At 46.0% G+C, this 71,841-nt stretch overlaps 1 protein-coding gene across 2 annotated transcripts; it reads right to left on the bottom strand.

Moving 5' to 3' along the window:
- Positions 1-44,048: 44,048 nt before the first annotated feature.
- On the bottom strand, positions 44,049-46,498 carry OTX2 (orthodenticle homeobox 2; the record flags this gene model as incomplete). Of its 2 annotated transcripts, none has more annotated exons than XM_084288306.1 (3): positions 44,049-44,669; positions 45,860-46,032; positions 46,393-46,498. In XM_084288306.1, the coding sequence occupies 3 exons, from the start codon at positions 46,496-46,498 to the stop codon at positions 44,049-44,051; spliced, it is 900 nt and encodes a 299-aa protein (XP_084144432.1). The 2 variants fall into 2 exon arrangements, with proteins under 2 accessions (XP_084144432.1, XP_084144433.1); XM_084288307.1 differs by having other exon boundaries at positions 45,860-46,011; positions 46,402-46,498.
- Between the last annotated feature and the right edge of the window lie 25,343 nt (positions 46,499-71,841).

The raw sequence follows: 71,841 nt of genomic DNA, 5'->3' as shown, positions 1-71,841 counted from the left end.
GTGTAACCCCCAGTACAGAAATCTGATTAGGAAAAGGCACAGCTTTTCAAAGAGCCCTGGGAGAGGTAGGGACAAATTGTCTGTATGAGTTACTCTGAAAGTTGTCATGCATTATATTGCCATAAAATAACAATCAGGAGCTGGAAGTACGCGGATTATTCCCATAAAAGCCACTTCTCCCAAATGGCAGCCCCGCATTAAACCAGTTGTGTACATAATGTTTCATTAGAAATAATATTGTTATTAACAGATGTCCATTTTCAGCACGGCAAACGTAGCTGGGATTTTATTGTTTCTCACTTCCACATAAATGGATCTCGCATGGCGGTGGCCATGAATATGAAAAGCTGAAATTAAACGTTGAGGCAATAAGGCTCGGGTTAGCCGTCTTCCCCAGAATTTTGTGTGCCTTCCAAGGAGCAGGCAAACGCAAATGCCAAGTTTTAAAGTGCTAACCTGCTGCAGTTTTGGAGTTGTTTGCTGGGTTGTGTCTGCCTCGTTTCCAGATCCATGCAAACAAACCTGCAGATTAGTGCGTGTGCTTGTGTGTCTGTGTGTGCGTGCACGAGTAACCCAATTTCTGCCTTTCTTACTTGGCCCAGATTAAAGGCCAAGCCCCGCAGTGTGGTGGTGAAACATCCAAGCTGGAGCAGGGGCTTAGCTTTTGCTATATTTGATGTAACAGGTAGATAGAAATGTTCCCTCACGGGAACAAGTTTGTTTGGTGCAGATCTCTCCTTTTACTTATTTACCCATGGTCGCAGTCTTATTTTGATGCAAAACTCTGCCTGCCTCCCCCACCCCCCTTCCCCTCCCGCCTTCCCTAGAAGTGACATGATCAAAAGCTATTTCTTCTTCAGAGTGATTTCCAGTAACCTCCGGAGCAGTTTTTTTAATTAAATAAACCTCATCTTGTCTAGCTTTCTGGTCAGCATTTTGAACCCCCTGCAGATGGGTCTGAAGGATTAACAGCAAATCCTCCTCGACCCAGCTCAAGCAGATGGGCGGCATGTGTCTGATAAATACTAGGACAAGGTCTGCTTCCTCGTGTTTCCAACAGATAGACGGTATACCCTGTAAATTAAATTTAAAATGGTGGCCCTTTCAACCCGTAGAATAGCAGAGGAAAAGGAATACAAATGATATGAATTTCCTATTTCTGGCACATTGTCACCTCGCGACCAGTGAGTCAAACATCACCTGTTGGGCGAGTGGCACCTCCAGGGAAGGCTGGGTCAGCAGTGTGCTGAACTTACTGCCAGCACAATGAGCCTGGCCCTGTGGCTGCTGCATCTCCTCGCTGATGGCTTTTATTTGCATATCAGTTTGCAGAGCATCCTCTTTCCAAATGGGTGTCTCTGGCGCTGGTGCCCATAGGGGCTGTTGCAATAGGAGGAGCAAGGCGCATTCCTGAGAAGCGTGGAAGGGTAAAAATGCCCTGTGCAAGGGAGCTGTGCTCAGATACCTGAGAGGATACTGGGAGACCTTCCCCAGCTGTTCATTTTAATGGTCTGGATTGGAAAACTCTGCTCCTGGGGGACAAAGGCAGGCCTTAGAAATAGAGGGAGGTCTCCGTCTGAGCCCCACTTGCTTTGATAGAGATCTTCCAGGTCCATGGGTCTGCCATTTCTTTAGCATGGCTACTTTCTAAAAAAGAAGCAAACCCTTTCTCCTTCCTCTGTGTTTTTATTTTCGATTTTTGGGGGGTTTTCATTGTGTTTTTTGTTTGTTTGTTTCATTTGAAGAGGACAAGTGTAGGCGTTTTTAAGTGCTTTGCTTTCCCTGTTTTTACTCTTGCTACTTCTTGCCCCCTAGCATGGTGGTCACTCCAGAACTGCTCATAGACAGAAAGATTTGGCTACATTTGCACGGTGCATGGCCACTGCCCGACAGCATTAGTGGAAACTGCCTTTCCCCGGTGACCTTGCTGCTAAGCTGGAGACTGCCAGGGACTGTCACCTCCAATGACACTGCTCAGAGGGTCCTTGTCAGAACAATTACCACTGGTATGTCACTATATCGTCTTGCAGAGCCTTTGGCTCATGGGGGAAGATAGCTCTGATGTTTGGGGTAAAAAAATACTGTGTTGAGTGGCCAGATTTCAGGGATGTGACATCTCTGTAAAGTCAGTGACTGCAGCTGTGCAAAGCAGGTAAGGAGTTGGTGGGAGCAATGCAGAAGCAGCACATAAGGATGTCATCTGAAGGTTCACTTAAAACTGAAAATGGAGAGATTGGGTGTGAGGTTATCTCCATTAGAGACATCAATATGTAGTAAGGAGTGGGTTTTCCTTTTCTAAAACATTGTTTTTCTCTCTCAGATAATTTAGGCTATGATTTAAGGAAGAGAAAAATAACCAAGACTATTTGACAGTAGCAAGCGAATAAATCAGACTTTCTTCCCAGGGTATTCAAGAAGCTGCAGGGTTCTATCTTCTGGAGAGGCCTTTGTAGATAAGGCTTTGTGGGATGGATACTCTCTTGGAAGGGTGGTAGCAGTGGAAAAATGGGAGAATTAAAAAGAGTTTAAAATGCCACAACGCTTGTAGACTAAACATTCAGCTGTTAGAAACCAGCTTACTGTTGACTGTGGGTGGACCTGCATCATGTTACACAGCTAAAAATCTGGTCCATGGAATCAGAAACAGGCTGGACGCCTCCCTTCTTTTATCTTCTATCTATCTTCTTGCCCCTGGGCAAGTTTTGATTGTCTTTGGACTCTGTTTTTGCTAGTTCTCATTTTTAATTATCTAAATGATACTTTTCACATTGTTTCTTTCAGCAAGATCAGTGTGGGCATAAAAAACACATTTCCTCATCCAGTACTCATCCCTCAGGACTGTAAAGTGCCAAGGTAGAAGCAATTTCTTTTTTGATACATGCCCATATCAGCTCACCTTTAATCCTTGTGATGAGAAATATTTAAACTTCTTAATGATGGCCTGAAAATTTGAGTGAATGAATAAGTGAGAAACAAAACCATTCACTGACTTGCTTTTGCAATCACAGTGGTTTAGAAAATGAGTTAGCATTTTTTTGACTTTCCCAAAATATTTTCCTTTTCATCACTTCAGCTGTCCGTTATCTTATCTGCTTGCACAGCTATGATGTTGGACTTAGATAACTCCATGCCTTTTCATGGCTTAGCACAAGAAAGTTAAGATAAGTGGAAGTGGAAAGTTATATTGTCAGATAATGTAGGGTCCCTGACAGCACATACCTGTCTACCCACTGAAGGTTTCCTCATTTGCCTATGGGACATAAGAATATTTCAGCCAGAGGAGCCATTAAACTGCACTGTTGCAGGGCAAAGCAGGGCTCAACTGTCAATTTTAAGAAGCACAGGTCTGGTATATTAGAGAACTTCTCAAAGAAAATCCCTTATTTTTTGTGGTAGGTGGAAAACTTCATGTATAAAATGCCTGTGCAAAAGATTTGTTTGTAGCTGAGTATGTAGCAGTTGAACAATTTGGACTAACACTGTATCTTGCTTTTTTTTATCATCTTTTCTATCAGAATTGCAGTTGTTTGTTTGTTTTTCCAACATTATTTTTTTCTGGGTTTTGTTAAAAACAAAATATAAATGTGTTTTTTTTAAAAAATGTTTTGTTAAAAACAAAAATGTAGAATTTTTCTGCTTTTGACATTTAAGCTTGCTTCCTTTTTCATGAAAACCATTTATATCAACATATTCCTACTGAATTTAAAGAAGGTTAATAATTACCAGTGCAGGAAAAAAGTAGAGAAAACTCCACCACCAGCCCACACCCCAATTTTTTCTCTAGAAGTGTAAAAAAAAAAATAAAAAGCTATCTGTTCTGATTTGTCTTTTCAAGCAAATTTCTATGAGAGGTGTTTAGAACTGCTCCCCTTTACCTTTCCCACAGCACTTCCCTGGTGTGGGTCATTGGCTGCACTCCGGAGAGCGAAAAGGCAACCAGTCTTACTCCTCACTTAACTAAACCATGCCGAGAGAGAAAGAAGTGCTTCTCCTCTCTCCACCCTGCTGTGATCGGTGGCCGAAGGGCAGGGAACACCTTGGGCAGCAGGTGAGCAGCTGGACGGAGCTCAGGGGGGCCACGCGCTGCACCTCTTCCCCCTTCAGGACCCCGCAGCGTGGGCGAGCCTCAGGAACAACCAGGAGGAACCGTGATTTATTCTCCACTTTCAAGTGATACCGTAAACCTTTTGAAGCAAAGTGAGGTGGTTATTTTTTTGTTGTTTCCTTTTTTATTTTATTTTATTTTTTTCCCAGGGATTCCCCAAGTGGATGGCTGTCAAAGATTTTAATATACTGCAGGCACAGCAGCTAATTCTCAAATCTCTTGCAGAAGGATTTTACAGAGGGAAGCTAGGATGCAAATCCTTTTGAAGGCTTTTTCCATTTTGAAACCTATAAATAGGAAAGTAGGGCAAAATGACTTTGACAAGTTTAGACCTCACCTTCTTTAATTACTCTCTTTGGATCAACAACCTGACTGCAAATGCTTATCTGCTCCAACATTACGCACAGGTTTGGAGTTTATTTTTTAAAAGCAGTGCATGACAGTTCTGCATAATATTTTTAATACCCTTGGCCACCAGAGATTTCCATATTCCAGTCAATCTTTAAATTTATAATTGATATAAATGGTGAACTGGGCTGATTGCCTGTATTGTCGTTTCAGTGCAAAAAGTCTGTCCATTTATTGTTCTTTATGAATGTAAATTTTCATGCTGCTGCCTTTTTTGCATTTTCTTCTTCCTTTTTAATAAATGTGAAAATTTAAATGATTGTCTTGTTACCAGTCAGTAGCAATAACAGCTAACATACATCACTAATAAAATAAATCATTAATAAATTAGTTATAAGAATGTCACTTTAATAGATGTTTAAAACAAAATATAGCTGGTTCCTCTTATATAATGTATAAATGTAGTTTTAATAAATTAGATATTGCATATATATATATATAAAAAAAGTGTAAAGAGGAGCATAGTTTGTGTTGCTTTGCAGGGAGCACACATGAAAAATGTCATAAGTGTATCAAGTACTGGGTTTGATAATGATACAAGCATCTGCCAAAAGGCCTGAGTCTTGGATATAGTGCTTGTCTATATTTCTCTGTAGTATGAAAGGCTGTAAACATGTTAATGTGGTATGGTACTGCTCTGTGCCTCACTTATCACACCAATATCCAGCCTTGATGGATGAAGGAGAGACACTGACTGCATGGAGGTTTGAGATGTATGGAAGTTAGTCTGTGTGGTGGATCCATCCATCCAAAACACCTCTCAAGATCTGCAGTGCTGGAGGATTTTTCCCTCTGTCCCACCCAGACAGAGACAAGCTTTATGGTAAGCATAGCAGGAGTGGTTTACCCTGGTTCTCAGTTACCTTTCAGCTTGGTATGTTGCCAATCTCTCATGCATTGTGCTTCCTGAGCTTCTGTAGATGATTCAGTTTGTCTGCCCCCTCCACGTGCTACTACATCTCTCTTGTGTTCCCATCAGATCAATACTGATGTGATCCTGTTATGGGCTGGGAACTTCTTCTTCCAAAAAGAAATTTACCTGATTGAGCAAGTTTCTAGCTTCACCCATTTCCCCCATTTTTTCAGTGAGTTACATCAAACCCTTGGTGATTAGTGGAGAAACACAAAGATGTAAATAGTAAATGAGCTTGTGCCATAAATTGTGAAAAAATGTATGCATGTAATACATGGTCTTTGGCCACAGGCTTTTTACTGTGAATGCACAGAGACCTTACACCTTGCCAGCAGAGGTGAGGGGAAAGAATTTGCAAAGCTAAGAGGAACATACACTGCCAGCTATAATTCTATGCCATCCCATGCCATTATTCCATGTAGTTTGAGAGTTTGACCACCAAGGTGAAATTATTTCAAATTCATTGAGTGTTCCTCACACTTGGATCAATCATATTGAATTTGTTTACAGACATGTGAATAATATTGCTATTTACCTTCCATTCTTTAGAGGTTTCTAGTGCCAGCTACCACAGTCAAGGTATTAGAGTGCAAGCTCAGTCGGTGTGTTTTACCACTCATGTGGTCCACTAAACATTGGCTGCCAAACTGTTTTTTAAGCTTCTGATACTATGTCCAATCACAGAGCATTAAGGCAGCTAGCTGGTTATAAATCTAAGTATTTTAAGGGAAATACACAAATACAGTTATTGACAGATATTTTCATTGTTATTCTGCTTTTATTTCTTCAGATGTGTTGACTTTTAAAGCAAATATTTTATTTGATTATTTGCATCATAGCTCTGTGTACCAGGAGCATTTTCTAGTAATCCATGATATAGTGATTGAAGATCTGGCTCAACTGCAGTAGGATCACATTGTTGGTGTCTTCAGTCTGCTGGCCCCAAAATGAACAGTCAAAACCGACTGCTTCAGATGAATTAGGCTGATTTTGAATCCAGCTATAAGATTTTCTAATTCTTCACCAATGCCTTTATGTTAGAGCCCAGTGTGTTGAATCTGCGGCAGCCAGGAACTCTTCTTTGGCTGGGGGACCCTTGATCTTTCTCCTCAAGGCAGGCAATTTAAGCATGGGTATTGGGGGTCCAATTCAGTGTGTCTCACTATTGTGTGTGTGTATCTCCTAGTAATTATGCAGCGTGTTGCTGCTCAAAACAAAAAGTCAACACAGAAACGATCCCATCAACACATTGCAGCATTGTCTGTGACTTATTTGATTTATTTAGCTAAGAAACCTCAGAAAGATGCAAATGGAAAGAAGGGACTTGTGGTAATTAATCTCACCGGAAGTAATCAGCTAGGTTTTGGTGTGGATATAGGAAAATCTAGCTGTTGTGATGTCTGTGGAGAGGAAATTGAGATCAGGGTTTTCAGGACATGCAGTATCTTTATATATGCTCCCATTGTACGTTCCTCTGTAGAAACATCTTCAGAGGCTCTGCCTATAGTGTCCTGGGAGGTGTGTCGAGCTAAGTAAACTTTGAAAGTGTGCCTTACTGGCTCTGTTTCTTGTTTAGAGACCATCAGGGTGTTTCTAGTGTTCTGGAAGAAAACATCTGGGGCTGTTTACTAAAACAGTGTTGGGAGCCCCTAGCTGGAGTCCTTGGAGCCGTGTGGAAGAGACCTGTCAAAGGCAGAAAATACCACTCGCCCTGAAGAGCCTGGAGTTAAACCCATGCTGTTGCACGTAAACAACACTGACAACAGAACATGACAATGTAAAGCTAAGACTGAAAATAGCATTTACCCAACAAGCTGGGAGTTTTTTCTGTTTGTCTTCAACAGTTACCTCTCTCTTCCCTTTACATTAGGCGTCTTTGATCTTTTCTGGGTAATCTGCAGCTGATGCGGATGTGCAGATATGTAGAACAAAGCCCTTGACAGCTCCTGCCAGAAGACGCTGAGTTTCCACAGGGGAAGGCATGTATCTACTAGTGGGCAAGATGACAGATTTTAACGTAAATTGCATGTAATCTGGGAGAAGGGTGTCTGCTATATATAAATACTCCAGTTTTAATAATTCAGTGATGCTGCTTTCGACGAGGCTGCTGCAGAAATCCCCTTCATGGCACGGTCTGTTCTCCTCAAAAGTTTGCAAGTGTTCTTGGGAAGAACATTTTCTGTCCTCTGCTCTTCTGGAAATCACAGAAATTCAAGCTGCTTTCCTTTGCTTTTGACACAAATGCTGGAAGTACAGACTGACTTTTCCTGGTTAACTGAACCAAGGCAGAGTATCTTCCTATATTTTTGAGGTAGACGTATGCCTATGCTGCATTAGCTCCCTTGTATTTTATATAGCCAGAAGCTTTGGCTACAATTTTGTTTTCTTAATTGTGCATCCTGCTTTCTCTGATTTTAGTAGCTCTTGATTGCGGTGCCCCTGAGTAATCGTTCAAGGTAGATTGTTAGTGTAAGCTGCATTGCAAGGTCTGTGTCTATTCAATGTGTTGCTGGCTATAACAGAGGCCCCAGACTAAGGTCAAAATTATTATGTGGAGATTAAACTGTAGAATTTAATTATGTATTCTGTTGCTCCTAGTACATTTATTAATTTAGCAGTACAAACTGACTGGAGCTAAACAAGCAGGGCTGATTAATTTGCAAAGACATCTAGGTAACAGATTGTGATCAAAGTGGAGACCTGATCCTGTTAGATTGAAATGTGTTGTTTTGTGCTACATGAAGGACATAGAGCAGCATGGTTTATCTTTATCAATGCTTTCCTCTGAAGGAAAGGAACAAGCTTGCAGATATAATCAGCGCTGAGGCAATGCCACTCAATAATTACCCACTGTCTCATCATAATCCCGGAACTAAGCCCCTGCCCAATCCATCTGGGACACTTTTCCATCTATTGCACAGCTCAAGAATACGTGTGTAAGCTATTACCTCTGGTCGTGCTATCTGTCCCCTGAGTACAGATTCATAGCAGTGACCAATTATGTTGCAGGGGGCTTCTCTTTATTTCTGTCTTCTTTTCTCTTTGCTACTGAATCATTCTGTATTTCTTAATTATAGAAATGACACATTAATGCACTGCCACTTTGGGGTGCAAAAACCTATGCAACTACAAAAGCAACATTGCTTGTGTCATTTGTAAAGCAAATGGCAAAGGAACAGGGATGTAAGACAAACCTGTATTTGTGTGGTCAGACTTCTACCTGAAACATTCAATTTGCATGCAGAAGTTATTGTTCCTGGGAGGAGGAAAAAGACCCAGATTGCATGGCAGGTAAGAGTATGGAACATCACAGCCTTTATTTGTAAAGAAAGATGGCATAGTCTTGGCAGGATAATGCAGTGGCCAGAGCATGGATGACATTCCCTCGGAAGGATGGAGAATGGACCAGGTTCCCATTCCCACAACCATAGAAGCAAAATTGAGATCAGCAGTGTCCGAGCAGCTACACTTGTCTATATAACACGCCCATTGCCAAGAAGAAAGACATATCTTCGGCTTATGTCCCAGAGGTCTCAAAGTTCAAGTCAATGTATAAAATGGGAACAGTGGAGCTTCACGGAGCTTTTTGCCTTAGACTAAGCAGGATCAACAGGGACAGCTGCAAGATCTTGAAAGTCAGGACACTCATCTACTATGGATTTAGGAGGGTCTCTTGAGGTGTTCTGTGTTGCTAAGCTGGTGCGTTTGTGTGCTAGGCAAGGAAGAAAAGAGGGAAAAAGATGTCAGAACACACCTGAGAAGCTGCTATGAAGTCTAGTTCACATTTGTAAAGTATTCGAGTTCAAATGAAATGCTCTGAATCATAGCTCTGCTCATCATTGTTATCACAAGGGCTGGATTCAAGAGATGACTTTGGATGTCTTCACCTCACATGTTTCCCCTGGTTCCATGACAACCTTCGTGTGCATATGTCCTTCCATGGTTGTGCCTTGCCCCTTCTTTCCCATATTTTGGTGGTTAGTACTGGGGCTGGTACTGTTTAACATCTTTGTTGGTAATGGGGACAATGAGATTGAGTGCACCCTCAGCACGTTTGCCAATGCCTCCAAGCTGTGTGGTGCTGTCGACATGCTGGTGGGAAGGGGCTGCTATCCAGAGGGACCTGGGTGGACCTGTGCAAACCTCATGAGGTTCCACAAGGCCAAGTGCAAGGTCCTGCAGCTGGGTTGGGGCAATCCCAAACCCAAATACATACATCTCACAGCAGCCTGCCAGTGCATAAGGGGGGCTGCAGAACAGCTGGGGAAGGGCTCTGTGTCAGGGGGTGCAGTGACAGGTCAAGAGGTGTTGGCTTTAAAATGAAAGAGGATGGATTTAGATTAGCTATTAGGAAGAAATTCTTCACTATCAGGGTGATGAGGCCCTGGTGGAGGCTGCCACGAGGAGCTGTGGCTACCCCATCCCTGGCAGTGCCCAAGGCCAGGCTGTGATTCTGTGATTCCATGATTCTTTCACATATCACCTATGGAGAAGCTAGGACACATACTGAGAATGAGCTGTACAGTTATTATTTGTCATATGACAGTGACTTATGGCCTCAGTGGAGCTTGGAGCATAAAGGTGTCAGATTCTGCAAATAAGAGATCCTCAAGGGCTGTGGTCTCCATAGGCAAGAAAAAGCATAGGAAACTAAATAGAAAGCCAAAGAGATGAAATATTCCGGCTAACAGAGTGAGTCAGTAATAAAACCAGGAAGGCAATTCTAGCCGCCCAGTCTAGCCATCCTCTAAATTCTTGGAATTTAATAACAGAGAGGTTTATATCCTAGGGATGCAGTGAGTTTAGCAGAGGAATCGTATTCATATATGTGGGACTTATTCTAGCTGTGCCGGTTTACAGGTAGAGCAGAGTAAAGTGCAGAGTTGTACAATACTGAATTCATCTCTGAAGAACAGAAATGAGTGTGTTTTTTCCAAAAACTGATAGATAAATCCATATCTTGGTGCTCTAACAGGTGGTCTTTCTTTCAAGGAGAAAGCTGAACGAATTTGCTGGATGCTAAGAAATATTAAAAATCAGGTAATTTATTTTTGTGCCTCGTTTAAGGATTAATCCCCTAAGTATAAATTCCTTTTGAATTATTTCTGCTTCATTCTGAAAATGTTGCTATGGCTGAAAGCAAGCCTTTAATTTTTATTTTTATTTTTTTCTCAGCAGAGATGCTTAAAATAAGCATTCTTTTGTCCAGGTGCCTTTTTTTGGATGCAACTACATTTCACACACACACATATACACACACAAAAGAAAAAAAAAAAGAATTCATCAGAGTTATATTGGAGAAAAAACACGAAGAATTTCCAAATTTCAAAAAAGAATTTCTCTCTTTTCTGGGGAGTGAGATCTTGTGAGATCTTCAGCTTTTTAATTTGCAGCTGTATTACTACTTCTAGAACAATTCACTGGTAGAAATGTGAGGTGGGGTCATTTTTTCCTTTTCTGATTAATAACCCTGAAAATGACAGACATGGTCATCGCTAGCCGTGGTCAAGGAGAGTGGCTAGACCTGGTCCAGATGGTGCCATGTTGGCTAACTTCCTGTCAATACTCTTAACAGCTTACAGACAGGTTTATCAGGAACGTGCAATAATTCAGTCTAGACAAGAGAGTCTATCAGTCATCTAAACTAGCAGAAGGAAGACAGAGGATATTCATCCCTTCCTAATTTCCATGCATCCTTTTGGCTGCCCACTTAAGGTCTTGTATGAGCTCTTCTCTGTGAGACAAATTCGTTATTACTGACTGGACCATGCTGAATACTGTCATCTGGGTAGAGATATGTTTCTCTCTACTTCCTATCCAAAACTATTGAGGTAGATTTTTGCAGAAATGAAACTGCAGCCCTCAAGCCCCCCTTCTCTCCCTGTGTCCCCAGTACCAAATTTGTTCTTATCGGAGAAAAAAACTCCCCATGTCGACCAACCTGAAAGCTTTCTTTGATCAGAAAACAAAATCCTTTGGGGCTTCCAGACACTTTAGTTGCTCTAATTCTTACTTCTTGTATGATCCATGCATGGATTCAAAGCTGGCCGTGGTTTGTTTCTGTGTGCATGGGGATCTCCTTGTCTGGAGGAATGTGAAAAGAGGCACCAGTGGGGCACTGGGGACTGGAGGCTTGTTTCTAGTCTGTTTTTTTTTCCTTCTGATATTCCCAATATGCCCGATGTCCAAACGCATATATGACTGCTGTTGTCCACATCATGGCCAACGTAAAACAGCAGTCTGCTTGGAAAGAAGGCTGACAATAATGCTGCGCCCTGCTAGAGGTTATTTTTTTAAGTCTCTCTTTAGTAGTCTTTTCAGCAAACTGAGGGGTGATCAGAGAGGACTGTGCTGTATTGGCTGCCTTAGGTGAAATATTCTGCGTGAATCCTGTAGTCATGGTGCTTTCAATATGCTGATGTCTTTGTCTAGCACTATCAAATCCTCTTCCCATTCTTGCCCAATCAAACAGTTTCAGTTTTCATTTTTTACTCACTGGTTATGAAAAACAATGTAATAAAATATGTATTATTACCATATATATTCTGATTTATTTCTTTTAAACCTTCCAGTTCATGTCAACCTCTCTTGTGATAAATATTCCTCTTAAGGATGGAATCAAAGACTCCCCCTTTTATCAATAGTAGTTACGTACCTGGTATTGGGTCTGATGGGAACAACTGCAGAAGAAGACACAGCCTAGGATCAGTCTGGAAAGCAGACTAGGATCCTTATTCCAGAGGATGCCTCTGTCTCTGCCATTTGATAGAGCTGGGCTGAGAGTTCTATTTTTTAATTTTATTTTATTATTAGGCTTCATGGTTGAGGGATATTCATAAATGGTTTATGGTAATTTATCAGCCCACTTGGGTGAATATTGAATTTTGTATTTTACATGGCATGCCAATTTCCCATCTGTTGTATTTTAATAATATACAGAATAGACACTATCACTCAAGTAATCCCTTTACTACCAAATCAATATACAGTACATATGGTGCTGTTTGGCCCACAGATATTTATTGTAGGTCTCTTTGGATAATTATCTTCTAACTCCCCCTGTGTCCTGGTTCTGTAAGCCCTGATCCTGCAAATGTATATGTACATGACTAGCTTCACACATGTGAGCAGTTCAGTCATGTTTATTGAAGGGTTATTTGTAAAATCTTTTGTTTATGCCACGTTTCATTTTTCATAGAATACCTGTAACCTGATTGCTGGTTGTTGCAGAAGATGCTGATCTTCTTTGTCCTTTGCCAGAACTTTCTGTTCACACGTAGATTTGCATGACGTCTTCCACTGGAAGAACATTTTTAGGAACCTTATTTCAGTGAAGGCTGGGGCTGTTGTGGAAAGAACACAGTCAAGTAACTTGACAAAAAAAAAAGAATAAACTCACTGCAGAGAGGCATTTTGACCTTTTTCGTGGTGGGATTGTTTTTAAAAGTTGGTTATTTGTGATCATTGGAAAAGAAACCTACACTTCTGCAATAAAAATAAGTTGGGACTCAATTCTAACAAGACATCTCAAGAAAGTGCTCAAGTACACGACTGATACGAAAAGATGTATTTAGCCTGATGGTATAGGTATGGTTCCCCAGTTCAGTGCCTCGGAAAATTTGCATCAGGGCTGCATTTCCAAGGAAGCAAATATGGAGTATTTTAGGATACAGTTGAAGGACTCATGATATTTAGGAGATTTAAAACATTATCTATTTCCTTTGGTACAAGAAAGCTCACTACGTGGCTGCACCACATGGAACTGAGATTTAAAGAACAAACAGCCCAACCTGGTTTCCTTCCTGCCTGAGGGGATTCTGTGGGAGGTAGAAGTCACAGAGTCTTTCCCTGCTTCACCAGTGCTTGAGGCTGCTCAGCAGTGTAACGAAGATCGATTTTATTTGCCCTCCTCCTTAGGGCATCAATATTCAATTTTACAAGTGTGGCTTGTAAACAGGGTCTGGGTGGGAGCTTGGAAAGAGGCAGGTGAGACCAGGCAAAGCTTGAAGGGCTGGGAGTGGGAGTTTCAGTTTGAAATTCATGGTTTCATTAAAAATAATTCAGTTTATCAGTCATATTGATGCTAACTTAAGAGGTACTCTCCATCCCCTTTCTTGTTCCCGTCCCAGCTGGCTGGCTGCACGCTGCTCTCCAAGGCACAATCAGCAGGTTTGAAGAGCTGTGGGGATGTGAGGAGGGACAGAAACAGCAGAACTTCACTGATGTTTGGGCAGGGCTGGGGCTGGCTGTCGCTTGCAAGGATCTGGGCTGATGGATGCTTGGGGTAATGGGTTCAGGACCACATTCTTCCTTCATGGCTAAGAAGGTACACATGATATTTTCTCTCTCATATGATCCTTGGCTGTAAGAAATAACCTTACCCCATCTTCCATATCCCCCAACGATGGTTAGCCTTGCTGATAAACCATTCTGATATTCATTAAGTGTGGTTCAAGGATGGAAAGCGTTGGGTATTACACAACACCTCTAGATGCTGGTAACCCACCATAACTGCTGCAGCTGGCACGTTTGCATTAAAAGAGGCTCCCCAGCACTGCAGAGGAACTGAGCCTGTGCTGTCAACTTCTAGGGAAAAATTTCCCTTTGACATCAGCAGTATTCCATGAAATGCCCCTAGTACATAGGTATGTTTTGAAAATAAGAAACAAATAAATACTCGTTAATCAATCTGACAGCTCTCTGATGTGTAAGAGGGTAAAGGTGCCCTAGCTCCAGGTAAGCAGAGATGAGTAATTAAAGGAAATAATTATTATGTGTTTATTTAATTGAAAATTTCCTGAGGGAAAATGAGATAATTTTAAGTGAATGCTTTCACCAGTGCATTAAAAATACATTTGTGATCGAGTCTAGATTCTTGGAGGCAGATGGGCTGGCCTGCAGGGGAACAAAGAGATTCTGCAGCAAACCACTGTAACAGTGCATTGGGATGAGGTTTTGTTGGAAGGGGGAGAAGATAAAACTAAGGGACTGTGTTTCTTAAAGCCTGGGCAGATGCCTGCAGGGTTTTTTTGGGGTACAAATGTCTGACTTCTCATCTTCTTGTACAGAGCAGGAGAAAGCGTGTCAGAGTTGTTGGGAAAAGATTTCATGCTTTCAAAATCTACGTACATTAAAGTGGGTGTGTTTGTGCATGCAGAATATGCTCATCTGCTTCCTGTAGCTATATCAAGCTGCATCTCTACATGAACAGGATTTTCTCAATGTTGTCTTGACTTTGTCAAGTTCAAAGTTAGTGGGACCATGGTTTTAAATGTATCGAAACATTGCATTTGGTATTTTCTCATCCTAATCAGATAATAGGTACAAGAATCCCTAGAATATAAGTATATAACTGATCCATGCCTTTACATCTTATAGTTCAAAACCATTAAAGACCTAAAATGTTACTGGCTCACACCCATTGTTGCCTACCTCTTAGGGCTGTGTTGTTTTGTCTAAAACTGAAACTTGTTCTCTTCATTCTCCTTGGCCTATGGTGGAATGCATAGTAATATTTTTAGTCTGTTACCAAACAATTATTATGATAAGTCCTGAGACAGAGCAGGCATGGTAGATGCTAAACAAGCATTTCATTCCTTAATGGGCCATTTCTTTATTACCCTGCAGTTATGCCATATGTGCCCAGGACTGGAACTTTATATTTGTAAGTAGTTTCCTTGTCTTTAGAAAAGTGACTAGCATGGTAACACTTCATTTCAGATATTACTCCAGGCTTTTCTAAATGATTTTGCTCCCCTCTGTGCACATACACATTCTTCAATCTTCTGTATTATGTCCCCTTCGCTCGGTTGACTAGCACGAAAAACATTGAGATTTTAGCTATGCAGAAGGTGTCTTCTTAGCAAATATAAATCTGTGGCTGAGCTGAATTATGTTTCTTTCTGTGTTTTAATACCTTGCCATTCACACCTGTGCTTTAGTACTGCATACGATCCTCAGCAGTTGAATCCAGTCGAGCTGCCACCCTTCAGGTGCCCGAGGACAAAGCATATTGCAAAGCGTTTGGCTTTCATCTCAGCCCTCTGCCCAGCAGTGCTGTTATTTCAGCCACAGGAGCTGTGGCTCTTTGGAGCAGGAGTGATTTGGCAGAACAGGTAGCAGCTGTTACACGGGAGCTGTATGGAGGAGGAAGAGGTGCATGGAGGGGCTGCAGGAGGAGGCACCAGAGCTTTAAGGGAAGGGCATCACCGTGGTAGGGAAAGGAAGAGAGACGGTGCCAAGGCAGCAGTTCTTGCAGCAGTTCACTACCTAACTCTGATAATCTCTTAAAGTAGGTTGATGTTTTTTAATGCATGTGCATCTGTTTTCCACTTTTGTGCAAGGCTTTTCACAAAAGTGTGTTTACAACGTCTTGTATCTTTCAAGGATTCTCTTTCCATGTTAAAATAGCCTTCACCATCGGAGGAAAATGAGAATGACTGAAAATGTCAGCCTGTGCACAATGGGCTGAATGGTCCTTTCCTCCCTCTGCTGGCCCTCACAATCCATGCACAAAATCTCGTTCAAAAAAAATGCTATTTTTGAATTTGTATCAGAAAATGAATTTCTGCTCTAAAATAATCTGGGGAAATTTGGAGCAGATGAAAAATATGGAACATATAGAATTTTTCAACTACCTCCATTCCCTGTGTTTTTGGTTTTAACCACCGAAACCTCCTCACTAATTACTTGAGTTTCATGGAGATTTATATCGTGGTGTCAGTGCACACACAGACATCTGGAGCAGAGCTCAAGGGGCCTCGACTCAGCCTCTTCATTCTGTTAGAAGCTAGACCAGAACCTCCTCCACTTCCAGCTTGTCCCATCCCATCAGACTTGCTCTTTCAATTTATATTCCTCAGAAGACATGTGAATTCCTTGGAAGGGGGCGGAGAAGCTCTCTGGGCCATAGACTCGCCCGCTGGCAGTGCCCAGCTCCGTGCCCCACTTACCCCTGTCTGACTGTGCCATTTCCCTCCTCTTTCCAGGTCTGGCCGAGACAGAGCTGTGGATCAAAGCCATTTGGCTGGAGGTCAATCCAGACAGGGCAGAAGCTATGCTGCTTGGCAGATGGAGACAGTCTTGAAGAATTGTACAACAGTGCCTGCTCTGTCTATTAAAAGACCCCTGTCCTTTTTTTTTTTTTTTTTTTTTTTTTTTTTTTTTTTTTTTCTCCAAGTCTTTTGTAAACTGCTGTACCTCTGGCCCTGAATATCCCAATAGCAGCAATGTCTGGAAATGCTCTCTTTCATCTTGGGCTACCCAAGAGATCCTGTGTTTTCTGCAGGACCCTCACATGGTTATCTTCCTCTCTGCCATTTCCAGGCTAATCTGAGGATGCAGGCCCTACCTTGGGCTACCCTGGAAGGCTGCTTGGACGCATGGTGTAGCGCCGAGCACAGCTGCCCATCTTCTGAGCAAGGCAAACTGGCAGGAGCACATCACACCTGTGCTCCGTGCTCTGAACTGGCTGCCAAGTCCCTCCTGGGCAGCATCCAAGGCTGGTTAAATATCGGTAAAGCCGGAAATGAACTAAGCTCCGACTAGATCCAAATCTGCCTTTCTGCCTTGCCTGGTCGCAACACCTGAAATGCCATCTGAGCCCAGAACCAGATCCTGATGACTGATGCCTTGCTTGGTGCAGGATTTCCACTGACAACCCCTTGCTCTGCGGGGCTTGAACCCCAAGCCTAGGAAATCAAGTGGAATTTTCCCAGGCGCATTCACAACAAAAACATTACGGTGAGAAAGAAGGAAGCAGAAACAGGAAAGCAAAGAGAAGGATGAATGCTTGTCTCTGATGGGGACAGCCAGGTTTCTTCATAAAAGGAAAAAGGAGGAAGATTTGAAAGGCTGTGAAAATGGAAGATGAGGAGATGGCTTCTTCTGCCATGCTAACAGAGGTCAGATACTTTCCCTGCTTGTGCAGAAAGCAGTTGCAGTAGAGGACATCTGAGAGCTGTGAATTACACACTGCATTTGGTTTTAATGCTGTGAGTAGCTCTCTCTGTCATCAAACCACACGCATTAACCAGTTCACCCTCCAAGCTCCCCCAGTATCAACCAGTAAGTAATGTTTAATGGTCAGCAAAGAGGCATGCCAGGCATCAGGCAGTGTGATTTATTCCTAGTGACATACAAAGGTGTTTGAGGTTCGTTTGTCTTTCTGAGTTGTGTTTTTTAAATGTATGTGCTGGGAAATAATGGGAAAACAAAGTCTAAGGGAAGGGACTCCCAGATGATGCACATGCACTTGTAAATCATTAGGCTGGGTGTTGCAGCACTGGGCAGAGGTACATCTTGGTGGACCCCTGTCACCCACCTCAGAGAGGTGCAGGGAGCCAAGGAAAGCTGTAAGTGCAGTTCACACCCAGGCCATATTTCAGAGGCCAAAGCAGTCTCCATAGCTCACTGACCTAATGAGCTTTGTCTTCTCACTCTTTAGGAGTGGATTTTTCTTCTATTAATTTGTTAAGAAGCTTTTTGATTTAAACTTTTAGCATCCTCAGCTTCTTTTTACAATGAGTTCAGTACCTTAACACTGAAAAAGCCATCCTTTCATTTGTTTCAAATTTATCAAATGGCAACTCTGGTTGATGCTCCTATGAGACAGTGCATATCACTCCTGTTCACATCTTCCATCCCTCTTGATATTACAGTCTCCTGTTCTGTCCAAATTTTCCACCTGTGAAGTCCTTGTCAGTTTAGGATTCCTTCTATGGACCCATTCCTTCAGCAAGCTTTGTCATCCACTTCTTCATCTTTTTTTTAGATCTAAATCTCTCTGGCATGGTAACACTAGAAATGCATGAGATGCTCAGGACATTAGGCACACCTTCAGCAGAAGTTTTGTTTTGCAGCTCCCTCGCCAGGGGCACCTGTGATGTCTGAGAGAAAATCTGCCCTGTGATAGCAAACTATACTCACAAACGGGACATCTGAGAGCTGTTGGCTGTCCCTAGAGCAGCAGCCACAACCAGAATGGAGACTGTCATCTGCCGAGAGCTTGCTGTAATGAAAGAGTGGGGAAAAAAATGTTAATAATAGTGGTGAACCTGGTATCAGCCATTTGGGTGCTCCCAGAGCATCTAGTTATTCCCCATAACTCACAAATGATTATAAAAGAAGCTCATTCCATCACACAGGCTAGAGAGAATTTCATGCATGCGCTGGAAAAAAAAATCATGATTGCTAAACGCTCCATTTTCTTTTCAAGACACTGTGCTAGTCTGAAGTGGTGTATGTATACATTTCAGGCAAATGTGTACTTTGTCTTCAAATGAACAGCTTTCAAAATGATCTTTGGTTAAGCTCCCTTTTATTTTTATCTTTTATTCGCCTACAATGCCAGCTGAGGTTACCCATCTCCCGACAGCTACCAAATGGACTCATAATTGTAAGGCTCGGTGATTTAATTAGACTCATTCTAAACACTCACATTTTTATCAATTAGTTAATGGGCTAAAGAGAGTCTTATTGTTGGAGCCAGGTCATTTGGAAGCTGGAGCCTTCATGAGGGCAAGAAGCTGAAGAACAACAGCGTTAATATCTGTAATTAACCTCACGAGTCCTGGGCTGTTCAATTAGGACTGAACCCCCTCTCCATCCATATGCCTTTCGTCAGATGGGCTTTTAATTTGAAATAATTGTTACAGAAAAAATTAACAAATAATAGCTTCCTTTTTTTTTTTTTCTTTTTTTTTTTTTTCCCCAAACCAGGCACATATAAAAACAAAAACCACAATCTTAACACACGTGCCCGTGAGCTATTTATTAAAGCCTAGTTAATTCACAGCTTCCATATAAATAATCATTCTAGGTTTTTAAAGATTAACAAAGCTCTTGGTAACAGATATTGTGGGATCTTTTCAAACTGATCCTCATCTTGTAATATGTATCTGTGTCTTTTTAAATGCTTTCTTTTCTACCAAAAAAAAAAAAAAGGAAAGAAAGTTTGAGCTTTGATTACTTTTTTCAATTTGTTGCATGTGATTCCTGTGCTTTGGGGAATCAAATACATCTGGTTGTTGTTTTTTGCTGAGGACGAGCTGTCTGGTTTAAACGTGTTTGTGATAAATTCGTATAGAACAATTTATGAGTATTATTACAGAATTTTAATAGGTTCGTCATATCTGTATATATACACATATAATATATGTGTATATAATTGAATACATGTATATATCTATGATGTCTGGATAACCATATTATACTGTAAATATTTACATGTGTATGTTTAGAAATTAGTATGTATCTATATATGCACATAAATGTGAAGATCAAGCTCTGCTTATTGTGTTGCATGTGATCTCTCATTGAAAATTCACTTATTTGTTTTTATTTATAAAGATAATCTGTATGCGCCATTGCAAATGCACAAATACATGTAGAAAAACATAAAAGCCCACTTTCATGGCATGCTGAGACAATGGGCACTCTGCACGTCCTTAATCTTGTATATAATGTATACACAGTATACATTCCCTTAATACTTGCCTCTACATTTTCATTCTCTGCTACTTACTCAACTTTATTCTGATTGCCATTTACAAATAAATCCCAGAACAGACACACAGATGATTTTTAAGCTGCCTTTGAATTCATTGATTCAAAAGAGAGTAAAATTAATTAGAAAGATTTAAGGATGGGCGTGATCACATCAGTACGGGCCGTTTAAAAGAGGGCTGGAGGTAGCTAAGCAGACACTAAACATAGCTCCCGGATCACATTCAGTTCTCGATCACGGGCATTAATTGCGTATTGCTGCTACAGAGCAGTGTCGTTGCCCAGCCAACACCCCCTCACCTGCTCGGGTGTATATCCCAGCACCTAATTCCACCTCATTTGGGAGGACCAAGACCCCAAACCCAGCCCATTTCACTCAGCCTCTGCTAGTGGCAGACCCCAGCCTCAACCCTGTGGTGTCCCCCTGGGGACACGGGGACACACAAGGGCCAGAGACCTGCTGCAACCACCCAGCACGGCCGCGGCGAGCCCGGGCTCACACCCAGGGAGGATCAGGCCCTCTCCAGCACAATCATTCCCGTCACAAAGCACGGCGGGTTCGACGGTAATTGGTCCCAAATTAAGTAGGATTAAATAACAGAAACGTAACATAGCATAAATGCCAAGAAGCCAGGCCTTCTTTTTTACACAGTTATCATTTTTTTAACAACGCCAAAGAAAAGAGGCAAATTGTTGTGTAAAAATACGTGAAAATAATAGAGGTCCTGGAAAGAATGTTTTTCTTCTCCCTGGCTGTTACAAAAACAGTTGACTACTGAGAAGCAAAGAGCAAATTTGCAAGAAAGGGCACAGCACAATAGCAGCCACGACTGTTAGGGGGAACGGTAGGTGCTTTGTTATTTAAGGAACTTCACTGTAATTTTGCAGCGTTATTTATAATAGTAATAATGCCAGCCAACTTGTTCCTCCCGTTTAATTTAATACACAACCAGCCTAAATAAAAGGCTACGAAAGCAGCTGGGAACAGTACAGTTTCCTACTGTAATTGCGCGTACGTATCTGAACATCTGATGAGCAGTAGTCTACATTTCCTTATTGTTACAGCCAACAGTTATATCTGTGCATGCTTCGCAGCTACGGTGCTCTGCTGAGCCTCATAAATGCAGCCTTTGTCTCCTTAATTATTAGGCAGACAGTTCATTCTGTCCCATGTCCAAGTTCCAGACAGGTGGAATAAGGAGGTGGCATCTGTCTTAATATTGAATGCCACGCTTCCCCCATCTGCCGTAATAACAGCGCGGGGCTGCTTGGCTTCGGTTACCCTATTCTGCACACAACTAGCCAGCCATATGCCCCCGGGAGCCGCACGTGCCACCGGGGCGAGCGGGCAGGAGCCTCGGCCAGGGGCTGGGGTCAGGCACGTGCCGCAGCCGGCGGGTGACGGGCGGCAGAGGCACGGGGAGCTGCTCGAGGCGCCGACGGGAGCGGCCTGCAAAGTCAATCGACAGAACAGAGCGCCCTGCCAATCAAATTTTACAGGGCATACCTTCCAGGCTAGGCAAATAAGAAGATTTAGAGCACATGGCAGTTCATCGTTTATAATCCTGTCTTAGCCCAGCATGGCTTAGTGATAGTTCTGTGACAGATGATGAGCACATGACAGCTGGGGGATCTTATACGAACTCATACAGTAAAATTAAAATTAAATTAGTGACACACTTGTACACATTAGTTGTGCAACAGTTATGCAATCTGTTCAGGACCCTTCGCGCAGACCATCTCCGATTTAAATAATTTATACCAAAGGTGGGGTGCTGTGGGTTTTTTTGCCTCTCTCAGAAGGAATGCAGCATTTGCACATTTTTAGCTTTAAACAGCTCTGTCCTTTTCTTTCTGTTTGTCCTGTCATTTCTTCTTCATGCGGACTGACAGAAAGAATTCAACAATTTATATTTTTTTTAAGTTAAAAGGCTCATAATGCTTGGTTTGGGGGTTGGGAATATTTTTTTCTTGCTGACTACATGGTGAGGTTTTTAATATTACAGCTGGTCTATTTTCTTACATAGCTATACTAGACTGTGATTAAAAAAAAAAAAAAATTAAAACCAAATAAAAACAAACCAATCTCCCCCCTCAAGCTGTGGAGTGGGAAGGAAACCTATAAGATTGGAGTGTTTTAGACGCAAGAGTATAATAAACTGGCTGTTCTTTGGCTCTTTAATCTGATAATCTTGTTACTATTTTATGTTTGTGTGTTGGAAAAAAAGGGAAGTAATCACTGAAATGTTGACAGTAGATCTGCAGTTTGAAAAGACTCATAACTTTAAAGCTTAGAGGGCCTGATCCTTTTATCCGTGTGGGTTTGACACCAGACTCCGTCTATTAGCTTTACTGGAGTTACACCTGATTTACACAGTGTAAACAGAGACAGGATTCGGCCCTGAAATCCTTTTCGGAAGGCTACTCTATATAACAGCAGCGTGTATTTATTGCTCCTTCTCAATCGCTAAGCATTTGTCAGTCACTGGAAAAATAACTAAGTCACATAAAGTGTTTTCACGTTCTTGGGTAGCGAGACTGAGATGGGCAAAGACTGTTGTAATGCCATCCTTCATGCCCATAATTCAGGAAATCGTAATGATTTATCAGCTATAATAGTCTCTGGTTAAAAATGGAGAAAACCTTCACCATTTTTTCCCCTTCAGCAAAATTTGTGTGTGTGTGTTTAAGCATAATCTTGACCAGAGGATGATCTGGGGTCCCCTAGCCATGGAAATTCTCATGGCTAGGATACATGTGTGCGTTTGTGTTTATAAATAATTGTGAGCAGAGGATACCTGGGAGGCTCCTGACCCTGAAAATGCTCAGCGTTTGGAAGGCTGCTTTGGGTCCTGCAAACTGTGCTGCGCAAATTTTACAGGGGGAATAATTGGTAACAGCCACCCAAATGTTGATCCGGTCTTTGAAGCCCTGTAGTAAAAATGATGACACCTCTTCTGCATACTCATATTTTTATGTTGATAAAGTCAATGAGAGGAAGGCTGTTTATGTTTTTATTATTATTATTATTATTATTATTATTATTATTATTATTATTATTATTATTATTATTATTATTTGTAGTATCTTTGGCATTATCCCCTTTCCTCTGAGAAGAATGTGGAGGCTCCAACCATTCCCACCAGCTGTAATGCTCTGCAGTTAAACTCAGCTCACCTGGTGCTCAGCGAGGATTATTCACCTGGCAGCTTTTTGACAGCAGGATGCAGACAAGGGCTGTGATGGTGAGGTGGCTCTAGCTCAGCCCATCCAGGAACAGAGCCACAAGCAGGTATCAGTGTGTGTGCATTTTGTGTTATGTGTGCTCCCTGTGCAGAGCCAGGGCATCCCAAGGCCTGCCACATCCAAGGAAAAAACCCTAAACCTTGGACCACAACAGCTAAAAATGTCATCTTTGGGGCATGATCCCAGCTTGCTTCTCTCCCTTTTGCAATGATTCTGCTGCTGCAGCTCCTCTCATCATCCCCACCCTCCAGACCAGGAGTCAAACCCTGCAGGAAGGTGGGATTCAGGAAACCCTTTATCTAGTGTCGGTTGTTTCCCAGGTATTTCTGGTTCACTGAAGGACCTCGTGGCCCTCAGCTTGGCAGGCTGTGATGTGCAAAAAGATGCTACAATCCTGAGTCTGAAAGGCAGTGGTGTCCAGGGAGAGGGAGGGCAGCAAGCTTATCTCTGCCTGGAAGTGGTTACACCTAGGCACACAGAGACTGCTGGGGTGGCCCCAGTGCTGTGTGACAATCAGGAGGCCCCTGGTACATACAGCTGCAATGCATTTTATAGAGGAATATTTTTTTAAAAAAACTTTTAAGAGCTTTAAAACATGGCTTTCTTCCTGTTTTCTGTTTCTTCTCCCCGGGGCTGGGTAACAGCAGGTTCTTCTGGCAACATGAGTCCAATTGTGCAGGTTTCAGAAGGAGAGAAAAATGGTGTATAATCAATTGTATACAATAAAACTCAGGGGGAAAAAAGCCTTTTCCATGCTGCACAATATCAGCATTTTGCAATTGGACACTCTATTTACCAAGGCTAGAAAGAGAAGATGCCTTCCAAGGAAGAGTATGGGGCTTTTAAATATCAGCACGCAACTTGCAAGGTACAAACTGGGTTACTGGAACCCATCACAGAGTATTGGCTGCCCCACACATCAAAATTAAATAATTTAGGGATGACAAAGCCCCTCATAAGTGGCATAGAAGCAACTGTGGAAGCTAACGAAGGGCTATCCCTTGGAGTTCCTGGTAGAGATGTTGGCTGTGTGGATCCTGGAAAAGGAGCCAAAAGTATGGGACCATCTGGGCTAGATTGGCAACTGATAGGGCTGGGTACCTGCTCTTTCTGAAAAGAAGCACAACCCTATAGCATGGTCGTGTCCTAATGCACGTGGTTTATAAAGGGAGCAAGTAGGAGCCAGGCTAGGGATCAAGCACCATAAACCAGTTCTCACCTCCTGCCTCCTTGCTGCTTGGTGCAAGTATTTATTTAACTCCTGAAACAGGAGTCACACACATTGGGGTATCCTGGTCTGTTATATGTGTCTTGCCTTGAAATCCTGGGCTGGTTATTGCTACCTGTCACTGCATCTCTCTGCTGTTGTGTCCAGGTCTCAAGGTAGCATAGTTAACAAAATTTTAGTTTGAGAATGGGCCCTGGAAGCTAAACTATGTGGGTTTTGCTGAACTAGGCATAAACAGGACATGGTTTGGTCCTTCTATTTATATGGATAAGTATGTGTTTGGTGTACATGTAATTGTGTGTTGTACGTGTCCGTGTTGTGTGTAAAATACACCCAAACACGCTGGCATAGATTACCTAATCACCCCATTTGTGAATGAATTAGGTTTCCTGAAAATATGTGGCACCACAAGAATTAATAACAAAGGCGCGTTGCCACAATGAACATTTTATGCAAGCTTACACGCATAATGTAATGAACAAAGTGAAAGGAGAAACACCGAGAACAATATCTTCACTCTATCAGCAGTTTGCTCCGGTCTACTTATATTTGATCAAAGACTGCAAATATAGTTTAAACAGCATGAAATAATCGCCAGGTTTGCAACATGAAATAATTTAAAAGAAAAGGCAAAACATACAACAGGCTCAATGCCATGATGCAATGGGCGTGTGGACTCTTTTTGTGATGAACAGCCAAGGAAAGGCAGTGGTAGGAAAATGAGGCTAGGAGAGCTCACCTCTCTCCTACCTCTTTTTTGAAGATTTCTGTGTTCTGGGGAGAAGATAATGGAAACATTTTACCTGGTTGGTTATGGAGAGGTCAGTGGACCAACAAAACAAAACAAACAAAAAACTGAAAACACCCAACCAAGCAAAAAAAAAAAAAACACACACAACACAGCATAATGTAATTACAAGGCAGATTTTGGAGGGAGGGCAGGGTTTTCCCCTTGGACTACAGTGGTGGAGAAGAGCTCAACACAATATTGCACATATGCAGTAGTTCAATTACTCACAAAGGAGTAAAGGTCACCAAAACCCACACCGTGCAGCCTGTGTTGAATCTCTTGTGCGGAAAGGGGATGTCATCTTTTCCCCTCCTATTTGTCTGCCTGGTCACAGCATCTTTTTCCACTTGAAAATCAAGGTGATGAATTTTTCTGTTGTCCCTTCATATCCAAAACTGCTACGGGCAGATCAATGTGCCTACCCCTGGGGATAAGCCAAATCCACCCCTCTCCTCCATGTAGTTCCCTTGACACTCCCTTCCTCCCATCACTTTCCTGGCTGCGCCATTTGGGACCAGAGGGTAAATAGGTGCTCAGCAGCAACATCCCGAGCAGAGGAGCTGCCTGGGGGCTTCCCATGTCTGCAGACCCCAGTGCAGGGCTGCGGGCAGGGAGCAGATCCTCAGGAGCAGGAACAACCCTCCTGCCCTCCGCAGATCTGCTGGGGCCAAGTGCTGGCATTCTCGTGAGATGCTGCCACCAAATGGGATCCTGTGGGTCAAAACTTACCACAAAAGCAAAAGATGCTCATTGACTGAGCAACTTTTCACATTTTCACACTGGGTACGAATAACAAGATGGGAGAGCTGTTGCTCCATCCCAGCGTCCCCCAGCAGAGGCAGTTACATCTCTCATTGTTGCAATGACTGCAGTTAAGCAGTTAATTTTCTCCATTTAGTCTCCTGTTTTCACTTGCTGTCATTTCCTCAATAGCTAAATACTTCATTTGAGATCCTTGATGCTTATTCTGAGCCTCAGGGTGAATTTTGCAGTTCTTTCTGGTGTATGTTTTATTATTATTATTATTATTTATTACTTTTTTTTTTTTTCCTCAAGGACCAACAAATTTCCCCTGCTTTTTTTTTTTTAGCTTTTTGAATTAGTTTTGCTAATGCTAAAAATTGGCTTCAGCAGCTGTCGGTTCTAATGCATTCATTTTTTTTTATAATTAGTATTTTACCATTTAGTAGTGTTCATGTTTGATTTGGGGGAGAAACATGGAATTTAGCAGATGGATACTACTGGGGGAGGAATTACTGTTTTCTGTCGCTGCTAACACACCCTTGGGTGCAGCCACGTTGCAGCACTGCTCTTTGCATGTCACCGGCGAAGCGGTGCAGATGCCACGCTGCAAAAATCCCATCCCCAAATGCAAAACGGCCAGACACCTCCAACTTTGAGCTTCCAAGGATTGCCAGCGGCCATCCCCTTTTGACCCTGAGCTGGTTTGGAAGCCACAAGATGGCCCCGTGTTTTACTCGCTGCTCTTTCACCAACCGGCACGAATAATTCCGTGAACTTCACAGCCCTTAATACTGAGCAAGGCCTAATAATGTCATCTCAGGAGGCAAGTAATTGCAGTAATTAAGGGGTTGCACAAGGTCACTTGAGGCTGGGCTGGGAATACAAGCTTTTGTCTCTCACCCCGCTGCTGCGCCCTACGAATATGCATGCAGCAGCCTCATGCTGTCTGCAGCCATCGGGCCCAGCTCCTTTTAAAAACCAGGAATGGCAGTCTGGGGCAATACCAGCAAAAGTGGTTTTAAACCTCATTTCCCTCTAGAAAGCCTCCTGCTTCACAGGAAGGTCTGAAGTTGGTGCATTTGGGGGAGGCGGGTTGGAGACTTGTTGAGCGGAAGGAAGGAAAAGTGTTGGTGTATGGATGGAGGAGGTGATTGTCCCAAAATGCTGTCCTTGCTTTAAGAAATCTGTGTTATTTTAAGTGAAACCATCATAGCAAAAAGTGAGTATCCATTTTCTATAAGGCTGGTAAGGATACAGGTATCACATTCAACAGCCTTCATTTGTAGGGGCTTTTCCTAATTTTTGACGGCTCAATTTTGGCCTTTTGGGCTGTCTGAACCACACGGCTGCCTGTCTGTCATCCTTGCGTGGCTTCATTGAGGGCAGAGCATTTACCAGAGAGAGGAAGGGAAAGCAGGGTAGAACGAACCCACAGCCAGCATTGCCCCTCTCCTTGGCTCTGCAGCCGATGGCGCAGGTGAGTTGCCTAAATGCAGGAACCAAAAACTTAATGAAACGGCTCTAAACGTGACAGCATTCATGAAAAGATTAATTACCAGGAGTAAAGGGGGAAGGATGCCAGGAACTGATAGGATTGGTACCAATACCAAAAGCCTGCTGTGCTACTAGAGCCATAATATGCAGTCCTAATCTGTAGGCCTATTGTTTTTCCTACAGAAACAACAGGCTTCAGCCAATGATACAAAAGGGTCTATATTACAGTTTCTGCAGGAAAAACAACAACAGCCATTAATAATAATTACCTTAAGACAAATCGGCAGCAGAGTGTGGCACACACTAATATCCTCCCAAGAATGAGACTCTGGGAAGAGAGGGGCTGTTGCTGTATTTATCCCAGTGGTCGCGCAAACGAAGGGAGAGAATTAGAAAGAAGAAAGTGGGAGAGTGAGAGACAGAAACAAAACAAGACAAGGACAGAAAGAGTGAAAGAAATGGCAGGTTTTCCCATTGGCAACCAGCTGGTGCTCTTTCTTGGCATTAAAGCGTCAGAGTACGTGGGCTGATGTCTCCCTCCTTGCTCTCTCCCTGTGCAATTTCAGCAGAGAAGAGTGAATATTCCTTTGGATTTGCTGGTTAGCCCCTCAATTTGCCAGCGACTAATTAAGTATGAAGAAGGGCAGCAAAGAATCAGACCGAGAAACTCTCTTAAATGAGATCATTATTACTGTTCTCCACAAAGACCTGCCCTCTCAACTTCCCCTGCAGCAAAGGAGTCTATATTTTTAATTTGTTCTTGCCCATCTCCTCTCCTTGGCAGAATTGATGTATCTGACATATGAAATCACAAACTAACCCGTGGCGGGATAGAAATGAAAAAGCTCCATTTTGCAGCGGGATTAGACGAACACATTTGACTAATGGCGATTTCCTGCTGCATTTTATGTTGGCTGTGATTGTGCAAGAACTTTAAACTCAAATTTCAGATGACTGAAGACACTGAGAACATTGTATTAACTCCTAGTACAATGAGCTTTTACAGGCTGCTGCCAAATATGTTCTTAGGCAATATTTCCCTCTGTATTTTGAACTTGTACATAGATCAAGGTACCTACAGATGTTGAGGGTGAATAAGGGAAAAATACTGCTGTAAAGGTATAAACCTAGAGATTTCTCTATTTGTCTGTGTAAATGTATCATAATTTTCTATATACTTGCCATTTCTCTGTAATCAGTGTGTATATGTCTACTGATCAGTACTGTACTTTAGATGCAATAATACGCATGTAAATACATTTACAAATAAATATAATTTTATATATAAAAATGTAAAAGCCTATAGAAATAAGGAACTTACCTATACGGATGTGTGTGTATGAGTAGATCTGGCAGTAGAGATCTCTGTAAAGACATCTGCTGCCATCCATAATGGAGACCACTAGAAGGTAACACTAATATAGATAGATAACCCAACTTCTATTGGAAAGGGCATGTCTATAGCTATCTGACTTAAAGAAAAAGCAATGCACAACATTCTGTAACATCTACAGTGTTAATATGTAACATATGGTGTCTGTTTCACATGCTAATAGTGACTTTTTAATTTGAAGTCAGCCCCAATGAACCTAAATCCGCACTGTCTCCAGGATTAATTATGAGTACTAGACTGTGATACCAAGCCTCTCTTCTTGATAAGCTTTATAAACCAGGTTTGCACACAGGATAAAGTAGCTCCTGAGTGGTTAGAGAGCTGCCATGTTTAACCTACACATGACCTGCTGGTACATCTTTTTGGAGAAAGCAAGTAACTTGATAAGATACTCGGTCTGTAGTCAGGGCATTGGCAATACAGGAGTGAGACACACAGCATTTATGGATGTTGACATTAATTACTGAGCCCCAGACACCTATTTAGCATAACCCTTTGAAATGCTTTATTCAATACACAAACACTGCTTGAAAAGCCGGGAGTCGGGACCAAACAGAGGGCGGCAGCATGAGGTCCATGGCTCCAATGTTAACCAATACTCTTCTACGCCAGCATTGCTCTTGCCCTTAGCCCCTGTGTTTGGGAGCTTCTCCTGGAAATGCTCCTCTGAGCTGGGCAGGGAGGAAATACACTTGGAGAACACAAATGACCACACACGGGTTGGCCTGAAGGTCCATCTAGGCCCCCAGAGGTGGTCAGCAAGAGATGCTTAGAGAAAAAATATAAAGCCAGGGCAAGCCCTCCTCCTTATCTCCTCAATTCCCTGCAGCACTGAGCTTCCCAAGCCAGAGGCTGTATCTTTTCTCTAAGTAGCCCTAGCTGGTACTCGCTGCATGAATTTGTCTGTAGCTTTTTTCAACCTGTTTGTACTTGAAGAGAGGGGAGTACACAGCCAGCGAGTGCCCTCATGGGCCCAGAGTAATTTCATAGCAGTACAAAAGCCCCTAGTATCGCTTAAATAGGTTTAGGTGCAAAGATCAGAGTCTATCCTGAGCACAGCGTAATGTTCCTCCTTGGAGAAAATGGCTTCTTGACGTGTATGGGGATCCTGCTGCGGCGAAGACATTAGAGCTAGTTTTCTCTAAAATACATGTGCTTGGATGCTCAGGTGGCCTCAAGTTCATTTTCTCTTCTGTGACAAATAGACCTGCTTAAAGAATTGAAACTTTCTTTCTTTCCCTGGTTCCTTTTTATTAACTTCAGGTTTTTAACTTACTGAAAAATGTATTTAAAGTGGTTTCCAAGGTCACTGGAAAACTACATTTTTTGAAGTGTCGGTAGAAAATAACCAACTTTTGAACCACAAAAACGGTGATATTTATTTTTGAACCTGCAAGCCCGGTGATAAATCCAAGCTGTTTACATTAGTTTGAAATCTGTTTTCCTGGTTCCAGCCAGCCACGGCCCTTCTGCAGCTACTTTCCCTCCGGATAATTTGCCGTTCCCACTGCCGCATAAGTTCTTCCCCAGACAGTAATGCGGTGGCTGCCAGCCCTGCCACCAAAACGGCCCTGTCTCACGGGCTAAGTCGGATCAGCCTGAGCCAGGATTTTCCCGACACACACTGTCTGTCAGGGCTGCGAATCCAGGGGAGCAGGGCTTCAGGGGTGACATTCGCATCCGTGGCTTGGTACGAAGCTATTGCCCCCAGACAGCGCCTGATGCTGTAGCATTGCCTGCAATCATCTTCCAGAGAGACAGGAAAGATCATTTGCAATAATTAACAATCCCAGAAGAGTTTTCACAAGAACTGATGTGTTTATCTGTCACGCCCTGGCTAAATTCCAGCAAGGGCTACATGACATCCTGCCTCTGTAATTGTATTTTATCCACCTAAATGCTCCTGCCATTTCGACCAGGAGGGTCAGTCTTCGTTGTTCCTTGTCTAGCAGCTCCTGTGCTGGGTTGCTGAATTCAGAAATAGCTGCTGAGCCAAAACCCTTTCCGTTGTAAGTGATCATTACTGCAAATTCTTCAGATTTCGTGACGAGTCTTAGGATTCTTAGTATTTTCTCCTAAAGCCTCAGCTGTTGGAGTCATTATGAAGCACAAGGATCTCAGTTTTCATGTTTTTAAGTAAGTGGCTAGCCCTTGTAGTTGAAAACACGAGGCATGTTTACCCTAGAGGCTGAGGAGCCAGATGGTGGATAAAGAAAATGCAACAATTTTGGTTTTTAATCTCGTGATTTTTTAAGCCAATCTCATAATTTTGGGGAGCTGGACTCACAGTTAGTGAATGTTTGCAGTTGGCAATACTGACTGATCATAATGTATCTCTTGTTTATCAAACAGGAGTGCCGCAGAGCTTAATTAATTACTGCTTTAATTCATGTTTGCCAAAAGCTTTGAAATCCTTGGGCGCATTGAGTTCTTGTTAGGACAAAATACAATTTCCAATGTTAAAGCTGCTCGGATCTGCTACTCTGGGAACCTTTCAGTACCCACACATTGAATTTGACTGATAAAATGCATTTCTGCAGCATTCTCACTCCAGAACACTGAAGATCCCATTCTCTGAAGACAGTTACCATGCATGACCACAGGGTGAACAGTGCCTTTCCAAGGGACTTTTCAGGACAAAAAAACAACTTCTCATTCATGTTTGCACCCAATTTTTTGGTCAGCACCCACCAGCACCCAAGGAAACTCTGCAAGGGTCTCCCAACAGTGTTAGAGGTCAGAAGAAGTCATGTTGCTTTGAGCAGCCAGCTCTCAGGCTGCCAAAGTTGTCCACTGGCCATGGTTCAAGCCAGTTCAGCTCTACCACAAAGGCTGATGCACAGCATCACTCGATGGCACTGCACACAGATAAAGGAAATCAACCCATAACTGGGTCATAAAGGGCTTGACTCCAGCCTTTCACGGAGCACCAAGCAAAGCAGCAGCTCACATCATCTTTTTATGGCTAAAGCCAATGTTAAGCATTCAGCTTGGTGGGATGACTGCTCAGCAACCAGCCACCACCTCCCTACCACCTCACTGCACCCCAAACACAGGCTTGGCAGCCAGGCAGATATTTCTATGGCACAGCATTATTACTGTATGGGAAATATTTCCATAGAATAAGTAGCTTCTCTAGATGTCTTAGAAAAGGGGCCAGGCTCTGCTCAGACTGGGTTTGTTTCTCCCAGGGCCGTCCAGGCAGCTGGGGCTCAGAAAATGGTGTGTTATGCCATAAAATCAGGTGCCTCGTGCTAGGTCTGATGAGGATGTCTTTTAAGCCAAAACAATGCTGGGTCTTATTTGCTTGTCAGCTCAGCCATTAATTTAAGACAGGCACAAATGAATCACCAGCCATGTTACTGTTGCCTCATTGGAATCCCTCTACTATAATCTCATAGTTTTTTCACCTAATTAATTTCCCCTTTCCTTGCACCAGTGTTTCATGAGTGTATCTTGTTTGGAGGAGATTAAGAGTCACACACTTCATTAGTAAGGTGTAAATTATCAGAGAGACCCTCTCCATCCACCTGCTTAATTGGGTTAATGAAGCGTCTCTGTGGGCCCTGGTAAGGCAGCACTGCTCTCTGCTCCCTGCAGGCGTTACCAGGGCTGTTTGGAAAATAGATGGAGACCTTAAAGTTACCACCTTTGTGCTTTTTTGAGAGTCACAGGCATTTAATTAAAAAAAGGGGAAGGAAAAAGGTAAAGTTGACACAAACTGCAAGTTCAAACATTTTCGTTTATAAAATCACAGTTACAAATATTGTGTAAATCCATCCATACCAACACTTTCTCATGGCTAATTCCTAATTAATCCAAATTCCCAACCTTTTCTCTACCTAAAACACTTGAAGTGACACACCCAGAGATGCCATTGATGTTTGGTTGAGTGGTTAAACTGGGATGGAGGCTGTGGCAATGCAAAGCTGAAAATAGAGGGGATGTGTGTTTGGTCCCCAGCTGTGTGATGTAGGGCACAGATGGTGCTGGGCAGTGATACTGGGAGCGTGGGTAGCTCCTTGTCCCTGCTAGAGCAGATCCCACGTGAAAACCAAGTCTTGTTATCTCTGCACATCCTTGCCTAGCCTCCGCTTGGCTTTTGGAGACTGTTCTTGCAAGGGGAAGTGATAAAACTCATATCACGTGCATACATTAGAGCACATCCCCCGAACAGGAGATTTAGGGTGATATTAGAGATTATTTGCACTGCGGCACTCAGCTCAAAGTCATGCTCCTCTGATCCTGCTCGGAAACACAGCACGGTGACTCAGGATTGCTGAGCACATCACAGTGTGTGTTGATTTTGCTCACGGGGCAGGATGGGCTTGGCACTGCCAAAAACCAAAGCTGGAGCCAAGCGAGGTCAAAGCACCACCAAGGCTCTTGAAATGCACTCGCAGGCTCTTCCTCGTGAGCCAGGCGCTGAATTCAGACTCGTGCGGCCAGAAACAAATCCACCAGCAGTCCCGAGCCTCAGCCAAATGGACAATTTGTGCAGAGAAAATGAGGAAGAAAGTCTGTGGGTAAATTATTTGTCGCAAATTATTCGCCCAGCTCTACCTGACAGAGCAGCGTTCTGCGTTTGATCTCCGTGAGCGACTGTCATGGGAATCAAAGGGAGTTTTGTCAGGGGATTAAGTGCAGAAGATGTCGTCGAGAACTACATTAAAGATAAGAAATCCAGAGTGTGGCCCAAAGTGGCTAATCCCAGCACAACTAGTGAATTATTAAGTTGGTCATTTGACAGAAGGAGGAAAAAAAAGAAAGACCAACTGTTTTTGAAACTGCCTAAAAAGGGGTTTCTATTAAAATACAGCAGTTGCATAATGAGAAAGCGAAGTGCAGTTCCAGCAGGAGAGCCAGGCTCTTGTGCCACTCGCTGCAGCTATGGCCTCGTGGCAGAAAGGCAGCGGCTTCCAGGGGCTGCCCCCTTTTTTTTGGGATTGAGCCACCTGCTACGGGTGCCAGGGAGAAAGCACGGTGTTGTGGTGTCAGCAGTGGCTGGCCTCCGGGGACGTGAGATGTGCCTGAGATGCTTGGCTGATCTCAGGGGTAGAGAGAGAGATGGAGAGGAGAGCATCCATCATTAGAGAAGGAAATGGGCAGGTGGGTCCCAGGCTGCTGGAAGTGGTGTGTTTTTTTACAGAGGTGGGGATTCTGGCACCATAATGCTGCCTTGCAGATGCTACAGAGTCCCTCATCGGGGGCAGGCTGACCTGTGAGATGTGTCCAAAGGTGCTGAGCAGCAGAACCAAGCCCACAGCACAGGGAGCAATACCAAGGGCAGACAGCAATAATGCTCCACAGGAGCACTGGGGATCAGTCACTAAATGCCAACACTACTGGGGAACGTGAAATGAGGACTCTATGCAGAAACACAGAGGCAGACATCCACGAGACACGGCCACCCCATATACAACAGGCACTGACACCATCTCTGCTGTCCCTGGGCTGATGCTGTGCGATGGGAATCCCCAGGACACCCCACAGTTGTCCCAGAGGACTTCCAGACACCGTGGAGGATCTCTGGGGGCAAGTTTGGTGTGGAATAAGGGTAGGTTAGAAGGAGGCTGTGCAAGGAGACAATGTCAGGCTGCAGAGCTGGCTGGAAGCTGAGTTTCCAGGACATCCTTGCTAAGGGAGACAAAACCCTGCAAAGGTCCTTCAAACCTGAATTGTTGGAAGACTTAAAATTCCATTTACGCAGAAAGTTGTCTAACAGGAAGTAGCCAATGTGAATTTGTCAAGAGGAAATCTCATTAAACCGGTCTCACATCCTTCTGCAAACACCCAGCACAGCAGACAGGGGACAAGCACCACATGTGTAGCACACCACGAATCCGCGTGCTCTGGCACTGACCCCTGTGGTATTCTTGTAAGTATCTACAGAAGTATGGGGTACCAAAAATCATTAAGAGATTGAACCAGACTGAGCTGACAATGGTTCTTCAGTGATTCTTTGCTATATTGTTTCATCTGAAGTCCACTTTTACCCCATGTTGCCAAGAACAGTTGGAGGAGGAAATGGAAAATGTGCTTTAAAGGGGGCAGGTGGAAGCAAGCTGGTTCAGGTGGTCTGTGAGCACCTTGGTGCACTTTGTAGGATTAGAAACAGAGTAAGTTTTGTGAGAGACTGAGGGATCTGTAAGGATCCACGTCGTGGCCCTGTTAGAGCAAAAAGCTGAGCGGGTCTGCTGAAAGGTGAGCCTGTCGGGGTTTGTTTGCTGACACCTCGCTGCTTGGGTACTCAGACCTCGCAGGCCTCTGCCACCCTTTGGCAACAGCAGGGTCATGTCTGCCCCGTGTCCCTCCCCTTTTATCTGCCTTTTTGTAATTTGGCTGACAAGGAACTCTTCCAAAACAATGGCACGCTCATCTGTCCTCACTGAAAGCAAACGATTTACAAATAAGCCCAACTTCCCACCACGTTTGCAGTCTGTAAATGGTCACTCTGTGCGTGAAGATCTGCTTGGGTGAAAGTTGTGGTGAAGCACGTATCCTGCAGGAGCACGAATGTCTGGGGAGGGCTGAGCTGCTGTGTCCATCATTTATTTGTGCTGCTTCAAAACCTGATGGCTGCTATCACCATCCTAGCACTTGGACCAGGAATACAGGGTGTTGGAGACGTCCTTTTCCTCCAATGAGGAACTAAAATGGAAAATGACCCCTGGAGGACTTTAGATCCCTTCCCAGCCCTCTGATTTTTCCTTTTTCTTTGCAAAAAATAAAACAGTTTGTGTTTATCTCTCTGATGACATCTGGAAGAGGCTCGCAGCCATCTCAAGTAGTTGGGGGCACGCGCTGGCCACATCCGCTTGGACGCAATCAGGAGGAGATTTGCTGTAAACAGCAGCAGTCTGCCTGGTTTTTGTGTTTTAACGGGTTCAGGAACGGGTGTTATAATATGCTAACAACTCTGCAGGGTGATCATTATGCAAATGCCTACAGTAAACAGGTAGGAAATGAGATCTAATCAGGACAGCCCCCTCCCTCTCCTCTCCTGACACATGAACAGTAAGTTGACTCGATCACGTTGCTTGCGGTACAAATTCCAGCCTGAAACCCCAGTTTTTCATTTGTCCTTTTGTTCTCGTGTGTTTGGTTTCTTGCATAAGTCACTGGAAACCTAAGGGCAGCCTTGTGATTGCTTTAATTTTAAAGCGCCGAGAACAGGCTAGCATGGCTGGGTCTAGAAGTAAAGCTGCTTGTGGATTTCCCTGATTTGAAGGCAAATAAAAAATAAGCACATCGTGCCTGGTCTCCACGAGTAACATGACTCTGTATAATATCTAGTCACTCTCTAATAAACGGTGGAGTGAGTAAAGAGTGTGTTAATGCTAATGGAGACAGTTACAGTCATACATCCCCAGTATGAGCCCACGAGCATCACTGAATTCTCTTGGTTATCAGGACACCTACACATTTTTGGTGCTGCCGGGGGGTCATGCAGATGATTTCTGTCTCTCCCGCTCAGCTCAGCCCACCTCATGCATTTGCAACACCTCAACTCCTTGCTGTCCAAGTGCCAGACACAGCGGGTGGATTTGCCCCATGCCCATCGATGTGGGGCTCATCTTGTGCTGCCCACCTACACGAGACCACGTATGGCATTGTGCAGACAGATCTGGGGGAAGGTCCCTTATCAGGCCGTGATGCCACATCCCCAGCCCAGCAAGCATGATGCCTGCAGCCTAGAGGGGCACCTTATCAGCCCGACACCCCAGCCTCAGCCACAGCACAGACAGAGCCAGCCCTCAGGCCAAGGCGGACTGCAGGACATTGCTGTTTTTGCCTTTGGTATTGCTGATGCTCTTTTTGCCTTTGGTAATTGCAGTCTGACCCGACGGTAAGGCAGCAAGGGAGCCTTGGTAGGCCCTCACTAGCCAGTGATACCATTGAAGTAGAAAGTGAAATGGCAGAGAAATCAGTAATTTACCAGGGAAACCAGAAATTACCAGGGAAATAGGTAATATGGGGAGTATTTGAATAGGGTTGTATCAATGCAAGTAATTAAATAGATGTAGTGAAGCTCTAATTTTGCTCTCAATTATATAGGGACCAGTGTAACACCACAGAGACCTCAGCATCTGCATAGCTGTTCCCAACAACCCCCGATTGCTCCAGCACTGTCTTTATTCCTAATTTTGTAGCAGTCCACCAGCCCTTGCAACGTCACAGACTTGCAGCAGACCTGGATGATCCATTTAAGCATAGGAAACACCCAAAATGGTGACAGGCATTCCCCAAAACACAGGGAAAATAACAAACCTCACGCTGCAGCCCCTTCTGCAGTCACCTCTCTCCCTACTGATGTGGGAGGCTAAGAGCCAGAAGCGAGCTTTGGCAGCCTCTTGCTGTTTAATTCAGCCCTGGCAGTACCTGCTTGGTGCCCTGAGATCCCTGCCAGAAGGGGTGGGAAGTTTGCACACCTGGAGAGGTTGGCATCACATCCCCACTCCCTGCAGCAGGGGAGAGGGCAGCCAAGGAAAAAAGGGAGAGCAGAAGCCCAGGAGGGCTGACCCAAACTGCTCCGGGAAACTCTTGCAAGGCATTTCCCAAAAATTGAGCTGCAGAGGGCTTGTCAGTGCACATGGGAAGGGCTGGATGTCGGTGGCATGTTGTCCTTCTGCCAGACGTGTCCTGGATAAGAGGTCCTGCTGTAACACAATCACAGCAGCACAGGACACCCGCACCACTGGCCCCTGGTCTCTGGTGCTCATATTGCAGCCCTTCCATGTTTGATTTTCCATGTCCAGAGATGGTCCAGAAGCAAATTTTCTGAGGAATTGTCTGATGGGTACTCCATCCTCCCACAAGTCCTGCATATAGCCCTGAAAGAGAAAGAGTAACCTGGGTGGTTTCAGCAAGGGTTGTGCCATGCCATATTTTAAGTAATTATGGACAGGAGAAAACACCTCCTGCTTATCTTCCAGAAAGACACACGGTTATTTGACCATAACACTTGAAAAAAAACTTCCATATCTTCCATATCCTAAGGCAATTTGTGTCAGTGGCTGATTTTTATTTGTCTCTGATGTCCAGTGGGGATTAATCTAATTTTAACTTCTTAGCCTGGTTGCCTTTGCCAGATGTACTCACCAAATCTACTCACATCATCTCAAGCTTCTCCTGGGTAGCTCCAAATACTGACAGATTTCCCCAGACACCCCTCTCCCAGGGAGGTTCCCCCCTCCTTGAGTTGCTTTCATGGTTCTTCCCCATCCCACCCCAATTCTCCAAATTCAGTTTCAAAGCCTGGCCCTGGGACCAGACAACATCATTTCAGTAACGGTCTCCTCTCCCACCTGATTTCAGGATTTCCAGAGTTCCAGTGGCAATTTTGCTGCCCTCATCCCCCACTGATCCAGCCTTTTGGACTCCATCAGCCTTCTCACCACCCTTCACCAGCACCCATCTCCTGCAACCTCGTGCCCACCAGGAGGGCAGAACACTCACAGGACATTCATGGCTTGGCTTTCCAAACACCTTCCTCTGGCAGGGATGTTGAATGGCTCTGCTTCTCTCTCCAGATACATTTGCTCAGCCTTTGCCATCCCGCCCTGCTATTTTCCATCCTCTGGCTGCCTCTTCCTATCACTTCTCTCCATTCACCAGCTCCGGTGCTTAACAATTCTGCCTGCATGCTCTTCCACGTTGCTAATAAAAATGTTAAATAAAGCCAACCCCACGGTGCCTCCTCCTTGGGACGCTGAGCAAACACCCTGGCAGTGCCTTGCACTTTAATCTCGACTCCTCGTTCGCAGCCCCTCAGCAGCTCTGCAGCCCCCAGGGCGATGCCCTCACCCAGATGGGCTTCCCTGGGAGCTGGCTCCAGATATTTCATGGCTGCAGAGGAGCCTGATTATCCCAAGGGGTCAAACCTCAGCCCCACACCTCATGAAAGAGTTGTTGTGGTCCACAGGGTCCCCAAAAATCAGTGAGCATGGTTACATGTCCTTCCACAGCCATGGCACGGTGGATGGAGGGACACTTTGCTTTTAACAGCTGTGTCAGGAGATAAATCAGCTTCAATTCCACTTTTAGCTGGACCCAAAAGTGTTTGCAATTTGCTGCTTCTAAAGGAAATGAGGGTGCAGGAGGGCCCAGCCCCACTGGGGCTGCCTTGCCCCAGACCCACGGGACAAGGGGACCCCATGGAGGCTCAGGCTGTGCATTTTCTAGATGATAACAACTCTGGCAGAAATATAACATCTATTGTTACCAGCACCCACAGCAGAATAAATACCAGGCTCCTTATCCCTGCTTGTGATGGGTGACAAGGCGAGAGCCACAGGTTCTCATTGCCACAGGTCATCATATGGACCCCGGGCCACATGATGCTGCTCCCAAATCTGTTAAAATGAAGAACAGGGAAGGGACTGTGCCGAGGAAGATGCTTTCTTTTTGGCACATCCCGCACTAAGAAGTATTTGCCGATAAGCTGATAATCAGGTGGCCCAGCCACCCCCGGTATGTTAGACCTTGCTGCTTAGAGAATATTTGGTCATACAGCATCTCCATTAGGAGTTTGTAATCCGCTATCACGGCATTTGAGAGCCATTTCAGTGTAAGGAGATTTTTATTAATGGTTCATGAGCCTAAAAGTCAAAATTGACTCTCAGAGCAGATTTTAACAGTTTGTGCAACATTTATATGTTTATCTGTCTGTTTGCCACCTCTTCTAACCCCACCATCACCTCCCTCCTCTCTGCCACAGAGCAGAGGTGCAGCAGCATTAGCAGCAGCAGAGAGACAGCAGGCTCTGATTCCTTTCCTTTCCTTTCCTTTCCTTTCCTTTCCTTTCCTTTCCTTTCCTTTCCTTTCCTTTCCTTTCCTTTCCTTTCCTTTCCTTTCCTTTCCTTTCCTTTCCTTTCCTTTCCTTTCCTTTCCTTTCCTTTCCTTTCCTTTCCTTTCCTTTCCTTTCCTTTCCTTTCCTTTCCTTTCCTTTCCTTTCCTTTCCTTTCCTTTCCTTTCCTTTCCTTTCCTTTCCTTTCCTTTCCTTTCCTTTCCTTTCCTCTTTACCATTCTTTTCCTTTTCCTTTTCCTTTTCCTTTTCCTTTTCCTTTTCCTTTTCCTTTTCCTTTTCCTTTTCCTTTTCCTTTTCCTTTTCCTTTTCCTTTTCCTTTTCCTTTTCCTTTTCCTTTTCCTTTTCCTTTTCCTTCATTCTCTATTTCCCCTTCATTCCCTTCCCTTTCTTTCCCCGTGCCCCCAGCACATCCCCTCACCAGCCCAGCCCCTCATGGTGCCCTAACCACAGCCCCCAGCCCCTGCACAGCCCCTGGCACAGGCAGAGCTGCTTGAACCTGCAGGCACTGGTGCTGTGGGCATCGCTGTAGCCATCTGTGCTATGTGCCCTTGTATACATGTCAGTATATATCCACAGTGATATGTGCATTTCGTCAATTGGCATTTATAGATACCCATCAATAGCTGCATTTATACCAGGGGTTGGTGCCACGTGGGTTTGTAGATACACATTGGGGTGTGTGTTTGTGCTATCTGCTTTCTTAGAGTTGCATTTCTACGTGCATGTTTATGCTCCATGCATGTGGCTGTGCACATTGATATCAGTGTTAGTGCTGTGTGCATTTATAGACATGCACCGTTTTGCTCCCTACATGTCTATGGAAGGGGTGTGGGGGTTAGCATGGGGGCTCTGCAGCCTGTGGGGGGCTTTCATCCATCCCCTGTCTTTGGGAAAGGGAGAGGAGGGAGGTAGCAAAGTCAGGGGTCCTTCTGCTGTCCCCTCTCCCTTCTCAGTCCCCAAATCTGGATGGAGCCCAGGACCCAGCCCCAACCCTCCCAAAGTCAGACACAACCTCAAGCCCAGCCCCAAGCCTCCCAAACCTTACCCTCCCTCCAGCTCTCCTCCCCCAGCCCCAAGGATGGAGGGGGGGGGAGAGGGGAAGGGGCTTTGGGGGTCCCTCTGCTCCCATCAGGGAAGCTCTGCTGTGAGTCCCTAAATCCAGATTTAACCATATTTATCCCCCATCTCCTTGGAAACTGGCAGCCCTGGGCATGTCGGGCTCCTCCTAAAACGTGATCACCCCAAAACTCATCCCTGTTTTGGGGCTCTGCCCCAGCTGAGCCTGGGGCAGGGTCAGTGATGCCTGGCAGAGGGCTGAGCAGTCAATAATTCCCGACTGTTTTATTTGTTTTTTCATTTATTTATTTTTTTTTTCCTCCAGTGGGAAACTTCACCTTGCAGAAAGGGAGAGGATTGGCTTATATATGTAGCTTTGGGGGTTGGAGGCACCTCAAATCTGACACACGGCTAATCAGCTCTTTGCCCCTAAATCTGGCTTCCCAACACTAAACCGACAAGGTGCCCTGGCTTTCCTACTGATTGTATTCGATCCAGAGTCCCCTTCTGCAGCCTCGGTTCAGAGGAAAGAAATTTAGCCAGAAGGAAGACCTAAAACATTAAAAATGAAAAAGGAGTTAAAACATTCTTTAAATAATATATTGCATTTGCCGGTTCACCTTGGGATTTTGCCCTTTGCCCACGAGTGCCCGTTTACATTAAAAACAGAAAACAGGTAGAGACAATGTGAAACGTGCAAAAGGCTGGGCAAAATTCAGAGAAATTCCTGGTGCGAATTGGCTTTTCTGATAAAAGTGAGCTCCAGCTGAAGGAGCTCATCCCTAAAAGATGGGAAACCACTCAGGAAAGAACAGCAAAAGATAAGATGGGAAAAGGAAAATGGCAAGAGTGCTTCTAAAGAGGCTTAAAAAAAAATCAAATGCCCACAAAACAAAGAGCTTTTCCAGGCAGGTGCGGTGCTGTGCCCCAGTTCAACAAGGATTTGGTTTTATTGAGTGTATTTTGCTTGAATAGTTTTTTTTGGGGGGGTTCAACTCCATCGGCTCGCACCATGACAGCAGAGCAGGGGAACCTCACACCTCACTGCCTGGGAGCTGCTGGTGGTGGGGACCCGGTGCCATCCCAAGGCACCTCCCGAGCCTCCCCTGTGTGTCTTCCTCTGGGTAAGAGCCACAAAAATGCACAAAACTGGGTGCCAAGCAGCACAACATCTTGCCTTCGTCCATAGCTGGCCACTTCGCTGAGCGCCAGAGGGTGCTCGGCGTAAGGGATAACCACTGCTGGCAGTTTGGGGGCCCAGTGGTGTGTAAATAGAGACAACCAAAGGAAGGAGGCTCCCTGGGCATGCACGGACCTCATGAGGGGCAAGAAAAGCTGAGGGATGCTCAGGGCTGTGATGAGACATCATGCTCCCTGCTCCCGGCGCTGCACGGGCACCGCGGCGAGGTGATGGTGGCCACGGGTGCCGCATGCTGGTGCCTCCAAGCAGCTTCACGAGCAGGAACCTGCCGGGGACAGGAGCACAGAGCAGGCTGCTGCCTCCGCCTTCCTCTCTCTTTCCACCAGTTCATTTGTTTGCTGCATTAAATCCAAACCAGCTTCAGGGCTCACGCAGTCCCATGTGCACGCGTGAAGGAGGGACAGAAACAACCACCATGAGAGGGGACATTTGGGAAGGGTCTAATCCAGATTCAGCTCATGAAATTGTGGCTTAAAAAGCAGTCCTCCTCCTTCCTCAGGACCTCAGCTGTGACACAAATCCTGCACGATGCTCCCTGTCCCCCTAATCCTCCACCCAGATTACCCCAAGAAGTTCAGGGCTCTCCCTAAACATGGCTCACAAATACCATCCCTCCGCCAAAGGATGAGATTGGGGAAAGGGGACAGGTTGGAAACATGTGTTGTGTTTTTTTTTCCCCTTTAAAAATCAATCAATAAATAAATATAACCTTTCATTTTGCTTCTTTCACTGCCCACAAAGAAATCCCCAGGCGGATTTCTTCCCCCTGCCCATGGAACCAGGCGGAGCCAGCGGCATCGCCCCACTCGGCCCTCGCGGGCGCGATGGAAAGGGAAGACAACCATCGAGTGTGCTAGAACCATTTTAATATAATTATACATATCTGCCAAATCCAGGAAAAAAAGGTTTATGCATATATATCTTTTTTTTTTTTTTTCTCAGTTAACATCTGCAAGCATAAACGACAATGAATTTCTCGGTTTAAATTCATCCAGGTCAGAGCAACTGCCCGAAGTCCTGTTTGATTTGATGGCTACCGCCAGCGTGGCCGGCGGTAAGTGAACTCCAGAGGAGCTTAATGTCCTTGGGTGTTTTTTTTTTTTCGGTCTTTTCTCTTTCATTCAAAGACAGTTTGTTGTAAAAAGTTTCAGTGCAGTTCACCTCTGGTGAAAGGCGATCATGTATTTTTTTTTTGTGTTTTTTTTTTTTTTTTCTAATATAATTTTTTTTTGTATTTTTAAAAAGATGATAATAGGTAACTCAGTTGCTCTGAATTTCACTTATAATTATAACCTATTTAAATCACAGCAGAACTCCCGCTGGTGCGGAGTTCGTAGTTGCATACAATACAGGAGATCACAGTTTTGAAGTCTAGCACAGATTAAAAACCACAGATGTACCATTTATATAAGACACACACTGATTGTCTCTTAAAAACTACATATTGACTCCTTATGAACATTATTTTTTTTTTCTTTAAATAAAGTAGTGCAGCTAGGACAATCAGTCACACAACCCACACAGCCCTGAACCAAGTTCTCTCGGTGCCAACTTGAGCAAGTTGGGCATGAAACAGTTGAATGAGCTCGAGAGAGAAAGAAAGAGGGAGGGAGGGAGAGAAAGAGGGAGAAAAAGAGAAAGAGATGCTGTCCATTCCGAATATTTTAACCAAGGGTTGGCTAACACATTGGAAACCTCTGGGTGAAGGATCTTTCCACGCACACACAAAAAGAAATAAAAACCTAGACTTTTTTTTTTTTTTTAACTGGCCCATAGGTGGAACGATCTCCCACCTCTTCCAAACAAAGAAACCCAACAATTTGCCTAAAACTATAAAGAACACAGATTGGTCTGTCTGTTTTCTGCTCACTAGATGATCTGTCCGTTTAAGGCCTTCCTCCTCCGTTTTCCTCTTTGTTATTCCTTTTCCAGAGCGTCTGAGCAGGAGATGAGTCTGAACGTGGTCACACCAGCACTGTCCCTCTTTTGTTGCTGTTGTTGTCGTCGGTTTTTTGTTCGTTTGTTTGTCCGTTTGTCTGTTTTAGTTATTTTCTCTTTAATTTAACCAAGACCTGACTAAAACTGGAGCGTTCGGCCCAGCGTGTTCGTTCTCGTCGCGGTTTCTCGTACGGTCACAAAGGTTCCCCGCGGGCCTTCACAAAACCTGGAACTTCCATGAGGATGTCTGGTCTTTATAATCCAAGCAGTCAGCATTGAAGTTTAACTTCCAGGAGGCGGTTTGGTCTTTATAATCCAAGCAATCGGTGGTCGAGTTAAAGCCCAAACTGGAGGCCCCGTAGCCCTGGGTGGAGAGGGAGGCCGGAGACTGGTTGAGGTGGCTGGTGACCGCGTTGGCACCCATGGGACTCAGGGTGGCCCCCGGTCCGGGCAGCTGGTGGTGCATAGGGGTCAAATAAGATCCACAGTCCATCCCTCCGAAATAGGAGGTCGAGCCAGCGTATCCTTGGCTGTAACCTGAGGCCTGGGTGTAGGTCATGGGGTAGGACCTCTGCATGCAGGAGGAAGAGGTGGACAGGGGGTCGGAGAGCGGGGAGATGGACGCCGGGCTCCAGATGGACACGGGGGCGCTGCTGCTGGAAATGGTGGGGACCGAGGTGCTGGAGGGGGGCGTGAACTGCCCGCTGGTCCCGCTCTCCGAGCTCACTTCCCGGGCCGGGGAGTTCTTCTTTTTGGCCGGCCGCACCTTGTTCTGGCCCCCGTTCTGCTGCTGCTGCTGCTGCTGCCGGCACTTGGCCCGGCGGTTTTTGAACCACACCTGGAGACCGGGAGAAAGGGAGGGGAGGATGGAGGGATGGAGAAAAGCCTCGCCTTAGGGACACGCAGGTATCCCAGGGCTGAGAGCCAGCGCTGGGGATGGGGATGGCTCCGTGGCCAGCGGGGCTTTGCAAGGCTCCCCCTCCCCGAGATCGTTAGCATTAATACTAACGAGGGCAAACAGGCAAACGAAAATGCTTAATACAGTCACTTTTGGGGAAAGCAGAGGGGGACACTCCCTTTTTGCAGCTTGCCAGCCAGTGACCCCCCAAAATCACCATTTAAGGCCTGTTGAAGCCCTCGATTAGAAACAATAGAGCAAAGGGGGGAAACAATTAGGGGAACAGAGGCAGGGGTTTGGGGGCAGTTGCAGATGTCTCATTTACCCCTAAACAGGCTTTCTGCTCTCCACCCCCGGACAGGGGTGGCCCCCAACCCACCTCAGCCTCTCCTAGCAAGGTGCTGTGGGGAAATGGCTGGGGTCGAGCATGGGAGGGGGGTCCTGGTCCCCATGGCTACGTTCTGCAGGGACACAGCCCCAGGCAGCTCTGTGACCAGGGCCATCCTTGCAGAGAGGTGAGGGGCACGAGCAACACAGGAGCTTCCCTGCCCCTACTGAAGGGTGCCCTGGATCCGTACTGGGGGCAGCACAGGTCCTTGGACCCTTCTCCTGCCCCACAGCAGCACCACCAGGATGGTGCTGCCAGGAGGAGGCACAGCCCAGCCTCAGCAGAGGTGTCCCAAGGCCTCCCCTCTCCAAAACCCCTCCAAAAGCAAAGGAAGCCCCTGGTTCGTACTGGTGTAAAAGGGGACCCCAGCCCAGCAGCAAGGATGTGGGGGGGGGTTGGGGAAGGAGGGATGCTTTGTGGCCTCTACACGTGCCTACGAGACCAGCTGGGATGTGGCCAAAGCAAGGTGCAGGGCATGGGGATGTTGGGGATACCCCCCCAAACCAGGATGACCGAGGGGTCTGCACCAATCCCCAGAGCTCAGTGAGGAAGAGGAGGCCAGGCTGCAACCCAGAGGGGGCAAATCACCACTCTGACCACCCCAAACACCCTCACCCATATGTGAGCATCCCTCAGGGGCCCGATGGGGCTGGCCCCATCCTCTAAAACAACCCCAGTGGGCTGGGGTCTGGGGGAAGACTGAAGGGGGGGGAAGCAGACAGGGTCCCCCCCCTGTTCCTACCTGCACTCTGGACTCGGGCAGGTTGATTTTCAACGCCACCTCCTCCCGCATGAAGATGTCGGGGTAGCGGGTCTTGGCAAAAAGGGCCTCCAGCACGTCCAGCTGCGCCCGGGTGAAGGTGGTGCGCTCCCGCCGCTGCTTTCGGGGGGTGGCTGCGAAAGGAGCCGGGAGCCCTGGCTGTCACTCAGTGTGCTCAGCCCCCGGGGGACCCCTCCAGGGACCCCCCCAAGATCCCCGCCGGCTCTCCCCTGTGACCCGCAGCCAGCCCCCAGCCGCATCCTTGCGGCAATCCCGGCGCCTCCTCCCAAACCCTCCCTGCAAGAGGCTGCCCCCCACCTCCAGCAGCGGGGTGGCCCCGGTTTTGCAACCCCATAGAAAGGTTATAAAGGGTGAAAAAAAAAAAAAAATAAAAGTGAAAAAGGAAGGGAGAAAGGGGAACCCCACGGCACCGCGCTCCCCGGCGGCTTCTGCTGGGGGAAATCCGCGGGGCAGAGGGGACAAAAAGGGGAACGGGGGGAGAGGGGAGAAAAAACGTGGCTTACCGGGATAACCGACGGACGGGTGCAGCAAATCCATGCCCGAGGTTGTGAGACTCAGGCCATTGACTGCATAAGGTGGTTGCTTAAGATAAGACATCATGCTAAAGTTGTAGCGGGGAGGAGAGTTGGCCGAAATCCGGGCGAGGGGGAGCCGCCCGAGCGCCCTGCCTGCCCCGGGCGGTGCCTGGGGGTGCCGTCGGCCGGGGGGGGCCGCCAGGTGCCTGCGGAGGGGAGAAGGGGGGGGGGTCAGGGAGCTGGCTGCCCCCCGGCTTTTATCCCCGCTGCCTTCCCCCGCCGATCCTCCAGCTCTTAAACCGGCCCCCAGCCGGATTTGGGAGCCGGGAGAGACTGAGCAGATAAACGCATCCCTCCCCAAAAAGACAGGGAGGGAGGGGAGGGCAGGGGAAGGGGGGGGGGGGGGGGGGCACGTCCCATCCAGTAATTACTGCCCGAACAAAACCCCCCATGCCTTCAACTGCCCGCATTGTACGGCTGCCCGGGGCATTTGCATAGGATTCCCGGCCGGGCACCAGCTAATTGTCTCAAGCAAAACTTGATTGGGGCCATTCGCAGACACAAAGAACCCCTCGGCTAAATAAATAATGCAGATAACAAAGCCCAAGGGTGAGAAACAAAGAAACAATTCAAGAAACCTATCTCTCCCCTAGTCTCTTGCAAGGACTTTAATTATCCCAGGTTTGGGCAACATTCAAGCCTCCCCCCCTGCCCTTCCCCCCGACGATGCCGCATTTCAGAGCTCAAATGCCCGCTCGGGCAGAGCCAAACTTTTCTGCTCTACCGCCATCAGTCCACGCCTGCAGTAATTTCCACCGGCCATTTGCACCTAATTAGTACTCCGGGTAATTAGATTTGGAGGCAAGTAACAGATTTATTAGGCTTTCAAGAAACTCTTGATGACGGGGCTGGAGCTAAACAAACACCTCGCCGAGCGGCTCGGGGGCGGCCAGCGGCTCCCCCCGGCTGCGGGCACCCCCGGGGGGGGCTCCGCAGTGGGACTTGGGGGACCCCCAGAACCAAAAATACCCGACGGGGGCCAGCCCCTGGCTCCTGAAAGGGTTAAGGTTGGTCCCCGCGGAAAAAGTGGATTTTTAATATATTTTTTTTCGCCAAATCTCGCCTTTCTCTCCACGCGCGGCGGCTGTCGGAAAAAAACGAAGTCGAGCGCAACTTTTTTGCCCCGAAACCCCCAAAACTCGATGTTTCGGTAAAGAGCGGCCAGGGGAGCGGAGCCGTAGCTCCGGGAAGGCTGAGAGATGCCGGGGGGCTCCGGCAACACCCCACCTGCACCCCCGCCGCCTTCCCCATCGCCATCCCCGGCTGTGCCGAGCGGCTCCGCGGGCGCGCATCTTGCGCGGCTCGGCCTCGCTTAACGGGGGCAAGGAGCCGGGCCCCGCTTTTAACACCATGCCCGGGGGGGGGGGACACGAAGGGGATCCGCTTTGCCGGGGGGTTACCCCCGCTCCGCACCCACACCGGAGCCGCCGATTTGGTCGCCACCGGTTGCGCGGGCGAGCAAAAGTGGTTTCGGGGCGCATTGGAAAACGAGCAAACGAACCCCCCTAAAATTAAAAACACTTCAAAAAAATAATAAAACGAGTGTTCCCACTCTTTCCCCTCAATCCTCCTGTCCTCGTAAAGGCGGCGGAGCACGGCCAGGAGCCACCCGCGGAGCCGCTCGTCCGCGGCCGCGCAAGCGGGGAGCAACGGCTCCGCTCCGCAATCTGTCACCTTTCCCCCTCCTCCCCCCTCGCTCCGCAAAGATCCCGGCTACCAGTTGCTCTGCCCTCGCTCAATAATAATTACCCCGTCCGAGAATTAATTATAATAAATGTTTTCTTGATAAACTAACGAGATAATCCGGGCGGCACACGCTCCCTAATTACGGGCCACCGGCCCCAGCCCCGCTGATGGCCCGGGCTGATTAATGCAAGGCAGCGAGCCGCGGCCGGGAGGGCAGGATGAGGCCCGGGCAGCCACGGCTCCATCCTCGGGCGGGGAGGAGAGGGGGGCACGGTGCTGAGACAGGACGGGGAATTTCTTTTGCTTCGCCTTTCCCCCCCAGGAGCTCGTTTCCACCGCGTTTCTTACATTTATTTTATCCGATTTGTAATTATTTTCCCCCAAAGGGAGGATTTGGGGTTGGTGTTTCCCAGCACGGATTTTTTTTTCCCCGCTGAGGGGGTGCCGGGGAAGGGCCCCCCCGGCTCCGCGCTTCGCCCCCGGTTCCTGCGCGCAGCTCCGCGGCCCCGGCCCCGCTCCGGAGCGGCCAAACGAAAGGGTCTGCCGGGGCCGCCGAGCATTTTGACCCATCTCTGCCTCCCCACCGCCACCCGATCGCCTTCTTAACCGCCTTTAATTTATTATTTTTATTTATTCTTTTACTAGATTTGCATCTTTTTTTTTTTTTTCTCTCCCCTTTTTAAAGAAATAAATAACACCGCTCAACTTCTCGGGGGATCCGAAATCCAAATCAATCTCGGCAAGCGGAGGAGGTTTTGAGCTCTAAGGAAACTTGTGCCGGTGCACAAGGACTTTCCCGACTCTTTGTCAGTGCGGTGCGAGCCGGGGGATGGAGCCTGGGGCACGGAGCAGAGCGCCTTGCGCCCCGGCGCTGCCTTGGGGAAACGCGTTCCCACGGCCGATAACAACAATAATAGTCAAAATAATAAAATCGGGAAGGTGGGAAACACCTCCAGCCCTCCTCCGAGCTGGATTCTCTCAATCCGTTTCACCCGCCCGAAGCTCCGGCCCAAAATGCGCTGCCCGTTTCTCTCCCCGGCTGGTGCCTGAGCGCACGGATGGGGGTGTCCAGGGCGGCAGCCGGAGTGGGGGAAATTTCTCCCCGGTTATTTCTAATTTTCCAAGTTCACCTCGGGGCCGGGGAATAACGAAAGGCCAAAGGATCAGGCCGCGGAAAATAAAACACCCAAGGAAATCGCGGCGAGGAAACGCTGCCCGCAGAGCAGCGAGCCCGACCTCCGCCTGCCCACGGGGAGAGGGGAGCCGTGGGAAGCTCCGGACCGTCTCCTCCGCTCCCGAATTCGGCCCTTCTGCATTTTGCATCATCCCCTGCCACCGGAGCAACCTTCCTCCACCCGGCCCGGTTCGGCCCGGCCTCCCCGGAGCATCCCCACAGCTCTCCCGGGCAGCCTCCCTCTCCCTACGCCGCTTCCCCCCGCACACACACTGTTAAAAAAAATAAAATAAAAATAACAACACTAATAATTTTCCCCTCCCTCCCGCTGTATTTCTGCAAAATGCCCCCCCCCGAGCCTTGCCCCCCCCTCCCCTCCCGGGGGGAAGAGGCGAGCGGGTCCGACTTACCTGCGAGCCTCGGGCAGGGCGGGGGGCGAGGGGCGAGCGGTGCCGGCCGGGTCCTCGCCAAATTCAGGGCTCGGGCTGAGCTAGGAGAGAAAGCACAAAGCGGGAGGTTAGAGAGCTCGCCGCATGCACATGCCCACGACATCGGAAGGGGGGGGCTGGGGGGGAGGAAAAAAAAAATGTTTGAAAAAGAAGAATAAATGGGGGAGAAAGGGGAGGGGACGGTGCGGGAGAGGGATGCGGGGATGCTCGGGGTCTGGGCTCGGTACATACAGAGCTGGCCGGTGCCGGAGCTGGTCAAGTGATTTTATTTTTAATAATAGTGGCGGGGTGCGTTGGAGCTGAGGTCTCTACCTCTCTCGGGGAGCTTTGCTGAGAAAGCGCCTCTCTGGCAACTTTTTGACGCAAACTCTCCAACCAATGGCAGGGAGAGAGTGATTGACACATCTAAGCCAGGGGGAAAATAATAAAAACACACAACAGGGGGAGGAAAAAACAGGCCGCTGCTGTACCGGGGGGACAATCAAGCGAGAAATAACAGCCACCAAAATGACACGAGAATATACATTAAAAGAACCTGCTCGGTTTAAAAATATACATTATGGAGCGCAGCGCATGAAGTCATTGTCCAAATTAACGTGATGGACGTTAAGCACGGATCGCGTTAGCCTATTGCCCGGGGACCGAGAAGAAGGAGGGGGGGGACGATAAAAAGCTGAGGGTTGAGGGGGTAATAATAACAACAAAAGATATTAAAATATATAAGTAAACATTGCGGGGGGGCGGCGTGGAGCCTTGGCTGAGCGGAGAGGAGCTGGGAGAGGGGAAAGCTGTAGGGGAAACCTGTCCAGGGGTAGGCAGAGTGGGGTAAGGGGGTGCCCCAGCTCCGGCCCCCCCAGGCCCTACCGCACCCTCACGTCTTTAAGTCTGTATTTAAGATATATAGAGACGGCTGGTGGTGCAGGACGAGACTTCTGCAGCAGCGCTGCGTTTGCCTTGGCAAATATGGACGTGGAAATATTTTCGGAGGAATAAACTCGGTGCAGCAGAGGGGGGCCGGGGGGCTCCCCGCTGCCGAGCCGAGCTGAGCCGTGCCTCTCGCAAGCACCCGTCCCTGCCCAACTTCTCCCGGGTAAAAGAAACCCGAAAACGAAGCTTGGGGACAAGGCAGGATCAGGGGAGGCTCGGGGAAGGAGCGGTCAGCCCGGCTCTTTCCTCACTTGTGACAAGAAGGGAAAACGCAGCGGCTCCCTCGTTTTAACGGGGTGACCTATGTTAATGAAGTTATAGCAATTAATTCGCCTCTTTGTGGCTCTCTCCGAGCCTGGCTGGCTGTGTGCAATCAAATGTGGTTGTCCTTGGACTTAGCGCAACCACCGACCGCTGCCGGTGCAGCCCGAGCTGGCGCTTTGCAGGAGCAGGTTTGGGATGCTCGGGGTTGGGTTGCTGGGTTTTGGGGTTTTGTTTCCGTATTATTATTATTATTTTTTTTTCCTCCCAGAGTGGAGGAGGAGGAAGGAGGGGGGCGAAGGGAAGGAGGGAGGAGAGAGGAGGGGAAATTAAAACAAACAAACAAACCAACAAACAAAAATAAACCCCTCGCACAAAAGCAGCCGCAGCCCGGCGAAGCCGCTCCCACACTTTGGACGCTTTTTTTTTTTTTTTTTCTTTTTTCTTTTTTTTTTGCCAGACTTCGCGGAAAGTTGGTGCCCGGGGGCGGCCCGGCTGGGGGCTGCAAGACCCCGGCCTCCCCGGTCCCCCCGAGCTCCCCCGAGCCCCCCCGATGCCGCTCCCCCTGCCCTCCTCTGCGCTGCGCCTACACTCCTTGGGGTCTTTTTTTTCCCCTTTTCTCAGAGCCGTGATACTTTTTAGGGGCTTTTCGTTTGTTGGTTTTCTTTTGGGTTTGTTTTTCTTTTTTCTTTTTCTTTTTTTTCTTTTTTTCTTTTTTTTTTATTTTCAGGTGGGGGAGGGTGGCGAGGGGCGGCTGCAGCCCCCTGCCCCATTGCAATCCCCCGCCTTGTTCCCCCCCTTGCCACACTTGCGCAGAAATCCGCGCCGGGAAAATCCTTCCCTCTCACCTCCCCGCATGTCGGCACGGCCCCTCAGCCTCTCCTGTAGCAGAGCAACAGTAATAAATATCCCGATTCAACCCTCCCCACCCCCCCCCCCACAACCCCCCCCCTTTTTGCCATCGCCTCCCGCCCCCACATATTATTTAATAACCTTAATCCACCTTGGAAGAATGAGGGAGATAATTCGTTGCCGTGTATCCTGACCAGGAGGGTATTTTCGAAATCGATTAAAAATAAAAGGGAAGGGGGGGTGGGGGGTGTGTGGAGGGGGGGAAACAGACGAGGAAAAAAAAAAAGAAAAAAAGAAAAAAAGAAAAAAGAGGGGTGCTCGGGGGCTGGAAGAAGCCGGGCTGAGGCCGCCAGGAGGGCTGAGCAAGGCAGAAGCATCGCTGCCGGTGCCTGGGAAGGTGGCCGGGAGCGCAGGGAGGGCAGCGGGCATCGCCACCCGCTGCTGCCGGGGGGCACCGGCACAGCCCCGGCCTTCCCCGGCTCCCCCCGGCCCCAGCAGCCCGGGCTAATTCCCTCTGCCAAGAAAACAAGTGGCAGAGCTGGACAGCGTTACTTAAATAAACAAGGGTCTCTTTAAAATTCTCATCCACTTCAGATGTCTAAAGTAAGATTGTGATGATTTTGTCACGGTTTGGTAAATTTACCCCTTTAAGAGGCTTTCATAAATCCCAGAACACACCTTCAGCCAGATTTGAATATAGATTTAGGTTTTAAAACCCAGAAGCTGGGAACACCGCTTTATCAAAGAGAATTTCCCTTTAGCTTAGCAATGTGTCGGAATGGCTCTCGCAAAGATTGGATCTGAGAGGGGGAAAAAGGGGGAACCTTCTTCCTGGAGCAATCCTGCACACACTTTGCAGCTGCCTCTGCCTCCAGCCTTCTGCAGCTCGTGGAAAAGTTGCACACACAAAAAAAAAATGTTGCAGCTGTAGGATCTAGGGGCTTTTTATTATTATTATTATTATTTTGATTTTTTTTCTTTTTTATTTTTTTTAAAGAAAACCAAAAAACTTTCCAATCTCTTCTGGTCCGTTTGGAAAGCGTTTCAGAGCAGGTACGGTCCCAGAGAGCCAGACTAGCCCGGGCTAACGGGGAGTGAGTGGATCTGTGTGATTTGCACTCTCACAACTTTGTGCTCAGAGAACCAAAGTCTGCTTCTGGGATGAAAAGAAAACTCTAACTTCTGCTTCTCAGTAAGTTCTCCAACTTCCGATGCCAACCGGGTTACAGATCCATTCCTTTCTCTCTCTCTCTGCATAGCTGTGTTTCTCTCGTCTCCTTCTCTCTCTCTCTCCTTCTCCTTCCTTCGGTGTAATTTCCAACTCCTCTTTACTAACGCGAGCGTTTTGCGAGGGTTTTTTTTGTTGTTGTTGTTGCCGTGTGTGTTGCCCACCCGGCTGATCGCGCTGCGGTTGGGTGTGCTGACAAGGAACCGAGGCATTCGTGCAGGTTGGGCGAAAAGTTGAGGAAGGAAAGCGACCCCCCCAGACCGAGCCGATTTATTATTTGTCATCTTTGCATCTCCGATGGGCTCCGCAAAGCGCTGCATGCTACGCACTTTTCAGCTTTTCCCCTCATCGGATTTGTGTCTCGTTAAAATATTCCGTACTTTCCTGGAAGTTTATCTGCAATTCAATTGCGGGATTTTTTTTTTTTTCTCTCTCTCTCTCTTTCGACACTCCCCCCCCCCCCTCCCAAATTTCCCTTTTGGGGGTGCAATGCCAGAGCCCCCGGCAAAGCCGTGCCACTTCGAAAAAGGGTCGGATTCGTTTAAAAATGCCGGAATGCTAAAAAGAAAAATTAACCCCCCCCCCTTGTTCCAAGCGCCTGGGAGAGGCATGGCAGAGCCGGCACCTCCTCTGGGGAGGGGGGTGTTTGGGTTTGTTTTCCTGGGGAAAAAAAAATAATAAAAAAAAATAAGGCAGCATCTTCGCCTAGATGAAACCAAGTTTCATAATTTGAGTGGGGAGGGCCCGGGGGAGGAGAGGAGGGGATGGCGGAGGCGATCGGGGGCGATCCGCGATTCGCGCAGCTCCTCTCGGGGCCAGGCAGCTCCCAAAAATGATGCCCGAGAGCGGGGAAAGGGAGGTCAGCACCTGGGGGAAGGTCTTGTGTGTGTGTGTGTGTGGGGAGAAGATCCCTCCCCCCCCCCGCAAAAAAAATATATATAGAGAGAGAGATAAACCACCAACACAAATGAAAAAAAAGGGAAAAAAAGTCTTTGGGGTGGCTGTGCCAGGGGGTGCGTGGGGTACACGCGTGGCAACAGGGCCGTGGGTCTGTCCGTGCGGCTGTGTGTCCGTGTGCCGCCCAAGCTGGCTCTAATTCTGCCAGTTTGCATCTTTTTTTTTTTTTTTTTTTTTTCCTCTCCAGGCCACGAAGTTACCTTGATGAGCAGCTTCCTACAGCAATCAGATTATAGCTCCCCGAGCCAGATATTAAAATAACGGTTCCAGTCCAATATCTCGCGTGTTGGCAAACTTGGGAGAAATGAAGGGGTCGGGGGGAGGGGGGCAGGGAGAGAAAGAGCCAGAAAAAGGGTTTTGTAAGAAAGAAGAAAAGAAAACCGCAGAGAAGCTTTAAACTAGTCTTTCGTTTGTAACCTTTTACAACCTTTATTTCCCGTATATGAAAAGCTCCTTTTATTGAGCCCCAGAAAGAACTTTTTTCCCCCCTTTGGATTTTTAATTAGAGCCCATCAATTGCAGCCATATATATAAGAATCGATATAAAGTAATCCGTGGAGATGGGCTAAGGTTTTAATCGAAAATCTTCTTTGCCATTCTTTGCAGATCTTCTTTAGCCGCTGGCTGGTGGAGAAACAAATGTTCATTAGGAAAATGCCCCCCAAACCCCCAGAGCAGCCCCCCCAACCAAACAAAGCCCCAATGCAGAAAGCTCGCAAAAGATCAGAAACCAACTGTTGTTGTTACCATGTGAATAAGAAATTACTCCTGTGCTTAACTTCATTCTCCTTTGCAGGCAGTCATTGCTGGGCGGGTTTCTATATGGCAAACTTTAAAAAAAAACCAGCTCCGCAGCCTACAGCTAATTTCCCCCCTTCCCGGACTGCGTGGCGGTGATGGTATTTTCCTCTGGTTTGTGTGCCCGCGAGTGGCTGTGTGTCCGGTAACAAAGATCCCACAAGTACAACACTGCGGGGAAATCCAGACCCCGTCCCCTTGCAGCCTGTCAGCCTCACAAATAGCACACTTTTTTTTTTTTTTTCTCAGCTTTTTTTTTTTTTCTTTTCTCTTTACTTTCTTTCTTTTTTTTTTTTCTTTTTTTTCTTTTTTTTTTTTAAGTGTTTTCCATTATGTAAAATTTAACCCTTTGCCTTCACGCTATGGAATATTTTATTTTCCAACGCAGAGAGAAAGGAAGGAAAATCCCAACTCCCTGAAAGCTCCCCAGACCTTCCTCCTTACTGAAGAACTAGGGCTGTTTTTCTCCAGGGGTAGGAGGGGAGTGGAAGCCAAATATTAAACAATGCAGGCAGCTTCGGGTTTATTTTGGTAAATTAATTGTGAGACGATTCTGGCTCCCGTGTGTTTCTGCATGATTAAACTGTGCTATTTGTTCCCCAAAGCTGCACATTAGCAGAAAGCGCAAGTCTATTTTAAAGCATCATCCTCAGGTTTAATGTAGGCAAACTAGGCTGAGCGAAAAGTTTACCCGAGTAATTGCGGCTAAGAGTCGCCTGTAGTTGTTTTAATCATGATTTTTCTATCTGATAAGTGCGTTTGAAAGAATGGACCCTGCATTTTTTTAATCTGAAGGAAGCGAATCTGACCGTATTTGTACCCCAACCTCGCGTCTTATCTGTATGAAATTTCAATTTATTTAAAAGCCTGGTATTTAATACACTACACGGGCCACATTTAGTTTAGACAAACCCCCCTCTTGTACTTTCTCCGTAATCACGCCTAATGAAAACGTGGGATTTTCCCATTATTAAAAAAAAAAAAAAAAAGTGAAAATATAATGCATCTTCATTAGGAAAATTGACTGCTGCGCTCAAGACAGTTCTTAATTGAAAAGGCAACCTATTTTAATGGTGTGGTTGAGGAGAAGATTACATACTTTATCCAAACACAAAGACAATTAATAATGAGGAGCAGGCTGCTGCCATTAACTCTAATGTAGTTACATCAATGTCAGCGCCAGCGCCCGTACCTGAGGGGTGCGAGGCTCGTCCCCCCCGCTCCGCCGGGCCTCTACCCCCCTCCCCGGTGCTTTTTGGGGGATGCACGGCCCCAAGAAGTTGCTCTCGGAGGGGACTTTGGGAGCAGCCGAGCGCAGGACGGTCGGGAGCGCGGCGGTGCGGAGCGGGGGCAGCGCTAAAGCCGCAGTCTGCAAACGAATCCGTGCCCCCCAGCCCGGGGACAGCTCGGGGCCCCCGGCACGATCCGAAAGCTGCCAAACGCGGCCGGTAGCCGGAGCGACACCTGCCCTTCAGGCACCAATTTGGGGCGGAAAAAAAAAAATATATTAAACTTTCATTTGCTCGGTGTGCCCCTAAAGAGTATTTACGCCGAGCGCTGGCTGTTAAGTGTTTTTATTTTTTTTCTTTTTCCTCCTTTCTTTTTATTTATTTTTTATTTATTTCATTTTATATTTTGCTTTTTCTCGCCCTAGGAGGGGGCCGGAGGCTGCCCGGGGCCGCCCGGTACCCGGAGCCCGGCGCCGTGCCCGCGGCTGGGGCTGGGGGCGCGGGGCGGTGCGCGCCGCTCCCCGCTTACACAAAGTCCCCTCCCTCGGAAGGAAAGTTCATTTGGTAACCGCAAATACAAGAATTAAATCACAGCAGCGCAGTTTCTACCAAAAAAAAGAAAAAGAAAAAAAAAAAAAAGGAAAGAAACAATGATCAATTCCCCCTTGTTGCACATTTGTTTCACTTTTTTCCACTTTTTTTTTTTTTTTTTTTTTTTGGGGGGGGGGGGTGGGTGTAGCCCGGCTGTAGAGACCTAAAAGTGTATTTATTTATTTATTTATTTATTTATTTATTTATTTTTGTGTGTGTGTGTGCCCTGCCTGCTGGCCCTCCCGGGATGCTGGGAGCACGATGCGAGCAGCCCCCGGGCCTCATCCTGCCTGTTCGGCCTCGGGCAGCTTTGCATTGCTGCCGGGGAGTGTGTGGGGGGGCCCGGGGCTACCTGTGCCAGGCCCTGCAGCCGGACAGACGGACAGGACTGTGGCCAGCATCCCCTCGTGGACAGGAGTGGCTGTGGGTGGCTGCCCTCCCAGACAGACAGACGGACGTGGCGATGGGGTGGGCATAGGGCATAGGATGGCACTGCTGTGCCCATCCATCTGTCCCAGACAGACAGACAGAGAGGTAGGAAGGGCATCCGTCTCCTCCAGACAGACAGACAGACGGACAGACATAGCGGTAGGAAGGGCAGAGCAGTGCCCATCCGTCTCCCCCAGCCAGCCAGACGGACAGACGGACAGACAGCTGCCCATGCAGCCAGGCCGATCCTGATGAGCAGAGCTGGGGGCATCCCAGGTGGGACCAGGCTAATCCCCGGGCAGACAGACAGACAGACAGACGGGGGCCGTGCCCTGCTCACCCTGCCTGGCCGAGGGGTGCCCTGCTAAGCCCCAGGCGGGCAAGGTGGAGCGTGGCCAAACCTCGGGCTGGGGCAGGGCCGGATCCAGCCATGGCTCAAGCAGGTGGAGAGGGCCAGAAGCAGGGGGCTGTGTTCAGCCACCGGTTGGACAAACGGACACGACGGTGCCTGGTTGGGTTTTGGCTGGGAGAGGCAGAGCCCGGTGGGTTCCCGTGGGAGATAGCGGGTCCGCAGCCACCCCATATGGGGGGCTTCTACCTGCGGGATGAAACACACCGCAGCATCCCTCCCCGTGCAGGAGCGGTGGGGTCCAAAGTGGCTGTGGCCTTTAGGAACTGCCCTAACATCCGCAATTGGAGATAAAAAGAAAGTTCCTGCTGGTTCCCTTCCAGACAAATGAGCCTGGCCGCGTCTCTTTGCTCTTTAGCAGCATCTGCCCACCCTCTGCACCTGATTCCTTCCAGGAGCCTTTCATCTCCCCCCGCTGCCTGCTCCCGCAGCCCCGGCTGATCTGCCCGCGGGCTTAATGGGACGGGAGGACGCGAGTCCCCGGGGACGGCCCCGTTGCCACCTCCTTCTTCTCATCTCTGCTCCCCCACGCACTGCATCTCCCCCTCGCCTACTCAGCCAGGAGCTAGTGAAGGGATTTCTGGCATCAGGAGGTTCTGGAGATTTTGCTTTACTGTCCGGGGACGGCAGTGCCAGGGGCTGGTTGTCCGATAATTTCTCTCCGAAGGAAGGCTGTCCCTGTAAGGGGAGGTTGGTGACAGGCTGGTGCATCTCTATGTTCTCTATAAAGAGCAGCAACTTGTACCAGATACACCCAGTTTATACCTGGACGTGTTTATTTTCATATCAATGGTGCAGGTAAATTCAATACCGACAGGTCGTTGAGAAAAAAAACATCCTTTTGTGCACACTCACTGATAAGCGCTGTGATGAGGTTCTTCCCTTGGGAGCAGAATTGCCTTTTAGGTGTATTTTACATCACTCCTGAGCCATGCACTGTGTACCCCCAGCTCTGGTTCCCTTTCCTGGATGTGGCTGCCCACCCAAGGTGCCTGGGGGGCACCAGGCCCCCATGCAGCACCTCTGGGTCTGGCAGAGGGCTTGTGGAGGCCAGCTGGGACACCAGGGACATCTCAGGTGGCACGGGACACCTGTATTTAGGCAACAAAGCCATGTGTGCAGCTTGAGCTGCTCTACCTTACGATGTTCAGTTCTTTAGCTGCCTCCTGGTGCATGGTGAAGCCTCCTTTAAAGCTTTTTAGGTCCACAGCTGAAATGCAGGAGCCTGTAAATATCACAACTCAGTCCACGATTTTTACCCAAACTCCTTGTGACCATTTTTTGGTGCCTGGTTTTAGGACCAGTGAAGTGTCTGCCTCGGTCTCCAGGGCATCCTGAATTAATGTGGTGACCTCAAACACCTGGAGGGCCCTGAATCTGGGAGGTGCTGATAACCCATCCCCTGAGAGCAGAGTCTTTTCTGAGGGCTCTCACCTTGGCCACCCTAAACTGTGCCAGTGTCTGCCTGTGGAGTATTTTGTGCTCTGGGTGAGACCTGGAAAAAACCCTCCAAGTCCTCAACTTCTCCTCCTACGTGAAAACCCAGCACTGTCAGGATGAGGTACAGACAGGAAAGCAGACACAACAGGCAGGTAGTTTCCTAGAAGCTATTGCCAGGATTGGGACAGGGATGGGTTCTCAAATGAGGGTCTGTGCCATGCGAGGGGCAGGGCCGTGCTGATGTTCCCTGCTCCATCTCATGGGGCTCGTCTTGCTGGAGAGGAGCTGGGGAGAAGGGGCAGAGCTTGGCTCTGGAGCAGCGGTGAGCAGGTTTCTACAGCTCCATATTTAGGGCAATTGCTGCCAGTTAATCTATTCAGGCCACAAATCCACGTTTGATATCTGATGAGAAATGCAGAATGAGTTGCAGTGTTTTCTCTAGGCTGCATAGAACAGACATTTGCAGGCTATGTAAGCAATTTAAATATTTTATTGAAATGCGACATTCCAACCTTTTTTACAAATGTATTGCTAAGAAATGCAGACCATACTGTATAATTGCCCATCTCCCCTTAACTTACTGTATTTTTTTTTAACTAAAGAAGCAGAACAAAAGGAAGAAGGTGAACTCCTTTCACATAGATAAGAATTTTTCAACTGGAGGACATTTTTTCGATAAAATATTTTATTTTCAGGACATCCTGTTGCACTGTAGCTAGTTTCTACCTCTGTGCTTAGACGGTTAAAGGAGTTATATAAAGCCTATTAGGAAAAAAAAAAAAAAAAAAAAAAAAAAAGACCTAATATAAAGGCCGAAAGCTCATCATTCAGAAAACCTCTCCAGTGTGAGACGTACAATTCTTACTGATGGAAGACAGAACATTTAACACTAAAATAGAGCTAATTCTGCAGCCCAAGTGCGCTTCATTTTGTGGATTAATATTTCTGAGAGAAATGAGTCTCTATGCTCCCACAAGGATGGCTTTCACATTGCAGCACCTTGCCTTGGACATGTGAACATTTTGGCTTCAAAGGTGGCCATTTTGTCAAAACTGCGCATGACTCAAAAATTTGAAGGAATGACCAGGCTTGAATGGAAAAGGCAAAATGCGATGCATGGTTTTGAGAAGTGCGGCTGGGAAATTTGGAGAAATGTATACAAGGATGTTATAAATGGTAAAAAAAAAATAAGGGATGTTCAGTAATTTGGTGAAGTAAATTTGGTAGAGTGAGCTGGTAAGAGAACTGCATGCTGAATGAAACTCTAGCAGTTGCTCTATACATTATCAAATACTGTAACTATGATTCGTTACAAAATTAATCTATCATTTGAATACCTTGTCAGTGCTAACAAATTAATTCACACCATACCTGGATGCTATAGGGCTGTATTATGACTTTTTTTTTTGCAAGGGAGGAATTGTCCTATAAGTTAAGATCAAGCAAAGAGGCTGTGGGAAGACCAGTCTAGTGCCAAAACATCTTTTTACATCTTGAAAATCCAAGTAACACTCACAGCATCTCCCAGGGAAGGAATTTCAGATGACACTTGAGCTGTCCTTAATGAAGCACCATTTCTGTGGTTTCAAGACCCACGGAGAAATGGGCAAATGGATGGCTCTGCAGGATGTCCCAGAGTGCTAAATTTTACTCAGGTTTAACTGAGGGATGTGTAAAATCTCATGTGGCTACACATCTGAGACAGATCAAGAGTGCGAGGTGCACATTCTGATAGCAAGTACCAGAAACATTCCCAAAGGGTTGCTTTTGCCCTCAGCGCACCAAAAGCTCCCTGACTTTGACGGAGCTCTGCTGCAGGTATAAGACCATGCAAATTCAGGGGCCTAATTTGAATGCTAGCCTTGATTAGAACCAGTTGTGTTTAGGTGAGCCAGTTCCCTTGCTGGGAACCAAGAAATCATGGACTTATACCTCAGTAAGTTCTCACTTTTAGAAAGACAGAGAATATTGTCAGATGTGCCTAGATTTGCTAGAGGTGGCACAGCCCCCTTGGAGACTTGCATCCCCTCTAAAAAGCAGTAGCATCCTGAGCAAGAGCACGGCATCTTAACTCATTAACATCAGCCCCAGCACATAGGATAATTTGGGCTATATGAGTTAAAGGCTTTGGCAGTTTTCACCTTTCACTGAAATCCCATTGTGCTCTAAACTAGTTTCCTGCTGGTTTAAGCAAAAAAAGAGGCCACGCAGTCGGTGTCTTGGTGACCACAGCAGCTGTGGCTGTGGGAGTGGCACTAGATAAGTCCTCATCTGAGGTCCAATTTTTGCATGTGTGTGGTTTGGGAGAGGGAAAGAGAGGCTGGATTCCAAACTTATTAAAACCAATAAGAATATCACAGTGCGGATCAAATACTTTCAAGTGTTTGTCCCGAAGGAACGTTTATAAATCCATCAAATGTCAGTTTGCACATTAATTACTCTATGTTTCCTTATGAGTATGGTGAAAGACATTTTTACACTTGCTTTTCCTTTCTGTAATTTCCAGCCTTTAAACCCATTGCTCTCTCTCTCCCTTTCCTTCCAGTGTAAGGCAGCCAAACCTGCACGTTGGCTCCTCATAAATTGCTTGGCCCACCTGGGAATGTCTCTGCTTGCAAAGTCCTTCCCTGAGTGCTCACCTGCCTCATAGCTGGCATAACCCACTCTCTACAGACCCACAGAGAAGCTTTTAGCCCAAACTTCTCCCTAAATGCATTCATTTTAGGCTATTTCTTAGAGAATTCATCTAGTTCCAACCCAGTCATCTACTCTAGAGCTGGGCTTTTTATTATTGGGTTATGTTACTTCTTTAAGCACCTTTTTTTTTTTTCCTTCTCTATTTTTGATAGGAAATTTCTATTCCAAAATGAAAAATAAAACTTTAATTTAGAAGTAGTGAAAGAAAGCACACAGCATTTTCAAAATAAAATCTTCCTTAAAGACATACAAATGAATTAAGAATGTTTTATTTTCCAGATTTTGCCCGCACCCATACATAGTTTTGGATAGCATGATTCTCAGCTTTTCTGTCTGTCAAAAAATAAAATAATTACTTAGTACTCCTCACACGCTTTGACAACCCTTAATTCCTTAATTGCTTTCATATGAGCAGCTTTGCATCGTGTTTATACATTTTTATTCTCTCTGACTTCCCCGCGTGTACAGTGCTATCGTTGTTTCACTGGTGGAATGGTGAATTGGGGAGGGAAAAGGTGTGTGCAGAACAGGGTCTCCCCTGCTCAGAGCAAGCCTTTGGTGCCAGCATCTGGAAGAATCGATCCTGATGCTCTAAAAGTCACTACCACCTGCAGCTGCCTTGCTGACAGTGCAAGACAGAAATCTGCCTTCCCCAATGTGAACAGGCAAAGCTTTTTGCAAAACGAGAAAATCAGAAAATTTTGATTGATCAGCTGTTCATAAAAAGACAACTACATCAAAATGCCAGGCATGGTTTTGCTAATAGAGCATCCTGAGAGAGCCTTAAATTCTCAGAAACATCCTTTTGTGGCCATCATTCTGCATAGGTGTGACTAATGTTTTGAGGGGTGAATAATAATAAACTTGCTCAACCATTGCACAGTCCATGGGGAAGCATGAGCAAGTGGATATTTCCAGTTGTGGGGTGTAGCCCATGGATTTATTTGCCCTCAGAGGCATGTATACCACACAAACACAGCTGAGGTGAGGGCAGAGCAACCCAGACTGTCCGTCAGCATCCTGACGGACATTCAACCATTCTGATGGAATGAAAAAAGATGAAGTTGGGACGTTGGGAAGCCCCCACACACAACCCTTAGATCTCCAGGTTTATTTTTCCTACCGTTGAATGCTGTGATTAAATGAATCTTTTCCTTATGATGACAGTAATAAGAACATGAGTAGTTCTATTGTTTAATTAAATAGTTAAGATAATAAAATCATTCTCAGGTTGTACTGTCTGTAATGAATAAGCCACATCCTCTGCTGACAGCATGCCATTCTCTTCAGTGGAACTATACCGATTTTTCCAGTGAATATTTTTGTGTCTTAACTTGCCAGGAAAGATTTTGAGAATAGTTTGACCTTGCGCATCCGTAACTAGAAAGCTCTGCTTTCAGCTAATGTGAAGTGACTTTTTGGTACCAGGGGGATTATGGATGAAGTCTGGTAACACAGGGTTGAGTTCAAGAGAAAATATAACACTCTCTCAAAGCAAAACTCCGGCTTTATTTTAAAGTGAGCACATTAGACATATCATGTCCAGCTAGCAGCAGATGCTTCTCTGAGTACACAGTGATCCCATTGTGACCAAAGACAGGGGGACCAGGCTGCAGGTGAATACAGATGCTCCACCATGGCCTCCAATTCTGTTTTTTACAGTCTATGGTGAGCTCAGTTACTTCTGCCACTAACATGTTTTCCTTTGCTCGAAGCTTTATTTTGGAATCGAGCTCTTTGTTGGGTGCTTGGATAAACACAGGGAAGAAAAACAAGAAGGAAAAAAACCCAGTCTGCTTCTCAGGGAGATGAGCTTAATTCCATTCATAACCGTTTGCGACACAGAATTGAAATGGAAGCACAACATAAGGTGAAATTACAGCATTCGTTAGATCTTGCTGCTGTTGGGTTGCTACCTACACTCTCTGTCTGGTGGCTTTCTAAGCAGCCAAGTGGTGCCACGGTGCCTGATTTCAAATGAAAACCAAGATCATCCTCCTTCATTATTTCCACTGGAAATAATAATAATAATGTTACTCCTGACATTGCTAAGTTCTAACAGTACCTTCCAAAATGCTGAGGTCATTGTGAAAATGGCCATGGTTGGCCTCTACCTGTTGCCTATCTCCATGTTGTAGCCTCAGAGCACATAGGGGAGGTGGAGAAGCTGCAGCTCAGTCCCAAAGAGTCTTCAAAATGGAAAAAGCAGCAAAACGTCCAATGGGAGCAAGAGTAGACGTAGCTGTAAGAGATGTCAATGCCCATTTATCAACTCTCTGCTTCACAGGTGATGTGGGTGCTCATTGTCAGGCTGGTTCCTTTGGCTCCTCAAATTCCTTGGATTGTGAGGTTTTAGGGGTCTCCTGTGCCAGGTTGGACTGAGCCAAGAGAGTAAGTGCCCGAGGTTTCCTGGGATATCAGATCCTACAGAGCATTGCACCTAACTGCTGGGTGTTGCTTGGTGTCTGTCTCCTGACCCCACAGCTGGTTTGGGCACACAAGAAATGGGCCAGGCAGGATGAGACCTGGGGGTAGCAGTATTTGTGGTGAACCATTGCACCCGGTGAATTCCAGGGATGACCAGTACTTTTTGAGCTGGAGGTCTCTGAGCAAGTAAACACTATTTCTGTCAACAAGGTGCCTGAGAGTCTGTCAACACCATCTCTGCTACTACTACTACTACTAGAAATCCTATGGTAGGAGAGGACCTTCTTTCAGGGGCAGCATCCTTGTATCAGTTTATAGATCTAGATCAGATAGGGATAATTTAATCCAAGAATTTAGGGTTTTATGTGTTGGATAGTCTTTATGTTTGTGGAGTAGTATCTGCTTCTGTAATTGCTGTGTCTGCGAAGCTGATAAAGATGGCATTTTATACTTCGTTCACTGAAGTCCATTATGCTGGACTCTGACTATCTCTTCTGGACAAGGCATATGGGAAGGCATTTATTCAATCTGGTAACACAGTCCGTGTTTCTACTGTAGTGTCTACCTACTATACGTATCTCCTGGTTCTGTGTGTTGCATTACCTCAGCACCCTTTTTATTTCCATTTTTGTGGTAGTGATTCAATAGCTCATATTCCTGACTTGTCAGTGCAAAAGCGTGAAGAACGGAAGCTATGACCTGAAGAGGGAAGGAGAGACACAGCACAAATATTGCACAAGGCACAGCTTGTTGATTGATATTTATTTATGATTCAGATGTGGAGTAAGAGTACCACATTTAAAAGGAAATGGTTTGTGCTTTTAATAAGGCTCTTCACTTACAGCTGTTCTGATATAACCTTTGCATTACCCATTGCATTTTCCTTGAAGTATTCTGGCTTTATGGTCTGCTGACTCACAGACATGTATCTTCTTCATTACTTAAAAATGTGATTGCTTACATAGCAATCTCTCCCTGTACATAAAATGAATGCAACTTCCATTTGCTTTTATATTTTTTTTAATATAATACAAAACCATTGCTGTTATCATTTTAATATGGAGAGCCTCTTAAAATGGTCCAAGCATCATCTGCTTTATTAGTGCCTGCTTTACAAAGCTTCCACATTCCACAGTTAGTTTGCTTCTGAGGATGCTAAGGCTTTACAATATGCAGTGAGATTTTGATAAAATCTCATCAAAGCCTGCTAAAAGATCTCCTTTATCTATTTTGATTGGCTTGATTACATTGATTAATGAAACACTGGAGGATTTTATGTGATGGGATTAAATAATGCAATTAGTTTTAATAATTTTTCTAAAAAATAGATTTTGGAAGGAACAAAAGGAAAAAAAAGAGAGCAATGTTCTGTGTATAGTATTCATGATAAGTCGTAATTCTTTGGTTTGCCCCTTGGAACAGTGGCATTTCACAGACTTCAGAGGCAGGAATGCTCAAGAGGAAATATAAGTGAGAAAGTTAATATTGGGGTGAGTCTTAACTCTACAATATTTTACAGGCTGTCACTCACTGCAGTGCTAGGAAGGAGCCTCTGGCACCCGGAAGGCAGGCTGTTGTTTTGCCATGCTGACCACCTCCTTGTTCGTCTCTGGTTGTTTACAGAGGAGATTTCTGGATGAAATTATATAATTTACATGGGTTAAGTAGGCTGTGGAATTTGAAGCAAAAGTTGGCAGTCCTGTGACAGTGAGTGGCAGCTCCCTGCACAAGCCATAGGACTGTCTGCTTATGTTTGTGTTTAACCCTTAAAGTTTGCTTGGAGACACTTCACAACTGATGTGAGTAAGAGGAGCTACAAGAAAGTAGCAGAGAGCATTACAGTTCTGCTGACTGTTCCTCAGTTTGTGCTCAGCTGATGAGCTTACAAAGTGCCATCTCCCCTACAACACCGTGCAGGGATCTCTATGCTTCCAGTGAGGATTTGCATCCATGGGTTTTGAGAGAAGTACTGGGTGTGTAACTTGCATGCTTTCCTTCTCCTTCAGACCCAAGGTGGTTGGATTCTGTTCCTGGGTTCATCTGGTCTCTGTTTATTCCTGAGCAAATCCTTTGGACCTGGACTCAGGTACCCCCATGGGTACCCGTACCTAAGATGGACACAGCTCCATGTTATTCAAGATGATAAGGAACAGTTCAACCCCATGTCCTTATGTTCCCAGTGCAATGAACAGAAGGGGAGGCAACACTATCAGAAGTAATCTTCTAGTGGCCTGTGTGAACACTGCCTCCAACTCCTCCGCATTCACTGTATTGGAAGTCAGGAGCTGGTCTGAATTGCTTTTCATCAACTGGAACTTAGATGCTGCTGTAGGTGAACCCTAAGCACTAGAACTGGAGGTCTACACAGGGCCCTCCATCTCTTTGTTCTTCAGCTGCTGCAGATATGCAGTAACTAGGCTAATATTCACGTGCTGTTTGGGGGTTCACTGATGTCTAATTGACATTTATAATGCATCCCGGAGATCTTGCCGGTACATAGCAGTATGAATGCAGAGTGTCATTGCTGGAGATTGAGGTCTCACTGGCATTTAGTACATCTAGAATATCAATTCTAATTGCCATTTATTTTTCTTCTCATCTAGGTATATCTCTATATCTTGTTTACTGTCACTCTGCACTAAGCTGTTACTTCAAAGCATTTGCCTTGAATAATCACAATCAGTAAACTGCATAACAGCTTTGTTAAATACACTGCCTCTACCCTTACAGTAAGTTCCTGGGAAGAAAAGACAAGCAGAAGCTGTGCATTTTGAATCCAGGTCTGATTTCAGAGATAGCAGGCAGCAGAAGTTTGTGCACACAGTTTAGAGAGGCTTGGGACTACACTACTTCTTCATGCAGAGGGTCATGGGAGACGTTGCATTCCCCATGTACTCCATGGTTGGATCCATGGCTCAGACAGTGCAATAATGAACGTGCTGGTTCAATCTAAATAGGATCCCTTTTTATATCCATTTTAACTTTATTATTTTTTTTTCCTACATGTTCTTTGTTCATAGAATGATTCTAGGTCCTTTATGAGGGAAGGCACAAAATTGTGGATTTTCTTCTCATTTTGCTACTGAACCTTTGCATGGCCCTGGATGCATTTCCATCCTAGCCTTTGTGTGCTTTGATTCATTATTCTTTAAGCTTTCCATAGTATGGAGTGACTCCTACACTGTGTTTATGTCACACCCAGCTCAGCAGGGTCCTGATCTCATTGGAAATTTAATGTGGCATCAATATCACTACATTACACACCAATTCAGTTTACTCTTTTATTGCTAATAGCCCAAATACTGAATGAGTCAAAGCCCAGACTGCTCAGGCTGAGATAAACTAATAGTCCTATTGAAACAGGCATCCAGATGATCTGTTTCAAAGAAAATGTTGGGCCTCTGTTGGTAGTGAGGCACTGAGAATGAATGCAGGCTGTGCAGAGTGGCAGGATAAGGTCGTCTGTATGTAGTGGGTGCTAGCCAGAAAAAAGCCCCACAGTCTCCCTTCACTTACTGCTATGGGTCTGGGAAAAAAAGAAACAGGACTCAGGTAGAGGACAGATACTTTCATCAGGTTCCTACCCTGGCCCAAATCCGTGCTCACTGCTTGTATGCTGTCTTTTCTGCAGTACTGGTCCTGCAGCCTGCACGTGCCTGGGCCAAGTGTTCCTACCTGTCTTCGCACTATGCATATTATTCCATGCAAAGTTTCCCTGTGTGATGCAAAAACCATCGTCCTGATTCCCCAACGCAAGCATATGTGCTCTCTGGATTTACTATTGCATTGACAACGCTGATTATCCATGGAAATGGGTGGATTCAGACACAAAGTCAGATATCAAAACTGCAATACTAAAGTAAAAGGGTGAAAATTATGTGTTGTTGTTGTTTTTCATGAATAGAAGTTTTCTTAGCATCTGAAAAATTGCCTCTGCACTGCAAAATGCTGCTTGCGGACTTCTAGAATAGGCTGAGATCAGACTCTATAAGTGCTGTTCCTTTAGGGCTGTCAATGAAATAAAATATTCATCCCCTGAGGCTCTGCCATGAAGCAAATATATTAGCTAACAAAAATAAATCATACTCTTTCTAATAAAATATTCAATTGCTTGTTTGTTCTAACAAATATAAGAAATGGAGGTTTAATCAAGGAAAACAAGACTTTACATCAGACCACAAGGTATTCTTGGCTAGAACTCTGCTAATATGCTTGAATAATTCTGGTAATAGTAAAACTGAGCAGTCCAGAGAGGGTAGCTCTTACATTGATTTAGAGTGACAGGATTTGGGGAGACAAAGAAGTAGCCAAATTAGCTCTGGAAAATGATCATTTATGAAAGTTTTGCTAATGTCTCATCTTGAAGCCAGATACAGATATGTCTCAGGTTTCTGCTCTGTTTATTTGTTTGTTTGGAAGAGCAGAGATGGTAATAAATTGGCAAATAACCAAGGCAGAGAAGGGACTTAATCTGACTGGGAGTTCTCCTGGAGATTCCTGTCTAGGAGAGCAAATTCCCTCTTTCCATATACCAGTGCTTCCCATTTTCTTCACCATGTAGTATTCTTTTTATCCAGACAGATTAACATGGACTCTCAGATTGAGAATTGGCACATATAGATATGAACCCCCTGTGTCTTTGCCCTCCAAAAGACCAATCCCCATATCTCCCCCCAGCCCGAAACTGCATTGTTTCAACCTATTGCTCAAGCAAGCTGTGCACCCTCCACCAAAGTTTCCATGAATAACATTGCAATCTTTGGAACAGATCCAGAGCCAGTTTGAAGATAATAGGAACACTGAGTACTAAATAACAGACTGACAGAAGACACGACACCATGCTGGCAGAAGACATGTGTGCATGACTTTTATAGTAACCAGGGCACTCATTGCTTCGTAGTTAGAAAGCAAAAGCAAAAAGCAAAGCAAACTATCAGAGAAAAAAAAGGCAAGTTTTAATATCTCATTATGTTAGCTGGAGATGATCATGTGTATTATAGAATCAATAGAGTTGGTGGTCCACTGTAGATGGAAGTTGGAGCTAGTTCACCTGTGTGATATTGAGGAGCCATGTGGAGATCCTCAGTATGCATATTGGATAGGAATTTCTGCTAAAAGATTCAGCTCTGAAAATTAACACTGATGTTATGTGAAGTCAATTGATAGGTTTCAAACTCATCACATAACAGAAAGAAAATAAGACCATTTCCAAGTTATTAAAATACATCTATTTTTTCCTAATTTTTAGTCTTTAATCTGTGGCCTATGTGCTTCTGTATGAACATAAAAGTGTCTTGTTCACTCATATAGATGAATACCTGAGCTATATTTCAGTGTGTTAGTCAGAGTGAAATTTCAAGTTGAATTAATTGCCCTGGGGGAAAAAAAGACATATCCATAATGCTTTCTGCAATCTGGGTCTTAACGCAGAACCCCTCAAGAGGAGCATGGGATTTTATGACAAGATGAAGCACACATTGATGTATTTTAGGTACTTGCATCCTGGGTTCAGACCAAGAAATTGAGCTGGGGACACCGCTAGGTCAGAGCCTGAGATCATGTTCTTGAATTATGGTCTGATGAGTGATTACAGGGATTCCAACTTCTGTAGTTGGAAATTACATGAGAGGAAAAAAAAAAAAAAAAAAAAAAAAGCACTGAGTTCCCTCAATATTTTTTCCTACAGGGAAACTCTGTGGCCAGGCTTGAAGGTGGGCCCTGCACAGGTATCTGGTTGGGCCTAGGACCCAGCACTTGTCATCTCACTAGACCCAGCCTAAACCAAGTGAAGGGACTTGTCTTGAAACACCCTCAACTCCGAAAATCTGTAGGCATCCTTCTTTAGAAGAGGTGCTTTGTGGTGTCAAGGAGCTCATCATGCCAATTTGATTGGGATGGAGTGGGCCGCACAAAAGGATCATGCACCACTGGGCATCCTTTTGCTTAAGCTGTGGAGAGGAGGCTGAGTTGTGAGCACACTTCACCATCGTGTGGAATAGCTTTATCTTTTATTGCTTGTGCAGGATCAAGCACTTTCACTTCAACAGGAGATTACTTCTGTTTGAAGCCTTAACCATACGCTGTAATGCTTAGATATAAAAAGGGCATGGAAGGCAAAGCATGTAGGAATTAAATTATGTATTATATATGCATGCAACAGAATGAACCTTGCACAAGCCTCATGTTAGCTGTGAATATCTGTTCCACTTCATGAGAGCCCTTTCCTTTTTTTTTTTATCACTGTTTTCTAGTGATATCAGTGGGGTTTTGCATGCTGTCTTCTGGAGGACTGAATTCTGCTGCCCTTTCTTAGGCAAAACCCCTGGTCAGGAACAAAGGACGTGATGACAGAAACGAAATGTCTCTATTTGTAAGCACTCTTTACAGGTGCTTGCTTATGTATTAGAGATGCAAATGATTGTTTTGTTTCAAATGAGGTAAATCTAAGATTAAACTCCCATCGAAGAGTAAATGTTCCTTTTACCTTTCATGTTTAGTAGCTTGAAAGAGCCTACACAACAATAAATTGCATTACAGAAGCTCCCACTGACACAACCATATGTTAGCAGTCTCCGTTTTGAAGGGTTACAGCTCGGTTGTAAGAATTTGCTGTGGGCTGAAATTGGCAGTCTCTGCTCAGTAGCTCGATTTTAAAACCTAGCCTCAAATGCTTCCCAGTTCCTCATGAGCCATCCCGAAAAGAGCAGAAGGGGAAAATCTGAAGCATGGTGAATTTAAGTTTGGTGTTTACATGACCGGCAGCTTCAGCCCTCACAGCAAAAACCTGCAGGGCCTGGACCCTTTAGGAAAATGCTGAAAAACAAAACTGCAAAGCACAAAGAGTTGTCAGGAGGGAGGGAGGGAGGGAGCTGGCTGCCTCCTGGCACTGCAGGCCGCAGCAGGTTGCAGCTCCTGGGGCTGTGGGAAGACCATGACCTGCGGTATCCAGGAACATGATCAGCTTGCAATGAGAGCCCCGGGAAAAGGAGGGGGGAAGAGGGAAGGCTGAAAGTTGAGGAGCAGGCAGGGGTTTGTGTAAGTCCCGAGTCACACTGCCTTTAAATTCCTGCTTCTTGGCTGCGAGCAAGGTGGGAAGGCTTCCTACCAGGAGGGCCTCATGCTGCTGGGCACTGTGCTGGAGCAGGGAGGGAGCAGAAGTTTGTATTGAGTTAAACAGCATAAAACAAGAGAGAAGGGGAGTACGAGCCTCTGCCTTCATCCCCTTTATGTTATTAGGATTTTTTAGAGTCTCTCTAGGGACCAGGCTGGTGCTGGTTTGGGATGAAGAGTGTCAGCCTTTTCCACAGAAGGATTCAGGCTCCCCTGGAGGCTGTGGCCATTCACATCCACATGCTGGGGAGCACGGTCTCCCTTAATTCTGCTCGGGTGCTCTTATGAGACCATGGAAGATGGGTTGGAAGGGTAGTGAGGCTGTGTCTGGTCACCCTGCTGCATGATTGGCACGGTGGCAGCTAGGGGTATGGGGCTGGCACAAAGGTCTTTTCCTTGACAGCCTTCTGAAGACATCTGGTGTTGGCGTTTCCTTGTGGGCACTAGGGCAGGCCAGCAATGACTTATTTCTAAGCTGTATTTGAGGACATTAATACAACACTGCATGATTTTGGTTAGAAAAGAAGTGCTATTTATTGATTCCTAGTATGATTTTTAGTGATCACCAGAATGAATGTCCCTTTTCTCTTCTCCCCCTGGTCAGATGTCCTGGCTGTAGAGTACAAAAGACTAATTCCATCCTGGCCCAGCAGCTACAGAGGTTCATTTGGAAAAGACTGAGCCCTGAATGAGGATTTCAGTAC

Source organism: Netta rufina (genome assembly GCF_964035555.1).
Source record: "Netta rufina genome assembly, chromosome: 5".
NCBI classification, from domain to species: domain Eukaryota; kingdom Metazoa; phylum Chordata; class Aves; order Anseriformes; family Anatidae; genus Netta; species Netta rufina.
Note: the sequence above shows the minus strand (reverse complement) of the source record. Positions and strands in the feature narration are given on the sequence as shown.